General features: G+C 43.9%; 2 protein-coding genes across 2 annotated transcripts; both read right to left on the reverse strand.

Moving 5' to 3' along the window:
* Window positions 1-22,537: 22,537 nt before the first annotated feature.
* zgpat (zinc finger, CCCH-type with G patch domain) lies at window positions 22,538-35,861 on the reverse strand. The gene is made up of 7 exons (XM_064955928.1): window positions 35,733-35,861; window positions 34,578-35,212; window positions 33,123-33,256; window positions 28,855-29,019; window positions 25,988-26,110; window positions 24,972-25,413; window positions 22,538-24,592 (listed from the first exon to the last, which is right to left on the reverse strand). The coding sequence occupies exons 2-7, from the start codon at window positions 35,159-35,161 to the stop codon at window positions 24,454-24,456; spliced, it is 1,587 nt and encodes a 528-aa protein (XP_064812000.1). The 5' UTR covers window positions 35,162-35,212; window positions 35,733-35,861; the 3' UTR covers window positions 22,538-24,453.
* Window positions 35,862-53,250: 17,389 nt separating this feature from the next.
* On the reverse strand, window positions 53,251-55,137 carry LOC135527403 (tumor necrosis factor receptor superfamily member 6B-like). Its single transcript, XM_064955929.1, has 4 exons — window positions 55,000-55,137; window positions 54,387-54,792; window positions 54,050-54,232; window positions 53,251-53,754 (listed from the first exon to the last, which is right to left on the reverse strand). The coding sequence occupies exons 1-4, from the start codon at window positions 55,006-55,008 to the stop codon at window positions 53,483-53,485; spliced, it is 870 nt and encodes a 289-aa protein (XP_064812001.1). The 5' UTR covers window positions 55,009-55,137; the 3' UTR covers window positions 53,251-53,482.
* Window positions 55,138-72,089: the final 16,952 nt, after the last annotated feature.

Here is a 72,089-nt window from a genome sequence, read left to right on the forward strand (position 1 = left end):
GGTTTGACAGGAAGGGACAAGAAGGCACAAGGATGCAGCTTTTGGTCCTGGGCAGACCGCTGGGACAGGACGGCCCCCACTCAAACGTTAGAAGCATCGATCTCAACCACGAACTGATGGGACAGATTCAGATGGGGGCTATAGTAAACTGACGCTTGAGGTCCAAAAACGCTCTGTCAGCAGCTGGAGACCATGTGAACGGCACCTTGGGAGAAGTGAGTGCTGAGAGGGGAGCCGCCAGGGTGCTGTATTCCCGAATGAAGAGGCGGTAGAAATGAGCAAATCCCAGGAAATTTTGCAGCTGCACTCTGGATGTGGATTGGGGCCAATCCCCCACCGCCTTCACTTTTTCAGGATCTATCTGAACACTCCCTTCAGCGATGACGTATCCCAGAAAGGAGATAGTGGAATGGTGGAATTCACACTTCTCAGCTTTCACAAACAACTGGTTCTCTAGGAGGTGCTGAAGGGCTTGTAGGACGTAGAGGACGTGTTCTTGAGCAGAACTGGAGAAAACAAGGATGTCATTGAGAACACAAATCTATTCAACATGTCACGGAGCACATCGTTGACCAGGGCCTGGAACATTGCGGAAGCGTTGGTGAGTCCAAACGGCATGACCAGGTACTCATAATGCTCACTAGCTGTGTTGAAGGCTGTCTTCCACTCGTCTTTTTCGCATTTGGTAGATATTCCGAAGGTTCAACTTGGAAGAGATGGTTTCCCCCTGGATAGGTTCGAAAGCCGAGGAGAGGAGTGGTAGAGGGTAGCGATTCTTCACCATGATGCCATTGAGGCCTTGGCAGTCAATACATGGACGCAGGGTCTTGTCCTTTCTTTCCACAAAGAAGAACCCTGCGCCGGCAGGGGAAGCAGAAGGACGAATGTGCCGAGCAGCCAGAGAGTCCTCAATGTACTCCTCCATGGCCTTGGTCTCAGGGCCAGACAGGGAACATTGCCGCCCACAAGGCGGTGTTGTGTCCATGAGGAGATCAACAGCGCAATCGTAGGGACGATGCAGAGGGAGGTGGCGCGAGCCTTGCCGAACATGCTTTAGTAATGTCTTGAAACCATGGTCAGGGCATCTCGACAGTGTATGGAGACCTTCCATAAGGCTCTGAAGTAGCTACTCATGTTTTTTAATGGTGACTCCCTACAGGGAGACAGCGTTACAGAGCCGGTCCGAGTCTGTTGGGTCAGTCATGGCCAGTTTGTACTATAACGACACAGGGCGAGACCCAGATGCAGACACAGGTGGCAGATGGTTCGAGTGTCTAATATGTATTAAAATACAAGGGGCAGAGAATAGGCAGGCCGAGGACAGGCAGAAGTTAATTAATCAGGTCAAAGTCCGGGAGGTACAATGGGGCAGGCAGGCTCATGGTCAGGGCACGCTGAACGGTCAGGCAGGCTCAGTGTCAGGGCAGGCAGAACAAGTCGGGAACCGGCAGGGCTAGAAAATAGAGACTAGGAAAAGATCAGGGGGAGGGGAGACAAACACAAAGACAGCTGAAATAGAGACTAGGAAAAGATCAGGGTGGAGGGGAGACAAGCACAAAGACAGCTGAAATAGAGACTAGGAAAAGATCAGGGTGGAGGTGAGACGAGCACAAAGACAGCTGAAATAGAGACTAGGAAAAGATCAGGGTGGAGGGGAGACGAGCACAAAGACAGCTGAAACAAATCAGCGTGTGACACCTGCAGTGAAAAAATGAAATAATGAACATCATAAAAGAAAATGAATTAGTCAGTGTACTGATAAAATAGTTGGTTATTATTGGGAACCCAGCTATAAATTTAAACTCACCACGGAAATGTACATAGGAACTACCATGTGGGTACAACATTTTAAATTACATAGAGTAAATAAAAAATATTTTGATGGAGACGAAATTACTCATTTTAAATTACAAGAAAGGAAGATGCTCCTAACCAAATAACTGTTTGTTTGGTGTGTTTGTTTTTGTTTCCTGAGTGTGTGTATTGATGAGAGATTTACATTATGGACAAACCATTGACCATATTTTGGTAATATGTGTTGTCAACACATGATAGTGGTATAAGACATTAGGTCTCCCATATTCTCCAGTAGTAAATTGGCAGAGCTTCAGTATTTGTTCTAATACAAGGTATCAGGTGTCGTGACCAATGAAAAGGCACAAATACCATACCCACTTCCCTGGAGAGTAGTTATCGCTACCTTGGATTTTTTTCTTCAATTGGTACATATTAAAACCGTGAGAGAGGAAATCTAAACTAAACCAAGATTAGTATTTTACTCAGCATAAATACACTAACCATACTATTTGTGAAGTAAATTGAGTATGTAGTGTGCTTATTTTTCTTAAGATACAAATTCATGAATGTAATTCATTATGACAAATGTTAAGAAAATTTTGAGCAATGTTATAAGTAATGACTTTTCAAATAAGTTACATTATATATATATTGGCAGACCGTTTGTTAGTTACGCTATCCTTATGAACCTCAAAGCATATCCTTAGAGCAGTATTAACCGGTAATGCATGTTAGCTAGCTACCTAACGTTAGTCGGCTACTAATGCATTGAATGCAGAGTTGAAGTCAGAAGTTTACATATTGGAGTCATTAAAACTCATTTTTCAACTAATCCACAAATTTCTTGTTAACAATCTATAGTTTTGGCAAGACGGTTAGGACATCTACTTTGTGCATGACACAAGTCATTTTTCCAACAATTGGGGGGGGAAAGTAATTCAATTGTTGCCAGCAGCACAGTTAGTCACCAATGCTTTGGATAACATGAAAAAAAGCCTAACCAAGTCTGCTAGGGTGAGTAAAATGGTCAGAGTGAGGTGTTCTCTTACTTGTGTCTGGAGGTCTTGGGTGGTTGACTGCCTTTGTGAGGTCAGAATGCTCGGATAAAACCCTGCTCTTTGGCCAGAGAGGGCAGTGTTCGCTCTGAACAGTCTGAATTTCCAAACACTCAAATTCGTTAAATGTTGAACTAGTATTTTGTTATGCTAGCAAGAGGCTGCATAGCAACAGCATCAACTTCTGGTAGACATGCACAGCTCAACTGAAAGGTTACTATTTGTTTACAGTATACTAAAATGAACTAATATCATATAGTATGTAGTATATCCTTCGTTAAGTATGTAGTATATAGTATATAAGTATAGGTATTCGAACATAGCTTGGGTATGTGAGTATGTTGGTAAAATGTGAACGTACAGTGGTTCTTCCTTTAAAAGTTGCGTCATACTGCGGTACACCTTGCGGTCTGCTGTGGCACCTTATCTATCTTATCTTATCTATCTATTTATCAACCATGTTTTCTGTTAATGCAAGTTATTGCTAGTTCGACCACCAGGGGGCATATTTGAGAAGCATTTAATAGTCTTCCATATTGGCATTACCAGAGAATTTTTTTGTAGATGATGAGCGATCAGCAAAGGCATCATGGCACAACTGCTGGCATCACGGTACAACATCAACATCAGTCTAATTACAGTCAGAAGACAGTTGAATAAACTTGCGCGGACTTATCTTCTTTGGGACAGGGGGCAGCATTTTCACTTTTGGATGAATAGCTTGCCCAGAGTAAACTACCTCCTACTCAGTCCCAGATGCTAATATATGCATATTATTATTAGCACTGGATAGAGAACTCTGAAAACTCTGAAGTTTCTAAAACTGTTTGAAAGATGTCTGTGAGTATAACAGAACTCATATGGCAGGTAAAAACCTGAGAAAAAAATCCAAACAGGAAGTGGGAAATCTGATTTTTGTAGTTTTTGAACTCAGCCCCTATCGAATACACATTGGGATATGGGTTATTTAGCACTTCCTAAGGCTTCCACTAGATGTCAACCGTCTTTAGAACGGTGTTTCAGGCTGCTCCTGTGAAGGGGGGCCGGATGAGAGTAGTTTGACTAAGGGGTCTGGCAGCAGCCTCGTTCTCAGTCACGCGCATTTCACATGAGAGGTAGCTCTCTTTCCATTGCTTTTCTAAAGATGGAATTCTCCGGTTGGAACATTATTGAACATTTATGATAAAAACATCCTAAAGATTGATTCTATACTTAGTTTGACAAGTTTCTTCAACCTGTAATACAACTTTTTTAACTTTTCGTCCTTTTGAACCTGAAAGCGTGTTTGGATTTGTTTACCAAACGCCCTCACAAAAGAAGCTATTTGGACATAAATGATGTACATTATCGAACAAAACAAACATTGTGGAACTGCGATTCCTGGGAGTGCATTCTGATGAAGATCATCTAAGGTAAGTGAATATTTATAATGCTATTTTTGACTAATGCACTAATGCTAGTACTGCAGCCCCGGGTTCGATCCCAGGCTGTGTTACTGCCGGCCATGAATGGGAGACCCATGGGACGGCACACAATTGTCCCAGCGTCGTCCGGTTTAGGGGAGGGTTTGGCCGGCCGGGATGTCCTTGTCTCATCGTGCTCTAGCGACTCCTTGTGGCGTTCCCGGTCAATCAAATTTGGTCATCAGTTCGACAGTGTTTCCTCCGTCACATTGGTGCAGCTGGATTCCGGGTTAAGCGAGCAGTGTGTCAAGAAGCAGTGCGGCTTGGCTCTCGATCATCACCGAGTCCGTATGGGAAATGCAGCGATGAGATAAGATAATTATCTAATTGGAGATCACGAAAAAGGGGGTAACTCCATGGTCTAAAAGAAATTTAATATATTGGCCATGCTGTCGATCCAGCATGACTTCTGCCGTGTTTAAAAAAACTGGAAACTCAGATCTGGGAAATCTCAGATTTCAGTGAGTTCAAGACAACTGAGAACTCGGATAAAACTAACTCCGACTGGGAAAATACGGAAAATAATTTTGAACTGTCATCCAACTCTTTTTAGAGCCCACAAGAAGGACTGCTGCGCTATCTTCCTATTCAAGTGAGCACAGCACAACAAGGTGAGTTCAAAAATGTATTGTATGTAGCTAAAAAAGTAATTCTAAGTATATGTTGTGTAGTGAGTTAGTAGCTCATGTGCCTCACCCTAAAAAATGTCTCCCTTTTCACCTCCTAACTTAGCCTACTGTTCTGCACATTTAGCCTATAACTTGTTTTAGATAAATGCCATCATTGAATACTGTAAGAGCTTTCCATGTCTGCTTATATTCCCACTTTATTTATCTTACAGTTTTGACTTGGTGTACAGGGGAGAATACTGTAAAAACGGCCCATATTCTGAATTCTGTCGCTGTACATTTCAAAAGTGCTGAACAAATATTGACTATGTCCGTCCTAGCTTGCTCGTTAATGTTTTAATTGAAATTACAGATGGCCTCTTCTACGCTTGTCACTGCCAGACAAGACTCTGCTGATAGCCAGGTGTAGCAGTGGTAAGGGTTTGGGAATGCTGTTGGGATAGCTTTATGTAGGCCCTAAAGGTTTGTCACCGTTATACTGCAATTAATGTATTGTTTAGTGTTGTGTAGTTTATTTGTGGTATGCATCGAAAAAATGTTTTTGCATTTGCTCCACCAAGATTTACATGCTAAAATCGCCACTGCACAACCATGAGTCAATGCATGTTAGAATCACCTTTGCAGGGATTACAGCTCTCTAAGAGCTTTGCACACCTGGATTGTACAATATTTGCATGTTTTTATTTTTTTATTCTTCAAGGCCAAGTTGGTTGTTGATCATTGCTAGACAAACATTTTCAAATCGGGCCATATATTTTCAAACGTATTTAAGTCAAAACTGTAACTAGGTCACTCAGGAACATTCAATGTTGTGTTGGTAAAAAACTCCAGTGTATAGTTTGTCTTTTAGGTTTTAGGTTATTGTCCTGCTGAAAGGTGAATTTGTCTCCCAGTATCTGTTGGGAAACAAACTGAACCAAGTTTTCCTCTAGGATGTTGCCTGTGCTTAGCTCTATTCCTGTTTTTTTTCTATCCACAAAAACTCCCTCGGCTTTGCCGATGACAAGCATACCCATAACATGATGCAACCAGCACCATGCTTGAAAATATGAAGAGTGGTACTCAGTGATGTGTTGTGTTGGATTTGCCCCAAGCATAATGCTTTCTATTAAGGACATAAAGTTAATTTCTTAGCCAACATTTTAGCAATTTTACTTTAGTGTTTTTATTCTGTACAGGCTTTCTTCTTTTCACTCTGTCAATTAGGTTAGTTTTGTGGAGTAACTACAATGTTGTTGATCCACCCTCTATTTTCTCCTATCACAGCCATTAAAATCTGTAACTGTTTTAATAACCCTTAAGAGTATATTGACACACCTGTGTGTCAATTTAATTAACACGCTAAAAAAATCTGTGTTAAGAAGTTGGCGGCCAGGCGGGTCATGTTTTAGAGGACGCATGTCTTGACCTTCGCCTCTCCCAAGCCCATTAAGGATTTGCAGCAATGATACAAGGTCATAACAAGCAATGGCAGAAAATGGGGTAAATAATAATCAAAACAAAACAAAATATTTGGATACGCTGCACCACTAGATGGCCCCATATCACACCAGGGTTATAAGAACTGAATCCATGGACACCGGGCCCTGAAATTTGGTGGCTGTAAGTATCCTGTGCTCCGCAATCTGTGTTCAGTGGTGTGCAGCGTATGTCTTATTTTATGTTTGGTAGGGTGTGTGAGCCATGGGGTGCGTTCACCAGCACCTGACTCAAAGTATTTGTATTTATTATGGATCCCTCTACTCTTCCTGGGGTCCAGCATAATTAAGGCAGTTTATACAATTTTAAAACATTACAATACATTCCCAGATTTCACAATACTCTGTGTGCCCTCAGGCCCCTACTCCACCACTACCACATATCTACAGTACTATATCCATGTGTATGTTTAGTGCGTATGTTATATTATGTGTGTGTGTGTGTGTGTGTGTGTGTGTGTGTGTGTGTGTGTGTGTGTGTGTGTGTGTGTGTGTGTGTGTGTGTGTGTGTGTGTGTGTGTGTGTGTGTGTGTGTGTGTGTGTGTGTGTGTGTGTGTGTGTGTGTGTGTGTGTGTGTGTGTGTGTGTGTGTGTGTGTGTGTGTGTGTGCATGTTGATAGTGTTGTTAAGAAGGCTTTACTATAGACAGACTTCTCCCCATCTTAGCTACTACTGCATCAATATGTTTTGACCATGACAGTTTACAATCTAGGGTTACTCCAAGCAGTTTAGTCATCTCGACTTGCTCAATTTCCACATGATTTATTTGAGGTTTAGGGTTTAGTGAGTGTTTTGTTCCAACTACAATATTTAGAAATATTTAGGGATAACTGATTCCTTGCCACCCACTCTGAAACTAACTGCAGCTCTTTGATAAGTGTTTCAGTCACTGTCGTATCTGACGTGTATAGTGCTGAGTCATCCGCATACAAAGACACACAGGCTTTACTCAAAGTCAGTGGAATGTCGTTAGTAAAAATTGAAAAAATTCAAGGGGCCTAAACAGCTACACGGGGCAATTCTTGATTCTACCTGGATTATATTTGATATGCTTCCATTAAATAACACCCTCAATAATTTTATCTTCCATTTCTCTCAGCCAATCATCAGTCATTTGTGTAAGTGCTGTGCTTGTTGACTGTCCTTCCCTTTAAACGTGCTGAAAGTCTGTTGTCAATTTGTTTACTGTAAAATAGCATTGTATCTGGTCAAACCCTATTTTTTTCCAGAAGTTTTCTAAGGGTTGGTAACAGGGTGATTGGTCAGCTATTTGAGCCAGTAAAGGGTGCTTTACAATTCTTGGGTAGCGGAATGACTTTAGCTTCCAAAATAGGAGTGGCAATATCATCCGCTATTATCCTCAGTAATTTTCCATCCAGATTGTCAGACCCTGGTGGCTTGTCATTGTTGATAGACAATAATAATTGTTTCACCTCTTCCACACTGACTTTACAGATTTCAAAAGTACAATTCTTGTTATTCATAATTTGGTCAGATATACTTGGATGTGTAGTGTCAGTGTTTGTTGCTGGCATGTCATTAAAGTAGTTTGCAATAGTGGGTTTTGTGATGAATGAGCCGTCTGATTCAATGAATGAAGGAGCCGAGTTGGCTTTTTTTCCCCAAAATGTCATTTAAGGTGCCCTAAAGCGTTTTACTATCATTCTTTATATAATTTATCTTTGTTTCATAGTGTAGTTTCTTTTTCTTTTTCTTTAGTTTAGTCACATGATTTCTTAATTTGCGGTACGTTTGCCAATCAGTTGTGCTGCCAGACTTAAACTCTGTAACAGATTTAAAGTCACCATTGGCCTCATGGTGAAATCCTTGAGTGGTTTCCTTCCTCTCCAGCAACTGAGTTAGGAAGGACGCCTGTATCTTTCTAGTGACTGGGTATATTGATTCACCATCTAAGTGTAATTAATAACTTTACCATGCTTGAGTGGATATTTTATTTTTACCCAGCTACCAATAGATGCCCTTTTTTGCAAGGCATTGGAAAACCATTAAAGTTGAATCTGTGTTATAAATTCACTGCTTGACTGAGGGACCTTATATATAGATATGTGTGGGGTACAGAGATAAGGTAGTCATTCAAAAAATCTGTTAAACACTATTATTGCCCACAGAGTGAGTACAGGCACCTTATTCTGTGACTTGTTAATTAAGAAAATGTGTAGGCTTGTCACAACAAAGGGGCTGAATAGTAATTGACTCAAGGCTTGTCATTTTTTATTAATATATTTTTTTTAAATTGAGAAACATAATTCCACTTTGACATAATGTTTTTGGTCCAGTTACCCCCCCCAAAAAAAATCACAATGTAATCTATTTTAACTTCAGGCTGTAACGCAACCAAATGTTGAAAAAGTCAAGGGGTACAAATACATTCTGAAGGCACTGTATCTCAATCAAATTCTAACAAATGTATTTATAAAGCCCTTTGTACATCAGTAGATGTCATAAAGTGCTATACAGAATCCCAGCCTAAAACCACAAACAGCAAGCAATGCAGATTTAGAAGCACTGTGGCTAGGGAAAACTCCCTAGAAAGGCAGGAACCTAGGAGGAAACCTAGGCTCTGAGGGGTGGCCAGTCCTCTTCTTGCTGTGCCGGGTGGAGATAAGAGTACATGGCCATTAATTAAGAGCAGATTTTTCTTCAAGATGTTCAAACGTTCATAGATGACCAGCAGGGTCAAATAATAATCACAGTGGTTGTAGAGGGTGCAACAGATCAGTACCTCAGGAGTAAATGTCAGTTAGCTTTTCAAAGCAGAGCATTCAGAAGTCAAGACTGCAGGTACAGTAGAGAGAGCGAGAAAGCGAGAGAATCGAAAACAGCAGGTCTGGGACAAGGTAGCATGTTCGGTGAACCGGTCAGATTTCCATAGCTGCAGGCAGAACAGTTAAAACTGGAGCAGAAGCATGGCCAGGTCGACTGGGGACAACCAGGAGTCATCAGGCCAGGTAGTCCTGAGGCATGGTCCTAGGGCTTAGGTCCTCTGGGAAGGGAGGAAGAGAGAGAGAATTAGAGGGAGCCTACTTAAATTCACACAGGACACCAGATAAGACAGAAAAATTACACCAGATATAACAGACTGACCCTAGCCCCCCGGCACATAGACTATTGCAGCATAGATACTGGAAGCTGAAACAGGGGTGGTTGGGGGGCACTGTGGCCCTGTCCGACGATACCCCCGGACAGGGCCAACCAGGCAGGATATAACCCCACCCATTTTGCCAAAGCACAGCCCCCAGACCACTAGATGTATCAACAGACCACCAACTTACTACCCTGAGACAAGGCTGAGTACAGCCCACAAACATCTCCTCCACTGCATGATCCCGAAGGGGCACAAAAACATACAGGAAGATCACGTACAGTGGCTTGCGAAAGTATTCACCCCCCCTTGGCATTTTTCCTATTTTGTTGCCTTAAAATGGATTACATTTGATTTACACAACATGCCTACCACTTTGAAGATGAAAAATATTTTTTATTGTGAAACAAAGAAGAAATATGACAAACCCCCAAAAAGCAGAAAACTTTAGCGTATATAACTAAAGTTAATACTTTGTAGAGCCACCTTTTGCAGTAATTACAGCTGCAAGTCTCTTGGGGTATGTTTCTATAAGCTTGGCACATCTAGCCACCGGGATTTTTGCCCATTTTTCATTGCAAAACTGCTCCAGCTCCTGCAAGTTGGATGGGTTCCTCTGGTGTACAGCAATCTTTAAGTCATACAGCAGATTCTCAATTAGATTGAGGTCTGGGCTTTGACAAGGCCATTCCAAGACATGTAAATGTTTCCCCTTAAACCACTCGAGTGTTGCCTTAGCAGTATGCTTAGGGCAACTGTCCTGCTGGAAGGTGAACGTCCGTCCCAGTCTCAAATCTCTGGAAGTATGAAACAGGTTTCCCTCAAGAATTTCCCTGTATTTAGCGCCATCCATCATTCCTTCAATTCTGACCAGTTTCCCAGTCCTTGCCGATGAAAAACATCCACACAGCATGATGCTGCCACCACCATGCTTCACTGTGGGGATGGTAGTCTTGGAGTGATGAGAGGTGTTGGGTATGCGCCAGACATAGCGTTTTCCTTGATGGTCAGAGTACCTTCTTCCATATGTTTGGGGAGTCTCCCACATGCCTTTTGGCGAACACCACTTCTGTTTGATTTTTTTCTTTAAGTAATGACTTTTTTTCTGGTCACTCCTCCATAATGCCCAGCTCTGTGGAGTGTACGGCTTAAAGTGGTCCTATGGACAGATACTCCAATCTCCACTGTGGAGCTTTGCAGCTACTTCAGGGTTATCTTTGGTCTTTGGTGCGTGGGCGGCCCTCTCTTGGAAGGTTTGTTGTGGTGCCATATTCTTTCCATTTTTTAATAATGGATTTAATGGTGCTCCGTGGGGTGTTCAAAGTTTCTGATATTTTTTTAGAACCCAATCCTGATCTGTACTTCTTTACAACTTTGTCCCTGACCTGTTTGGAGAGCTCATTGGTCTTCATGGTGCCACTTGCTTTGTGGTGCCCCTTGCTTAGTGGTGTTGCAGACTCTGGGGCCTTTCAGAACAGGTGTAAGTTTACTGAGATCATGTAACGGATCATGTGACACTTAGATTGCACACAGGTTGACTTTATTTAACTAATTATGTGACTTCTGAAGGTAATTGGTTGCACCAGATCTTATTTAGGGGCTTCATAGCAAAGGGGGTGAATTCATATGCACGCACCGCTTTTCCATTTAGTTTTTTTTAAATAATTTCTGAAGCAAGTAATTTTTTTCATTTCACTTCACCAATTTGGACTATTTTGTGTACATCCATTACATGAAAATCCATTTAGATTACAGGTTGTAATGCAACAAAATATGAAAAAATGCCGAGGGGGATGAATACTTTGCAAGGCACTGTATGTAACTCAACCCACTCAAGTGAGAGATGGCATGGAGATGGCATGGAGGAGCACTAGTAAGACAGTGTCTCAGCCCCATAATAGGATCAGAGGCATAGAATCCCAGTGGAGAGAGGGGAGCCGGCCAGGCAGAGACAGCAAGGGCGGTTCATCGCTCCAGTGCCTTGCCATTCACCTTCGCACCCCTGGGCCAGACTACACTCAATCATAGGACCTAATGAAGAGATAAAGACTTCAATAAAGACTTAAAGGTCGAGACCGAGTCTGTGTCTCTCACATGGATAGGCGGACGATTCTGTAAAAATGTATCTCTATGGGAGAAAGCCCTGCCTCCAGCTGTTTGCTTAGAAATTATAAGGACAATAAAGAGGCCTGCGTCTTATGACCATAGCGTACGTGTAGGCATGTACCCAATCGGAAAGTATCTGTCACAACCTGACCATAATTTGCTTTGTATGTTTCTATGTTTTGTTTGGTCAGGGTGTGATATGAGTGGGCATTCTATGTTTCATGTCTAGTTTGTCTAGTTCTATGTTTGGCCTGATATGGTTCTCAATCAGAGGCAGGTGTGAATCATTGCCTCTGATTGGGAACCATATTTAGGTAGCCTGTTTGGTGTTGGGTTTTGTGGGTGATTGTTCCTGTCTTTGTGTTTATGGCACCAGATAGGACTGTTTTAGTTTTTGCACGTTTCTTGTTTTGGTAGTGTTTGTGTTTTAGTTGTTTTATTAAAACATGAATCTCAATAGCCACGCCGCATTTTGGTCCGACTCTCCTTCACATCAAGAAAGCCGTTACAGTATCTGTGCCTGAAATCTATATGGAATCACTTTTGTTTAAGCAAAAGCATGCGGCTGAGATGATGGGAAAGAGAAAGAGAGAGAAGAAGAAGAGTCTGCACATGCACTCGCCCCCAGACATTCAGTATTTCACATATTTCGCAGTTCTATTAAGGAGGAAATTCTGCTAAGACTTCTTAGTCTCAGCAGTTTTCCTCCATCCTCTCTTTAAAGTTTCAAGTTGCCCCTAGTTATGGGTCCAGGATCAGTTTTCCCTACCCAAATCCTAACCTTTAACCATTAGTGGAGGAAATGTAAAACTGACCCAAGACCAATGTCTAGGGGAAACTTCATCCTACTCCTTATACAACACTGGAGCTGAGCTGCTTTTTAAATCCTGCCAACAGCAGAGGATTGTGGGTGCAGCTATGCATACACCTCTCAGATGCACTCTTAAAGAGAAGGCACATTCCCGACCATGAGGCTGGGCAAAACCAGCAACTGGAGTAATCTCAGTTTTGCCCGGTCATGTGCTGAATTTTTAAGGTGTGCTGTCAACTTCTACACTCCTCTTCCTCCATCCATTTGCATGTATGTGGACACCGCACAGACACAAAGTTAAACTACACTTACAGGTAGCCTAGTGGGGCGGCAGGTGGTTAGAGCGTTGGGCCAGTAACCGAAAGGTTGCTATATTGAATCCCTGAGCTGACAAGGTAAAAATCTGTCGTTCTTAACCGACTTCCCTAGTTAAGTAAAGGTTAAATAAAAAAATATATATACACACCTTTAACACATACAGTATGCTCACACCAGAGTTTGGCTCAATTTGATTTGAAGGCAGTCAATTCAGGAAGTAAACAAAAATTACAATTCGATACTGGAAAAAAATTGCATTTATTTCAATGACTTCTCAATAAAACATTTCGGAAATCACTTCCTGAATTGACTGCCTTCAATTCGAATTGTGTTTGTTGTCAGGTACTATTTAATGAAACCACCACAGGAGTGATGGTTGCTGATAATGGGCCTCTGTGCGCCTATGTACGTAGATATTCCATTCAAAATCTGCCGTTTCCAGCTACAGTCATCATTTACAACATTAATAATGTCTACACTGTATTTCGGATCAATTTGGTGTTATTTTAATGGACAAAAAATGGGCTTCTCTTTCAAAAATACGGACATTTCTAAGTGACAGCAAACTCTTGAACGGTAGTGTATGTCCCAGAGACATCCAACTGTCCCAAATATCTGGTTTTAATGCTCATTCTAGAATGCCCTTCTAGCCAATTAGAAAGAGTATTCAACAATGCTGTGGTATAAATCCATCATGTAATGCTGCTATATACCAAGGTGCGGATTATGTCTACGGTGTATGATGATGTCTATGGTGCTGAATCTGTATGATGTAGAAAAAGGGTTTTGATTCTATGGTGCATTGTATGGTACTGTTCATGGTGCTGAATCTGCGTTGTGTACTTCCCTCTGGCCCTGAATTTGGATCTGTCTGACACTGATCCGTTGTGCTTCTGACTCCTGATTTGGTCTATTGAACTAATTCCCTCTGTCAGTAAAGCTATCCATGGCCCTGATTCGAAAAGTTCCATGAAGGGGAATTCAAGGGAAGCAATATAGTCTATTCTTCTACCTGAGCCCCCCAAATACACACACAATGCACGCAGGCAGACACACACAACGCACGCAGGCAGACACACACAACGCACGCAGGCAGACACACACAACGCACGCAGGCAGACACACACAACACTTTTTTTGGTGAATTTTTGGGGAGTAAAAAGGTATTCCCATTCAAAATCCTATTTTCCCTAACCCCTAACACTAACTCTCAACCTTAACTCCAAACCACTAACCCTAAACCTAACTCCTAAACCTAACCCTAAAATGAACCCTAACCCTTAACCCCAAACCATAAACCTAACCCTTTAACCTAAAATAATTTTAACAAATTTACGGCATGACAAAAGTCCTGTTCAAAAAATGTCTTATTTTCCTACCTCGTCAGGACATTCTGTTGACTTGTACACACACACACACACACACACACACACACACACACACACACACACACACACACACACACACACACACACACACACACACACACACACACACACACACACACACACACAACAAATCAAGTCTATGATCCAACGCAACCCCTATAAACGATTGGCTTCACTGTTAGCTGAGAGGAGAACTGTGGCACAGTTTCAGTAAGAGGAAAAACAATTACTTTAATCCTATCTATTTTTCTGTATCCCCCATCCCCATAAATGTGCAAAAAGTCCCCCTACTACAGTAATGCAATATTATCTCCTCCAATAGCACTGCCCGGATAACTTGGTGCTGCTAGGAAATTACAGTAGGTTGATGCCCTCCATATTTCATGTTAATGCTTCCAGATTAAATCGTAATATGATTTATCCTTTGGCTCACTAGCAGCCCCCCTCTCACCCCTCTCTCTCCCTCCCTCAAGCTGTTATTACAAAATCAAATCAAATTGTATTGGTCACATACACATGGTTAGCAGATGTTAATGCGAGTGTTGTGAAATGCTTGTGCTTCTAGTTCTGACCGTGCAGTCATATCTAACAAGCAATAGAACAATTTCACAACAACTACCTTATACACACAAGTGTAAATGAATGAATAAGAATATGTACATATAAATATAAACATTATGTAAACATTATATAAAGTGCCATTGTTTAAAGTGACTAGTGATACATTTATTACATCCAATTTTCCATTATTAACCTCTTGATGCTATGGTGGCGCTATTTCATTTTTGGATGAAAAACGTTCCCGTTTTAAACAAGATATTTTGTCACAAAAAGATGCTCGACTATGCATATAATTGATAGCTTTCGAAAGAAAACACTCTGACGTGTCCAGAACTACAAAGATATTTTCTGTGCGTGCCCTAGAACGTGAGCTTCAGGCAAAACCAAGATGAGACGGCATCCAGGAAATGAGCAGGATTTTTGAGGCTCTGTTTTCTATTGTCTCCTTATATGGCTGTGAATGCGAGAGGAGTAAGTCTGCCCTTTCTGTCGTTTCCCCAAGGTGTCTGGAGCATTGTGACGTATTTGTAGGCATATCATTGGAAGATTGACCATAAGAGACCACATTTACCAGGTGTGCGCACGGTGTCCTGTGCCGAAATTGGTGCGCAAAAGTCAGCTGCAAGTATTTTTCCATGGAATTTAGAGAAGAATGCAAGCTTCCACGAACAATATATCAATGAAGAGATATGTGAAAAAACACCTTGAGGATTGATTCCAAACAACGTTTGCCATGTTTCGGTCGATATTATGGAGTTAATTCGGAAAAAGTTTGACGTTGTAGGTGACTGAATTTTCGGTTCGTTTCGGTAGCCAAATGCGATGTACAAAACGGAACGATTTCTCCTACACACAGACGCTTTCAGGAAAAACTGCGCATTTGGTATGTAACTGAGAGTCTCCTCATTGAAAACATCCGAAGCTCTTCAAAGGTAAATGATTTATTTATTTGGTTATCTGGTTTTTGTGAAAATGTTGCGTGCTAAATGCTACTCAAAATGCTAAGCTAGCTTAGCATACTCTTACACAAATTAGTCAATTTCTATGGTTCAAAAGCATATTTTGAAAATCTGAGATGACAGTGTTGTTAAGAAAAGGCTAAGCTTGAGAGCAGGCGCATTATTTTCATTTTATTTGCGATTTTCAAAAATCGTTAACGTTGCGTTATGCTAATGAGCCTGAGGCTTTAGTCACGGTCCCGGATCCGGGATGGGGAGTTTCAACAGGTTAAAGTGGCTAGATATTTGAGTCAGTATGTTGGCAGCAGCCACTCAATGTTAGTGGTGGCTGTTTAACAGTCTGATGGCCTTGAGATAGAAGCTGTTTTATAGTCTCTCGGTCCCAGCTTTGATGCACCTGTACTGACCTCGCCTTCTGGATGGTAGCGGTGTGAACAGGCAGTGGCTCGGATGGTTGTTGTCCTTGATGATCTTTTTGGCCTTCCTGTGACATCGGGTGCTGTAGGTGTCCTGTAGGGCAGGTAGTTTGCCCCCGGTGATGCGTTGTGCAGACCTCACTACCCTCAGGAGAGTCTTACGGTTGTGGGCAGAGCGGTTGCTGTACCAGGTGGTGATACAGCCCGACAGGATGCTCTCGATTGTGCATCTGTAAAAGTTTGTGAGTGTTTTTGGTGACAAGCCAAATTTCTTCATTCTCCTGAGGTTGAAGAGGCGCTGTTGCGCCTTCTTCAACACGCTGTCTGCGTGGGTGGACCATTTCAGTTTGTCCGTGATGTGTACGCCGAGGAACTTAACTTTCCACCTTCCCCACTGCTGTCCCTTCGATGTGTATAGGGGGGTGCTCCCTCTGCTATTTCCTGAATTCCACAATCATCTCCTTTGTTTTGTTGACGTTGAGTGTGAGGTTATTTTCCTGACACCACACTCCGAGGGCCCTCACCTCCTCCCTGTAGGCCATCTCGTCATTGTTGGTAATCAAGCCTACCACTGTACTGTTGTCTGCAAACTTGATGATTGAGTTGGAGGCGTGCATGGCCACGCAGTCGTGGGTGAACAGGGAGTACAGGAGGGGGCTAAGAACGCATCCTTGTGGGTTCCCAGTGTTGAGGATAAGCGGGGTGGAGATGTTTCCTACCCTCACCACCTGGGGGCGGCCCGTCAGAAAGTCCAGTGTCTCAAGCTTAATGACCAGTTTGGAGGGTACTATGGTGTTAAATGCTGAGCTGTAGTCGATGAACAGCATTCTTACATAGGTGTTCCTCTTGTCCAGATGGGTTAGGGCAGTATGCAGTGTGATTGCGATTGCGTCGTCTGTGGACCTATTGGGGCGGTAAGCAAATTTGAGTGGGTCTAGGGTGTCAGGTAGGGTGGAGGTGATATGATCCTTCACTAGTCTCTCAAAGCACTTCATGATGTTGGAAGTGAGTGCTATGGGGCGATAGTCATTTAGCTCAGTTACCTTAGCTTTCTTGGGAACAGGAACAATGGTGGCCTTCTTGAAGCATGTTGGAACAGCAGTCTGGGATAGGGATTGATTGAATATGTCCGTAAACACACCAGCCAGCTGGTTTGGGCATGCTCTGAGGGCGTGGCTAGGGTTGCAGTCTGGGCCGGCATCCTTGCGAGTGTTAGCACATTTAAATGATTTACTCATGTTGGCTGTGGTGATGGAGAGCCCACAGGTTTTGGTAGCGGGCCGTGTCAGTGGCACTGTATCGTCCTCAAAGTGAGCGAAGAAGTTGTTTAGCTTGTCTGGGAGCAAGACGTTGGTGTCGGCGACAGGGCTGGTTTTCTTTTTGTAATCCGTGATTGACTGTAGACCCTGCCACATACGTCTCGTGTCTGAGCCGTTGAAATGCGACTCTACTTTGTCTCTATTCTGGCACTTCGCTCGTTTGATTGCCTTGCGGAGGGAATAGCTACACTGTTTGTATTCGGTCATGTTTCCAGTCGCCTTGCCATGATTAAAAGCAGTGGTTCGCGCTTTCAGTTTTGCGTGAATGCTGCCATCAATCCACGCTTTCTGGTTGGGGTAGGTTTTAATAGTCACCGTGGGTATAACATCACCGATGCACTTGCTAATAAACTCACTCACCGAATCAGCGTATTCATCAATATTGTTGTTCGACGCTATGCGGAACATATCCCGGTCCACATGATCGAAGCAATCTTTGGGAAACCGGGCCCAGGTCTTCACCTGCATATAATGAATGGATGGGCTTGACATGCACATATGCACACACACTCAGAGGGGACATTGAAGGAGTTAATAGCTTGAAATGTTGAATATAGGTTCCTGAATTGGGCAGGTTAATAATAATAGAACAATGGAACCGTATGCAGCTCTGTCACCTACTAACCAAACAAAACATGTCAAAACCCATGTACCAAAAATGACTTTTGGTCATCTTAGTACAGCAACTCTTCATATCCAAAGAAAATCCTCCAATAAGAACAGAAAGGGATGTGGTCAGGATAACGTAGAAAACCTGGATCTTTGCTAGGGGAGTGTTCAGTTTCAATATCAATGTAGGGAAATGTCAGAAAACAGCCATTTGTGGTTCATCATGAAAAAATCACATCCCTAAGACCTGATCATTATATTGATGTTTGTCCATCTGAAATTTTATTTGGCCTGATGACATATGCTCACAATCCTGAACAATTATCATGATCAGCAATAGGCATTCAAAGATAATTATGAAGTTCACAAATATATTTTACAACCTGATGAATCACCACGAAATCTTGATTTCTGGTTACCAGTGTTTCGGTGATGAGTGAAATTGATTCTCAATTACATTTCAGGGGCAGGATTTTAATGACCTCTATTTAAAGTCTCAGCTGTTAGATATTGATTTTGATGATGGAACAAAAGTCATTTATCAATGAAAAGAGAACTTTGTTATATCAAAGTCTCTTTTTTATTAACAGAAAATAAAACATGGACAAGAGTTTTACAATTAAACTCTTGGACGGGCCTCCCGAGTGGCGCAGCGGTCTGAGGCACTGCATTGCAGTACAGTACTTGAGGCGTCACTACAGACCTGGGGTCAATCCCAGGCTGGGTCGCAGCTGGCCGCGACCGGAAGACCATTGAGGCGTCGCACAATTGGCCCAGCATTGTCCGGGTTCGGAGAGTTTGGCCGGCCGGGATATCCTTGTCCCTTCGCGCTCTAGCGACTCCTTGTGGTGGGCCGGGCGCATACATGCTGACTTTGGTCGCCTGTTGTACGGTGTTTCCTCTGACACATTAGTGCGGCTGGCTTCCAGAATAAGCGAGCAGTGAGTCAAGAAGCAGTGTGGCTTGGCAGGATCATGTTTCAGAGGATGTATGGTTCTTGACCTCTCCCAAGGCCGTAGGTGAGTTGCAGTGATGTGACAAAACTGTAACTACCAATTGAATATCACATAAAAGGGGTACAAAAGAAATAAACAGTTCAGAAGATCTGTTATTGTAACACTGCTATTCAAATGGGAATCTATTTAATAAATTCTGCAAACTTTATAGTTGTTAAAATTGGATTTGAAACCACTGTGAATTTGATGAACACATTACGGGTTACCAGTAGCCTTATCAAAGCCTGTATGTCCATAGTACTCTGTCATACAAAAAACAACAGTGATAGAAGTACCAACGTAGTGCTAGAAGTACCACTGGTGTTGAAACGCACAAGCCATCTGTTCATGTAATACTGTACTGTGAACTGTATAGAGTTCATCGTGCTGCTCAAATGTTCATCCACAAAACAACCAAATGCAAAACTCTGGAGTGGATTTAGATTTTTATTCAACTGTATGCTTGTTTGATGTTTTCATTGACAGCTGATATGTCACATTACTTTGAGACTTGTGTTATCATTACAGAAATTAGTTATATTCCAATTCTAACATTGGATTTATTAGACTTCTATTTAAAGAAAATAAATAGTTTTAAAGTTGCCAATTTGTTTATTTCAGTCTAAACAGTCCATGTACACCAATTAAACACAATAAACACATTTGTACCTTTAGATTCGTGACTTTTGAATAAACAACTCTTCCATACTAAACTGCAGACAGAATGAATAAGTTAGATTTATTTTTTCAAAGCCACCTGCTGTTGGACAACAATGATAGTATCTAATGTTACACCTGAAGGCCTGGACAGATGACCTCAAACCTGACCAAAGTACAACGACTGCATTTCCACTGCCTCAGCACAGGAACTAGCATTGATCTTTGTATAGAGACAGACAGAACAAAATAGCCATTAAGCAAGATATGGAAACGCACGTGGTCTTTCAGGGAACTTCTGCTGACTGAAATAATAAAATCATTATTTATTTTTTGCTGTTGATAAACAACATAGGGTAGAATGTGATTTCTTGATGAAATAATGATGGTCTCGATGAAAGCAAAATGTTCATTTCCATTACCAGAGAAGACACATATAGCATTTGAGTAAGACTATGGTCTGCATAATTGAAATACACTGCTCAAAAAAATAAAGGGAACACTTAAACAACACAATGCAACTCCAAGTCAATCACACTTCTGTGAAATCAAACTGTCCACTTAGGAAGCGACACTGATTGACAATAAATTTCACATGCTGTTGTGCAAATGGAACAGACAACAGGTGGAAATTATAGGCATTTAGCAAGACACCCAATAAAGGAGTGGTTCTGCAGGTGGGGACCACAGACCACTTCTCAGTTCCTATGCTTCCTGGCTGATGTTTTGGTCACTTTTGAATGCTGGCGGTGCTTTCACTCTACTGGTAGCACGAGATGGATTCTACAAACCACACAAGTGGCTCAAGTAGTGCAGCTCATCCAGGATGGCACATCAATGCGAGCTGTGGCAAGAAGGTTTGCTGTGTCTGTCAGCATAGTGTCCAGAGCATGGAGGCGCTACCAGGAGACATGCCAGTACATCAGGAGATGTAGAGGAGGCCGTAGGAGGGCAACAACCCAGCAGCAGGACTGCTACCTCCGCCTTTGTGCAAGGAGGAGCACTGCCAGAGCCCTGCAAAATGACCTCTAGCAGGCCACAAAGGTTCATGTGTCTGCTCAAACGGTCAGAAACAGACTCCATGAGGGTGGTATGAGGGTCCGACGTCCACAGGTGGGGGTTGTGCTTACAGCCCAACACCGTGCAGGATGTTTGGCATTTGCCAGAGAACACCAAGATTGGCATATTCGCCACTGGCGCCCTGTGCTCTTCACGGAAGAAAGCAGGTTCACACCGAGCACGTGACAGACGTGACAGTCTGGAGACGCCATGGAGAACGTTCTGCTGACTGCAACATCCTCCAGCATGACCGGTTTGGCGGTGGGTCAGTCATGGTGTGGGGGTGGCATTTCTCTGGGGGGCCGCAAAGCCCTCCATGTGCTCTCCAGAGGTAGCCTGACTGCCATTAGGTACCGAGACGAGATCCTCAGACCCCCTGTGAGACCATATGCTGGTGTGGTTGGCCCTGGGTTCCTCCTACTGCAAAACAATGCTCGACCTCATGTGGCTGGAGTGTGTCAGCAGTTCCTGCAAGAGGAAGGCATTGATGCTATGGACTGGCCCGCCCGTTCCCCAGACCTGAATCCAATTGAGCACATCTGGGACATCATGTCTCGCTCCATCCACCAACGCTACGTTGCACCACAGACTGTCCAGGAGTTGGCGGATGCTTTAGTCCAGGTCTGGGAGGAGATCCCTCAGGAGACCATCCGACACCTCATCAGGAGCATGCCCAGGCGTTGTAGGGAGGCCATACAGGCACGTGGAGGCCACACACACACACTACTGAGCCTAATCTTGACTTGTTTTAAGGACATTACATCAAAATTGGATCAGCCTGTAGTGTGGTTTTCCACTTTAATTTTGAGTGTGACTCCAAATCCAGACCTCCATGGGGTGATAAATTTGAATTCCATTGATAATTGTGTGATTTTGTTGTCAGCACATTCAACTATGTAAAGAAAAAAGTATTTCATAAGAATCTTTCATTCATTCAGATCTAGGATGTGTTATTTTAGTGTTCCCTTTATTTTTTGAGTCGTGTAGTAAATGCTCATGTTATCTTAAATTATCAATGTCTTTTAAAAAGTTTGCTATTATCAATCTTCTCTTTGTTGGTTTGCACTATTTGTGATTTTTTAATTACTCTTGTTTTTTAAGTCGGAAAGTCAGTTAAGAACAACTTCTTATTTTCAATGATGGCCTAGGAACAGCGGGTTAACTGCCTGCTCAGGGCCAGAACTACAGATTTGTACCTTGTCAGCTCCGGGATTTGAACTTGCAACCTTCCGGTTTCTAGTCCAACGCTCTAACCACAAGGCTACCCTGCCGCCCCGATATTTAAATTGGTGGAAACACCAAAAGCAATAAGACTAAATAACTTAATTACCACTAAATGTCAGGTTATTTAATTAATCTTTGAGGAAAGAACAGACCTTTACTGTTAATAAATGTTACGATTTTTCTTCCATCTTGATTTTCAAACACTTTGATAAGTGATTAAGAATATCAGTTAAATGTGTCTGACGTTATTGAGTTGAATCTGATTAGGCTAATAGATACTGGGTACAAGAATATATCTGTGAAACCAGCGCAATGTTCTAACTCAAAACACCTGAACAAATGCAGTGAGCTTCTTTGCAGTCAATTATCTGCTGGGCTACTTACAGCCCCGTTCCCATTCATCACCTTCGAGCAATTAAATCCAGTCATATCAGTTGTCACCAGAGCGACGGTGCTTTCAGAAAGAATTCAGACCCCTGGACTTTTCCCACAATTTGGTAGGTTACAGCCTTATTCTAAAATGGATTCAATCGTTTCTTTTCACCATCAATCTACACACAATACTCCATAATGACAAAGCAAAAAGAAGAATTTAGACATTTTTGCTCATTTATTTATATATATATTTTTAAACAGATATCACATTCACATAAGTATACAAGCTTGGCATACCTCTATTCGGGGAGTTTCTCCCATTCTTCTCTGCAAATTCTCTCAATCTCTGTCAGGTTGGATGGGGAGCGTTGCTGCACAGCTATTTTCAGGTCTCTCCAGAGATGTTCGATTGGGTTCAAGTCTGGGCTCTGGCTTGGCCACTCAAGGACATTCAGAGACTTGTCTTGAAGCCACTCCTGCGTTGTCCTGTTGGAAGGTGAACCTTCGCCCCAGTCTGAGGTCCTGAGAGCTGTGGAGCAGGTTTTCAACAAGGATCTCTCTGTACTTTGCTCTGTTAATCTTTCCCTCAATCCTGACTAGTCTCCCAGTCCCTGCCCGCTGAAAAACACCCCCACAGCATGCTGCCACCACCTTGATTTATCATGGGGATGGTGCCAGGTTTCCTCCAGAAGTGACACATGGAATTCAGGACAAAGTGTTCAATCTTGATTTCATCAGACCTGAGTCTTGTTGTCTTGTCATCAGACCAGATCTTGTTTTTCATGGTCTGAGTCTTTAGGTGCCTTTTGGCAACTCCAAACGGGCTGTCATGTGCCTTTTACTGAGGATTGGCATCCGTCTGGCCACTTTACCGTAAAGGCCTGATTGGTGAAGTGTTGCAGAGATGGTTGTCCTTCTGGAAGGTTCTCCCATCTCCACAGAAGAACTCTAAAGCTCTGTCAGAGTGACCATCGAGTTCCTGGTCACTTCCCTGACCAAGGCCCTTCTCGATTGCTCAGTTTGACCAGGCGGCCAGCTCTAGGAAGAGCTCTTCCATTTAAGAATGATGGAGGCCACTGTGTTCTTGGGGACCTTCAATGCGGCAAAAATGTTTTGGTACCCTTCCCCAGATCTGAGCCTCGACACAATCCTGTCTCGGAGCTGTCATTATGGGGTATGGTATGTAGATTGCTGAAGATTTTAACACTTCGAAAGGTCTCTGAACTCAAGGTTTCAATCCCCAAGTCAGTCAAAAATCTGAGGTGGGCGAGAGATCAATGCTGGCACCGGCATCTATTCGAAATAATTCAAATTTCTTCTGACAAAACCTGTCAAAGGTGCCATAAGTATAACAATATGAACACACAAGCATTTCTTGGGATACATTTTTTTTTATATCACGCTTAGGTTGTGCATGAGGTTTATATTTACAAAGAATGGAAAATGTACAGTGAGTTCTGAAAACATTGGCAAAATAATAAAAACATGTATTTAAAGAAAGCTGTCCACTCCAAATTATATAACATAAGAAAATGGTTAGTTACATTGGTGGGACTTTTTATTTAATTTAACCTTAACTCGGCAAGTCAGTTAAGAACAAATTCTTATTTACAATGACGGCCTAGGAACAGTTAACTGTTTTGTTCAGAGGCAGAACGACAGATGTTTACCTCGTTAGCTCGGGGATTCAACCTAGCAATCTTTCGGTTACTGGCCCAACACTCTAACCACTAGGCTACCAGCCACCCCAACTTGAAAAACAACATAAGAGAATTATGGACCTGAAACCAAAATCTGTCATATCCACTTATATGTAGCCGTCTCATCCATGATAAACAGTTTATCCAAGTGTGCCATGGCTCATCCTTTAACAACAAGAGGGTCATCAGCAACTGACCAACACTTAAAATCTCCACCACTGCAACCCATGTCGACATTTCATAATATTAACAGAAATAACTCATGCATGGAGCCAGTTGACAACTCAAAAAAAAGGCAAAAGTCCAACAACCAGAGAGCGACCTTAAGACAATCCAAAGTCTTGAGTAAAATGGATGAAATAAGCTTAAGGAGGCACCTCTCTCAGTTGACAAAAAATGTTTGTGGGTTCTAATCACTGGAGGACCGTGTGGTCAAAACTCTGTCATTTTCTTGTGAGTGTCAGCCTTCCTGTTCTCCCTCTGGGCTGAGAGCTCCTGGGCCTTCTGCTGGACCAGCAGGCTGCGGGCTGCAGACAGCTTCTCTTCCAGGTGAGTCACCATGGAAGAATCCCTGTGAGGACAGAGGGAACAGTGGTTTAATAAGATCAACATAGACATGGGGCGGAGTTGCTTTACAGACTTACACTGTAGAAGTTCATCTACAGAAGCAAAGTTGCTACAGAGGAAGAAAACTAAAGAGATCTATGAGAGGGAGAGGCTGATTTGGGAGAATAGGGACCTACTATATTTGTGTTTTGCAGCAAATCCTAAACCCATCTCTAGTCAGCAAAGATCAAACTATCATTGCCATGAGTTTAGACAACATTTAACAACTAGGGTACATTGCCATTCACATATGATGGCCGGTGAAGTGCTCCTGTATGGCTGTTGGGCATCCATCTTATGACATGAGAGGCGAGGTGAGTTCCCAGGGTCCCTCCTTTCCTTACCTCCCAGTCCGTCGGCTCAGGGACTCTGTGAGTCTCTGGATCTCCCTCTCCGTCTGGGTCACCCTCTCTGCCGCCTGGAACAGCTTCACGTTCAGGTTTCTCTTGGTGCTCTTCCCCCCCTTGTAAGCTTCCACTCCGGCCCCTTGAGACGATGGAGTATGTGAGGGAGGGGGGCCACAAGTGCCTCCTGCCCCAGGGTTGGCGTCCCCGTTGCCCAGCTTGCGGTTCAGGAAGTCAAAGACGTTGTGGCACCCACCAGTGTTATGTGCACGAGCCTTTCTCGTTCTCTTATTGCGGCTCACCTTCTGCCCATCTTTGCCTTTGGCCACTTTGCTCTGCGTCTTCCTCGCAGTGAGCTCAGCACACTGGTCCAGAGATTTACCTTTGGGCAGGACCACCGCCAGCACTGGCTCCACCCGACCCTCTGATGTTTTACCCAGACCTGTTGGGCACAGACGCATCTACTATGGGCTTGCTGGGAGCGGCAAATTGTGGCTTGTATCTCGAAAAGCAATTAAACTGAAAGCCTAAAACAATGGCCATTTGTGTGATGCTTTAAAGTGGATTTTAGGGTGTCAACTTGAAATGACCACAGTAAAATTGCTTTAAACTTAGGAGTATGAGTTGTATGGGACATTGCTTTTACTAATCCACACATTTCACAAATCTAGGGGGAGACGTAAGAGGGAGAGGCCCAAAACAACATTGCAGAGAACAATCAAGACTGAGCTCCATCAACACCAGCAGAGCTGGGGGCATGGTGAAGAAGATGACCCAAGACTGACAGAAGTGGAGACTGTTGCTGCACCTATGTGCCAGAGTGTTTCACTAATCCTTGATTGTGAACTAACCTTTTAAATTGACAATTTCATTCACCAGAATGTGTGCCACAAGGCAATATGAATTTGATTTTAGAGTAGCCCAACATTTTATTACATTGTGTTTTACAGTATTACTGTAAAGTATAACTTATCTGCATTGTCTCCATGTTTGTTGACTGATAATCACTTGTTTACCTTTCCCATATTCGTATCCCATTTTGAGCATGAGCTTGGAGCCTATGCCTCTTGTGTGTGCCTCCCAGCCACCAAAGGTAGAAGAACTTCCCGACGGCGCCCAATCCTCCTCTTGGGTTAAAACTGATGGGACAATGAGAAGACAAACTCAATACTTTAGCTACATGCAGGGCATCTGTACAAAGAAACATTCAGCCAAGATACTGTGTAAGTAGGTGTCATGTTATCCACTAATGTTTGTGGTTAGAGCGAAAGGAAAAACATTGATTCAAATGGGAAGTAAATTACAAATCAATAACATCCTCTATTTCTACATTAGGGTCGATTCCATGCCAGCATGCCCCAAAATATTATTGCCAGCTCAGATTGTTTATCGAAACGTCATTGGAGTGAAGGATATTTAACATGCTTTTGACATTTGTATCAAATGTGACAATTTTAGGCCATTTCTTTGATCCGTGAACCATACATGATACAAACACCACCTTGGAGTACAATGAGGGGTGCATGTGTAGCTCTCAAAAGGGCCTAAAATGGACACTTTCATCATTCCCCCCCCCCCTCCCCCAAATGTTTGTGACACAAATGTAAAAATAATTTTAAACCTCCTTCCAACAAAGTTATTTTGTGAGATTTGACAAAACAATCTCTTATAACCAAAATAATTTCTGGCCATGCTGGGGTAGAGTCATCCATAACAATGTCTTTAAGGTAGCTGCACACCATTTCATGGAAATCCTCACGACAACGCTGGGTCTACACCATAGAAACAGAATCCGGAGTCTATTCATACTGAACATACAGATGAAGTCAGAAGTTTACATACACCTTAGCCAAATACATTTAAACTCAGTTTTTCAGCAAGGAGGCCTACAAACCTGACTCCGTTACACCAGCTCTGGCAGGAGAAAATGGGCCAAAATCCACCCAACTTATTGTGGGAAGCTTGTGGAAGGCTACCCGGAACGTTTGACCCAAGTTAAACAATTTAAAGGCAATGGTACCAAATACTAATTGAGTGTATATGTAAACTTCTGACCCACTGGGAACGTGATGAAAGAAATAAAAGATTCTACTATTCTGACATTTTACATTCTTAAAATAAAGTGGTGATCTTAAGACAGGGAATTTTTACTAGGATTAAATGTCAGGAATTGAAACAATTTGTTTAAATGTATTTGGCTAAGGTGTATGTAAAACTTCAGACTTCAACTGTACGTACGGTCACCGCACTTATTGATGAAAGAGGTGACTGATGTGGTATACTCCTCAATGCCATTGGATGAATCCTGGAACATATTCCAGTCTGTGCTAGCAAACCAGTACTGTAACTGAGCATCAGACCACTTTTGCATTGAGCGAGTCACTGGTACTTCCTGCTGTAGTTTTTGCTTTTAAGCAGGAGGATAGAATTTTCCTACTGGGGGGGGGCGAGGGAAAGCTTTGTACGCGTCTCTGTGAGTGGAGTAAAGGGGGTATAGTTTTTCTTTTATGACCCCCATGTTTGCAAGTGACATGCTGGAAGAAATGAGGTAAAACGGATTAAGTTTTCAGGAATTAAAGTCCCCGCCCACTAGGAGCGCCGCTTCTGGGTGAGCATTCTCATTTGCTTATGGCCGTATAGAGTTGGTTGAGTGAGGTCTTAGTGCCTGCATCAGTTTGTTGTGGCAAATAGACATACTAAAAATAGTTCCATTCTCTTGGTGAATAGTGTGGTCTACAGCTTATCATGAGGTACTCTACCTCAGGCGAGCAAAACCGCAAGACTTCTTTAATATTAGAGATTGCACACTAGCTCTTGTTGACAAATAGACAGACCACCACCCCTTACCAGAGGTTGCTGTTCCGTCTTTCCGATGCACGGAAAACCCAGCCAACTGTATATTATCCATTTCCTCGTTCAGCCACGACTCGCTGAAACATAAGAGATTTGTTTTTAATGTCCCGTCAGTAGGACAGTCTCAAACGGAGCACAGACTGCCAGAAACCTTCTCAGGGAAGCTCAACTGAGTGCTCGTCGTCCTCACCAGGGTCTTGACCGCAGTTCACCGTTGTAACCGACTTCAGTGGACAAATGCTCACCTTTGATGGCCATTGGTACGCTGGAGAAGTGCGTTCTTCACGGATGAATCCCATTTTCAACTGTACCGGCAAGATGGCAGACTGCATGTATGGCGTCGTGTGGGGGAGCGGTTTGCTGATGTCAATGTTGTGGACAGAGTGCCCCATGGTGGCAGTTGGGTTATGGTACGGGCAGACATAAGCTACGGACAATGAACACAATTGCATTTTATCGATAGCAATTTGAATGCTCAACGATACCACCACCATCACCTCATGTTTCAGAATAATGCAAGACCCGAGGTCGCAAGGATCTGTACACAATTCCTGGAGGCTGAAAATGTCCCAGTTCATTCATGGCCTGCATAATCACCAGACATATCACCCATTGAGCATGTTTGGGATGCTCTGGGTTGACGTGTATTACAGTGCGTTCCAGTTTCATATCCAGCAACTTCACAAAGACATTGAAGAGGAGTGGGACAACATTTCACAATCAACAGCCTGATCAACACTATGCGAAGGAGATGTGTTGCGCTGCATGAGGCAAATGGTGGTAACACCAGATACTGACTGGTTTGCTGATCCACTCCCCTACATTTTTTTAAAGGCATCTGTGACCAACAAATGCATATCTGTATTCCCAGTCATGTGCAATCCATAGATTAGGGCCTAAATAATGTATTTAAACTGACTGATTTCCTTGTATGAACTATTACTCAGTAAAAACTTTGACATTTTTGCAAGTTGCGTTTATATTTTTGTTCAGTGTATATGGTCTACACATTGTTGAAAGAGGTACCTACCTATGGGGAACGCTGCTTCGCCCTCTCCGTTGTCATCCTCCTCCGATTCAGAGCAGGAGGGCAGGTCATCTTCTCTCAACGGTGGGATGACCCCGTCAGCCTCCACCATGACGTTCTTCAGCAAGGCCGAGTCGAACTTCACCGTGTAGAAATCATTGTCGATGTCTACTCAGACAGACAAGAGCATTTCAATCACCTTGGTTAGTGGAACACAGTAATCTGAGCTGATCAAATGTTAATCTTGTCTACTACAAAACATTGACATGACACCCAACATGATGTAACTAATTTGGGACTCAATAGGCTACATCTCTAGTAGTGGGTAAAGTGGGTGAAATTGAATGGGTTTGAGAAAGGCAATGCTTGTTATGCTGTACGTCAGCCATACTCAACAGGCGGGCCACAGTCCGGATCTGGACCCAGATCAGGGTCAATATAGATCGTTGGGCATGACTTACAAAATAAGAAACAGTGCCTTCAGAAAGTACTCATACTCCTTGACATATTCTAAGTTGTTGTATTACAACCTGAATTCAAAAAGGATCACCTATCTACACACACCAGTTTATTTTATTTTTTATTTTTTTTTAATGTTAGCAAATTCATTCAAAATGAAATAAATAAATAATTTACACAAGTATTCACACCCGAGTCAAAACTTTCTAGAAACACCTTTGTCTGCCATTACAGCTTTTGGCATGTCAGTACCAGCTCTGCACAACTAGATTTGGGGATTTTCCATTCTTCTTTGCAGATTTTCTTAAGCTCTTAAATTGGATGGGGAGCGGCGGTGAACAGCATTCAAGTCTTTCCACATATTTTCAATGGGATTCAAGTCTGGGCTTTGACTGGGCCACTCAAGAACTTACACATTCTGGTTCTGAAGCCATTCCAGCGTTGCTTTAGCTGTATGCTTGGGGTCATTGTCCTGTTGGAATGTACATTTTCACCCCAGTCTAAGGTCGTTTGCACTCTGGATTAGGTTCTCGTCAAGGATTTGCTTGTACTTGGCTCCATTCATTGTTCCCTATCCAGTCTCCCAGTCCCTGCCACTGAAAAGCATCCTTATAGCATGATGCTACTGCGCCCATGCTTCACGGTAGGGATGGTGTTAGATGGGTGATGAGCTGTGCTTGGTTTTCTCCAGACATAGTGCTTTGCATTCAGGCCAAATAATTAAATTTTTGTTTAATCTATCCACAGAAACTTTTGCCTTGTGCTCCGTCTTTCACGTGCTTTTCGGCAATCTCCAGTCATGCGTATTTTCAGGACTTGCTTCCTTATGGCCACTTATCAAATCAAATGTATTTAGAAAGCCCTTACCACCTCTCAAAGTGCTGTACAGAACCCAGCCTAAAACCTAAAAGAGCAAGCAACACAGCTGTAGAAGCACAGTGGCTAGGAAAAACTTCCCAGAAAAGGCCGGAACTTAGGAAGAAACCAGGCTCTGAGGGGTGGCCAGTCCTCTTTTGGCTGTGCTGGGGGAAGATAAGAGTACAGGACATTAAGGCCAAATTGTTCAAGATGTTCAAACTTATTATTTTGACCCTGCTCTTCATTTATAATCACAGAGGTTGCAACAGAGGTCAGCACCTCAGGAATAAATGTCAGTTAGCTTTTCATAGCCGAGCATTCAGAGGTCGAGACAGCAGGTGAGAGAGCGTGAAAACAGCACTTCCATAAAGCCCAGATTGGTGAAATGCTGTAGAGACTATTGTCCTTTAGGCAAGTTCTCTCATCTCAGCCAATGAACTCTGAAGTTCTGTCAGAGTGGTCATTGGGTTCACGGTCACCTCCCTGACGAAGGTCCTTCTTGCCCGGTTGTTCAGTTTGGCCAGTTCCATATTTTTTTTTTTACATTTCCTAATGACGGAGACAAGTGTGCTCTTGGACATTTTCATTACTCTAGAAATTGTTTTATACCCTCCCCAGACATGTCTCAACACAATTTTATCTCAGAGATCTACAAACAGTTACTTGTAGTTTCTGCTCTGACATGCACTGTCAGCTGTGGGACCTTATACAGACAGGGATGTTTCTTTCAAAATCATGTCCAAACAATTTAATTGGCCACAGGTGGTCTCCAATCAAGTTGCAGCAACACATCAAGGATGATCAAAGGAAATTGGATGCACCTGAGCTCAATTTGGAGTAATTGTAAATTACATCTGCATTTTATTTTCAATACATTTGGAGAATTTTTTTTACAAAAACATGTTCACTTTGTCATTATGTGGTATTGTGTGAGGTAAAACTATATATTTAATCCATATTGAATTCAGGCTGTAACAACAAAATGTGGAACAAGTCAAGGGGTATGAATACTTTCTGAAGGCATTGAACAAAACAGAAAAACTCAACATGTTAGAGCTGACACCAGAAATGGACCATACGCACAATTCTTTCAAATTGTGCAGAAATTTGTTTACGTCCCTGTTAGTGAGCATTTCTCCTTTGCCAAGATAGTCAATTTACCTGACAAGTGTGGCATATCAATAAGCTAATTAAACAGCATGATCATTACACAGGTGCACCTTGTGCTGGGGACAATAAAAAGGTCACTAAAATGTGCAGTTGTGTCACACAACGCCACAGATGTATCAAGTTGAGGGAGCGTGCAATTGGCATGCTGACTGCATGAATGTCCACCAGAGCCGTTGCCTGAGAATTTATCTACCAACATAATTATAGAGAACTTGGCAGTATGTCCAACTGGCCTCACAAGCGCAGACCACGTGTAACCACGCCAGCCCAGGACCTCCACACCAGACTTCTTCACATGCAGGATCGTCTGAGACCAGCCACCCGGACAGCTGATGAAAGAATTTCTATACAATCTCAGAGAAGCTTGTCGTATTCACCAGGGTCTTGACCTGACTGCAGTTCAGCGTCGTAACCAACTTCAGTGGACAAATGCTCACCTTCGATGGCCACTGGCACATTGGAGAAGTGTGCTCTTCATGGATGAATCCCGGTTTCAACTGTACCGGGCAGATGGCAGAAAGCGTGTATAACGTTGTGTGGTTGAGCGGTTTGCTGATGTCAACGTTGGGAACAGAGTGCCCCATGCTGGTGATGGGGTTATGGTATGGGCAGGTATAAGATACGGACAATGAACCTAATTGCATTTTATCGATAGCAATTTCAATGCACAGAGATATAGTGATGAGATCCTGAGACCTGCCCATTGTTGTGCTATTTATCCACCACCATCACCATTATCATGATAATGCGTGGCCCCAGGTCGTAAGGATCTGTACACAATTCCTGAAAGATGAAAATGTCCCAGTTCTTCCATGGTCACCTATTGAGCATGTTTGGGATGCTCTAGATCGCCCGTGTTTGTCAGTGAGTTCCTGTTCCCGCAACTTCGTACAGCCATGGAAGAGGAGTGGGACAACATTCCAGAAGCCACAATCAACAGCCTGATCAACTCTATGACAAGGAGATGTGTCACGCTGCACGAGCCAAATGGTGGTCACACTGTTTTCTGATCCCCGCCCCTACTTTTTTTAAGGTATCTTTGACCAACAGATGCATATCTGTATTCCCAGTCATGTGAAATCCATAGATTAGGGCCTAATTCATTAATTTAAATCGACTGATTTCCTTGTATGAACTAACGCAAGTAAAATCGCTGAAATTGTTGCATATTGCGGTTCAATTTTTTTGTTCAGTGTAAATGTTGCAGTTATCATGGCCAGGAGCCCTGACCCCCATTGATTTTGTATAGTCACTCTGGTATCATACCTTGTCGTGCTGCTGCTCCAGTTTCTGCTGTTCTGCCTGCGGCTATGGAACCCTGACCTGTTCATCAAATGCTACCTTGTCCCAGACCTGTGGTTGTCCACTCCCCCTCTCTCTCTGCTATGAGAAGTTTTTCCTAGCCATCGTGTGACTACGTCTGCATTGCTTGCTCTTTGGGGTTTTAGGCTGGGTTCTGTATAAGGTACTTTGTGACATCTGTGGATGTAAAACTGGCTTTATAATACATTTGATTGATTGATTGATATGAACACACATAAGACATGGCAAAATGTGTAGAATTGCGGGAAATTATCTTTAAAAAAATTACAGCACTCTCTCTCAGCCAACAAGAGGGGTGCAAACAGTTTGGGGTTGCATAGGTTGCAAGGTGGGTGTTTGTTCCTACGCCGATAAATGACAATATCCATCCAGACATTTGTCACATAGAAAGCGTGTGACCGGACCTCCTCAAATAGTAGTTGAGTACCCCTGCTGTAGGTGATGGACAGTCAGTGACACACCTGTTATTTTGCCCGAGTACCAGATGCCGTCGTCTTGCCTGGCCAAGCAGGAGGAGCCCTCTTGAAGGTTAGTGAGGTTCGACTCCAGGAACTCTCTGAGCTCTGACACATACACCACCTCGCCATGGGAGAACCTACAGCACCAGAACAGGGGTCAGACGAGGGTCCTTACTGAGACGGCGTATCATAGCCAGAAAAATTAACATTGGGGAGAGTAGTTGAAAAGGGTTTCAATTGAACTGAAAATAATGTACAAAAGACTGCATGAAAGCTCAACACTTCAAACATTTTATGGCAATTAAAATTAAGTGTAAAACCACGTGGGGGGGTTGGAAAAATAAGGATGTGACGTTATAATTTGAATGACAAAACAATAATGTTATTACTTCATCAGTTACAAAGGAAATGTGTGTTCTGTTTTCCTTCCAACCCTGTAAAAAGATATCCGTGTGAGATCATAGATAGGTTTTCCGTTAAAACGATAAGAAAAATGTATACAATTTGATGTGAATTAACAATGCAGCTGCGCTGAGCCAGCAACAGTTTAGGTCTCACGGTGCGTCCCTTTCAGATGGTTAAGCATTGCACCTGTATTGCCGTACCTCAATTCTACCTCTCAAAGTTAGCATTTCCTTCTCATTTAACTTCTTAAAGTATTGCCATTCAGGACTTCGCTGCTGTCGCTTGCCTTTCTGCCATTTTTCCAATTGTTAATGATGACGACATAGTGGTGGAGAGTGGACTCCAAAATCATTTCTGAGTGTCAAGATTCCTTAGATTGAGTATTTTTGGAAGGGAGGAACCCGATTAGTTGCTGTATTTCCGAGAACATTCATATCTTGCTTTCATAGCGAGGGACAGTAAGAGGGGGGGGGCACAGTGTAGGCAGATCGGCTACCAGAACAGTGCACTACGCCCATCCATCTCAATTTCTGGGCTTGCAATGTCTTGCAACATCAGTAAAACAAGGACTACCATCAGTGAATAGGGTAGGATATTCTACACGCAATAGAGCAAAAACTGAACACTCTCACGTCATCAGTGAAGAGAAAGAGCAGGGGTGTGATCATTAGTCCAAACAGTTGCAAAACGTAACGTTCCGGTTTGCAACTAAAACTAGAGTTAAGAAACATTTTGAAAAATAATTGGCGTAATGAACAAGGCCCAGGCGAGCCAGCGCAAAGGAAAGAGAGGAGGGGGCAGGCTGAAAAAAATGTGATTCACATGTCTTGCACATCTCCCAAATTCACCGAAGTAGCCTAAAGTTTGCCTGTCCCCTCCAGTTTTATTTCAATTACATAACATTTCCCAGGCCTATCGTCTAGTTCGGCTATCACATGGAAAATAACATGTTTTGTGATAACTGCAATGCGATTTGAATTTGGTTCCTGATTTTTCTTAACGTTAAGGATCACAATTTAATTTAAATGTTCACTCCTTAATAAAACCCTATACCTGCAGTTGTCTGCGAAGCGACACTTGTCCTCCAGGAAGAATGGGCAGGGCTTCATGGACTTCTGTGTGGGATGGACATACAGCACCCTCACCTGGGCCTCATTCCTGTCACAACTCTCAGTCCCCACGATCATTGCATTGTGGTACTCCAAAGTCCCCCAAGAGGTGCGGTAGGGTGCTCGCACTTTGGTGCCACTTAGCGCATCTACCTCTCCCTCCACCTCACCATCATCCTCCTCCTCCTCTCTCTCATCTTCCCTCTCTCTCATGTCTGAGCTACTTCCGGAAACCTCCCCCACTTCCGAGTAGAAGGCAGCAAACTCATTGTCCAAGCCACCGTTAGCTGGTGTGCCTGTGGCTAGCAACTGGAGCCCGTCGTCCTCTTCGAGAGTGGCTAGGAGCTGACTCTTCTTGACCGACACTAGGCTAGCTTCTGTGAGTTCTATCAGCTGAGAGAGGTCTTCTTTCAGTTTTAGCAGGTCAGCCTGCTGCGACGGGTCCAGGCCGGCCAACAGGGCACTTTCCACCTGCTGCAGCTGGGCGCTGTAGGCCGTGATGGCTGTCTCCAGGGTTCCTTCGTCCATACTGGCCTGGGTGGGCAGCAACCACTGGTCAACATCTAGTTATTAAGGAGACTGTGGCAAAAGAAAAGCTCATGAATAGATGTGTGTCTGTGTCATGTGTCCATCATTAACATGTTGCATAACTAGGTCTGGATGTGCATCCATCAGCTAACTTACTTGCTAGGCTAGAATAGTTAGCTATCATGCTTAGCTATAAAAACACCATGACATGAGCTCATCGGTGATACTGACAACAACGATTAGCTGAAGAACACTGAACTCCGTTCTCTTATATCGAAAGCAGATATAGCTAGAAGAGTTGAGCGTTCCTCAGTTAGCGAATATGTCTACCAGCTAACTAAATTAGCTAGTTAGCTAAATTAATCATGGGGGATAGCTAGCTAAGGTTACCTAGCCATATAACATTCAAAGTAAATGGCAAATCGTCAATTAGGAAGCTATCACAAATAATGCTGCTAGTTAGCAACACAATTAGCTAATGCAATGATAATCTAGCTAACAATGTATGCTATCTAGATGTAAGTACCAGTAGCCAGCAGGCTAGCAATTCAATTAGAAACGTTATACTTACTTCGTGACATTCAACCCCTTTTCTACAAAAATGCTTATTGGGGGGAGAACTTTAAAGTCATGTTGCAAGAGAACACATTACAACAATAGGGTAAATTCCAAGCAGGCCGCCGAAGATGTCCGTGCGAATGAAACGTAACCCGGAAGTAATTCATTTCCCACTGTGTCTTCGCGAAATACAAGTATTTTGAAAGTATTATTATAGAATCATTAAACAGTGAGGAATTGGCAGAAAATATAAATTTATATAGGTTAACAATACGTTTTCTTCCATTTAGGATATTTTATTTAAAGATACATATATTAAACAATCTTGACCGTTTCAAAAAGTGCTTCAACATAATGGATAAGTGTAACTAATGTGTGTGTGATCAATCATGAGGACCCTATTTCCCGTAGCGCAATAAATCAATAAATGGACAAAAGAAAGTAGTGCATCTCAGACTGTGTGATACTTTGGGTGCGTTAGTAAATTCACTACTTTCCCCAATGCGACACATGCCTTTCATGCCTTTCTGCACACTTCTCACACCTCTCACACCTAGGAACCTCCTTCCTACACACTGCTGCTACATGCCCATAAGCTTGACACCTGAAACAGCGTAATGTATTCGGCACAAAAGCTCGTCAAGGATAACTTAAAAATCCTAACATCACTTTGTTGGTCAAAGACTCAACATCAAAAGTCAAAAGAACAGATAATAACTGTTCTATTTCACCATTCATGCCACCCTGTCTGCGTCGCATCAAACGACGAGAATAACAAACACTGTGAATCTTTTTCTTCTGTTGGAGCACCTTCTCCCTCTGACCAGCAGAAATATAAACAATTATCACACAACCACTTCTGGTTACCCTCACTGATTCCACAGCACCCAACTCTGTTTTCACCCACCCTGAAACCCCAAATAGATCAGCCAAAAGGCAAGGGTCCACTATTTCCAAAAACTTCACTAATACTGTCACAGACTCATCTTTATCCTGACCCTCGATGCAGGCCTCGGGCTCCACGAACTTTACCACACCTACCACCTCCAATACTTCACCCTCATTCACTACCATTTATCCTCGTCTTCAGCTCACTCTGCTTACACTTTCTACCATTCTTCTTTAACAAACTCTCCCTTTTTTCTGCCATTTTTAACCGACTCAAGCTCACCCTCTACCTCCCTCTCTCAAGACCTCCTCTGTCTCTCTTTTTCACTCCATTCCTCCTCCGTATTCCTATTATGAATCTCCTTATGCTAATACTGCACTTCTCCTGACATATTCCCTTCTCAAGGGATGCCATTTAACCGGCTGTCACAATCTCAGTAGAATCAAATCAAATCAAATTGTATTTGTCACATGCGCCGAATACAAAATACCTTAGAGTGAAATGCTTACTTACAAGCCCTTAACCAACAATGCAGTTTTAAGAAAAATACGTGTTAAGTAAAAAATAGATAAGTACAAAATAAAACATTTAAAATTAAAGTAACAAATGCTTAAAGAGCAGCAATAAAATATCAATAGTGAGGATGTATACAGAGGATGTGTACAGAGGTACAGGTACAGAGTCAATGTGCGGGGGCACCGGTTAGTTGAGGTAATTGAGGTAATATGTACATGTAGAGTTTTTTTTCCACCTTTATTTAACCAGGTAAGCTAGTTGAGAACAAGTTCTCATTTGCAACTGCGACCTGGCCAAGATAAAGCATATCAGTTCGACACATACAACAACACAGAGTTACACATGGAATGAACAAAACATACAGTAGAAAAAAAGAAAACAAAGTCTATATACAGTGAGTGCAAATTAGGTCAAATAAGTTAAGGCAATAAATAGGCCATGGTGGCGAAGTAATTACAATATGGCAATTAAACACTGGAATGGTAGATGTGCAAAAGATGGATGTGCAAGTAGTGATACTGTGGTGCAAAAGGAGTTAAATAAATAAATACAGTATGGGGATGAGGTAGATAGATGGGCTGTATACAGATGGGCTATGAACAGGTGCAGTGATCTGTGAGCTGCTCTGACAGCTGGTTCTTAAAGCTAGTGAGGGAGATAGGAATCTCCAGCTTCAGTGATTTGTGCAGTTCGTTCCAGGCAGTGGCTGCAGAGAACTGGAAGGAAAGGCGACCAGGAAGGAATTGGCTTTGGGGGTGACCAGTGAGATATACCTGCTGGAGTGCGTGCTACGAGTGGGTGCTGCTATGGTGACCAGCGAGCTGAGATAGGGCAGAGCTTTACCTAGCAGAGACTTGTAGATAACCTGTAGCCAGTGGGTTTGGCGACGAGTATGAAGCGAGGGCCAGCCAACGAGAGTGTATAGGTCGTAGTGGTGAGTAGTGTATGGGGCTTTGGTGGCAAAACGGATGGCACTGTGATAGACTACATCCAGTTTGCTGAGTAGAGTGTTGGAGGCTATTTTATAGATGACATCGCCGAAGTCAAGGAGAGGTAGGATGGTCAGTTTTACAAGGGGATGTTTGGCAGCATGAGCGAAGGAAGCGTTGTTGCGAAATTGGAAGCCGATTCTGGATTTAATTTTTGATTGGAGATGCTTAATGTGAGTCTGGAAGGAGAGTTTGAAGTCTAGCCAGACACCTAGATATTTGTAGATATCCACGTATTCTAAGTCAGAGCCATCCAGAGTAGTGATGCTGGATGGGCGGGCAGGTGCGGACAATGATCGGTTGAATAGCATGCATTTAGTTTTATTTGCTTTTAAGAGCAGTTGGAGGCCACGGAAGGAGAGTTGTATGGCATTGAAGCTCGTCTGGAGGTTAGTTAACACAGTGTCCAAAGAAGGGCCAGAAGTATACAGAATGGTGTCGTCTGCGTAGAGGTGGATCAGAGAATCACCAGCAGCAAGAGCAAGCAAGACATCATTGATGTATACAGAGAAGAGAGTTGGCCCGACAATTGAACCCTGTGGCACCCCCATAGAGACTGCCAGAGGTCCGGGCAACAGGCCCTCCGATTTGACACACTGAGCTCTATCAGAGAAGTAGTTGGTGAACCAGGCGAGGCAATCATTTGAGAAACCAAGGCTGTTGAGCCTGCCAATAAGAATGTGGTGATTGACAGAGTCAAAAGCCTTGGCCAGTTCGATGAATACAGCTGCACAGTAATGTCTCTTATCGATGGCGGTTATGATATCGTTAAGGACCTTGAGCGTGGCTGAGGTGCACCCATGACCAGCTCAGAAACCAAATTGCATAGCGGAGAAGGTACGATGTGATTCAAAATGGTCAGTAATCTGTTTGTTAACTTGGCTTTCGAAGACCTTAAAGATGCAGGGTAGGATAGATATAGGTCTGTAGCAGTTTGGGTCTAGAGTGTCTCCCCGTTTGAAGAGGGGGATGACCGCGGCAGCTTTCCAATCTTTGGGAATCTCAGACGATATGAAGGAGAGGTTGAACAGACTACTAATAGGGGTTGCAACAATTTCGGCAGATCATTTTAGAAAGAGAGGGTCCAGATTGTCTAGCCCGGATGATTTGTAGGGTCCAGATTTTGCAGCTCTTTCAGAACATCAGCTATCTGGATATGGGTGAAGGAGAAATTGTGGGGGTTTGGGCGGGTTGCTGTGGAGTGTGCCGGGCAGTTGACCGGGGTAGGGGTAGCCAGGTGGAAAGCATGGCCAGCCGTAGAGAAATGCTTATTGAAATTCTCAATTATAGTGGATTTGTCGGTTGTAACAGTGTTTCCTAGCCTCAGAGCAGTGGGTAGCTGGGAGGAGGTGCTCTTATTCTCCATGGACTTTACAGTGTCTCAGAACTTTTTTGAGTTTGTACTGCAGGATGCAAATTTCTGTTTAAAAAAGCTAGCCTTAGCTTTCCTAACTGCCTGTGTATATTGGTTCCTAACTTCCCTGAAAAGTTGCATATCAAATCAAATCAAATCAAATTTTATTTCTCACATACACATGGTTAGCAGATGTTAATGCGAGTGTAGCGAAATGCTTGTGCTTCTAGTTCCGACAATGCAGTAATAACCAACGAGTAATCTCGCTAACAATTCCAAAACTACTACCTTATACACATAAGTGTAAAGGGATAAAGAATATGTACATAAAGATATATGAATGATTGATGGTACAGAGCGGCATAGGCAAGATGCTGTAGATGGTATCGAGTACAGTATATACATATGAGATGAGTATGTAAACAAAGTGGCATAGTTTAAAGTGGCTAGTGATACATGTATTACACAAAGATGCAGTAGATGATATAGAGTACAGTATATACGTATACATATGAGATGAATAATGTAGGGTATGTAAACATTATATTAAGTAGCATTGTTTAAAGTGGCTAGTGATATATTTTACATCAATTCCCATCAATTCCCATTATTAAAGTGGCTGGAGTTGAGTCAGTGTGTTGGCAGCAGCCCCTCAATGTTAGTGGTGGCTGTTTAACAGTCTGATGGCCTTGAGATAGAAGCTGTTTTTCAGTCTCTCGGTCCCAGCTTTGGTGCACCTGTACTGACCTCGCCTTCTGGACAATAGCGGGGTGAATAGGCAGTGGCTCGGGTGGTTGTTGTCCTTGATGATCTTTATGGCCTTCCTGTGACATCGCGTGCTGCAGGTAGTTTGCCCCCAGTGATGCGTTGTGCAGACCTCACTACCCTCTGGAGAGCCTTGCGGTTGTGGGCGGAGCAGTTGCCGTACCAGGCAGTGATATAGCCCGACAGGATGCTCTCGATTGTGCATCTGTAGAAGTTTGTGAGTGCTTTTGGTGACAAGCCAAATTTCTTCAGCCTCCTGAGGTTGAAGAGGCGCTGCTGCACTTCTTCACGATGCTGTCTGTGTGGGTGGACCAATTCAGTTTGTCTGTGATGTGTACACCGAGGAACTTACTACCCTCTCCACTACTGTTCCATCGATGTGGATAGGGGGGTGTTCCCTCTGCTGTTTCCTGAAGTCCACAATCATCTCCTTAGTTTTGTTGACGTTGAGTGTGAGGTTATTTTATATGACTATCACGGGACTATTCAATGCTAATGCAGAACGCCACAGGATGTTTTTGTGCTGGTCAAGGGCAGACAGGTCTGGAGTGAACCAAGGGCTATATCTATTCCTGGTTCTAAATTTTTTGAATGGGGCATGCCTATTTAAGATGGTGAGGAAGGCACTTTTAAAGAATAACCAGGCATCCTCTACTGTCGGGATGAGGTCAATGTCATTCCAGGATAACCCGGCCAGGTCGATTAGAAAGGCCTGCTCGCAGAAGTGCTTTATGGAGCGTTTGACAGAGATGAGGGGTGGTCGTTTGCTTGCAGACCAATACCAGATGCAGGCAATGAGGCAGTGATCGCTGAGATCTTGGTTGAAAACAGCAGAGGTGTATTTGGAGGGTGAGTTAGTTAGGATGATATCTATGAGGGTGCCCGTGTTTACGGATTTGGGGTTATATCTGGTAGGTTCATTGATAAATTGTGTGAGATTGAGGGCATCAAGCTTAGATTGTAGGATGGCCGGGGCGTTAAGCATGTCCCAGTTTAGGTCACCTAGCAGCACGAACTCAGAAGATAGATGGGGGGCAATCAAATCACATATGGTGTCGAGGGCACAGCCGGGGGCAGAGGGTGGTCTATAGCAAGCGGCAACGGTGAGAGACTTGTTTTTGGGAAGGTTAATTTTTAGAAGTAGAAGCTCAAATTGTTTGGGTACAGACCTGGATAGTAAGACAGAACTCTGCAGGTTATCTTTGCAGTAAATTGCAACACCGCCCCCTTTGGCAGTACTATCTTGTCGGAAAATGTTACAGTTAGGAATGGAAATTTCAAGGCTTTTGGTGGTCTTTCTCAGCCAGGATTCAGACACGGCTAAGAAATCCGGATTGGTGGAGTGTGCTAAAGCAGTGAATAAAACAAACTTAGGGAGGAGGCTTCTAATGTTAACATGCATGAAACCAAGGCTTTGAAGGTTGCAGAAGTCAACAAATGAGAGAGCCTGGGGGATGGGAGTGGAGGTAGACACTGCAGGGCCTGGATTAACCTCTACATCACCAGAGGAACAGAGGAGGAGTAAGATAAGGGTACGGCTAAAGGCTAATAGAACTGGACGCCTAGTACGTTCAGAACAGAGAGTAAAAGGAGCAGATTTCTGGGCACGTTAGAATTCAAGGTATAATGTACAGACAAAGGTTTAGTAGGATGTGAATGCAGTGGGGGTAAACCTGTGCATATAGTGATAATGAAAGAGATATTGTCTCTAGAAATAGCATTTAAACCAGGTGATGTCACTGTGTGTGTGGGAGGTGGAACTAAATAAACTAACAATTGGCAAAATATGTATAGTGGACGAAGAAATATGTCAGAAGGGCCTCTTAAACCAGCAGTCCAATGTGCTTTAGATAGCAGGTCGCAGATTAGCGGCTGTGCATTCAGGGGTCGTTAGCTGCTATAATTCCAAGTGGATTTTTTTTATCGTAATAAAAATGTTGTTTTTTTTAAATGAAAAAATAGGTTCAGAGCTTGCGGTAGGAATCCGGAGATATGGAGAAGAATAAGTCCGACTAGCTCTGGTTTGAGTCGCGCTGTACAGACTGGCGAGAGTTGTCCGGGATAAAGGTAGCTGATGACCGCTAGCAAAGGATAGCTGACTGCTAGCTAGTGGCTTCGGAATGTTTTCTATGGGCCTCGTAAGCCAACAGTCCTTTGTGCTCTAGACAGCTACCATTCAGGGGACGTTAGCTGCGAAGGTCGGAAGGTGAGAAGGTTCAGAGCTTGTGATAGGAATCCGGGGATATGGAGAGAAAAATAGGTCCGGTATGCTCTGATTGAATCGCGTTGTACAAACTGGCGAGAGCTTTCTGAGCTAGAGGTTAGCTGATGACCGTTTGCTGGCTAGTTAGCTGTCTGGTTTATGTTGGAGAGATGCCAGTATTAGAGCATCAGAGTTAAAGTGACTATGCAGAGATAATAAACAGAGAGAAACAGCAGCGTAAAATAGGCAGGGGGGGCAATGCAAATAGTCTGGGTTGCCATTTGATTAGCTGTTCAGGAGTCTTTTGGCTTGGGGGTAGAACTTGTTAAGAAGTCTTTTGGACCTAGACTTGGCGTTCCGGTACCTCTTGCTGTGCGGTATCAGAGATAATAGTCTAAAGCTAGGGTGGCTGGAGCCTCTGACAATTTTTAGGGCCTTCCTCTGACACAGCCTGGTATAGAGGTCCTGCCTGGCAGGAAGCTTGGCCGTATGCACTACCCTCTCTAGTGCCTTGCGGTTGGAGGCTGAGCAGTTGAAAAACCAGGTACTGATGCAACCAAGTGAGGATGCTCTCAGTGGTGCAGCTGTAGAATTGTTGAGGATCTGAGGACCCATGCCAAATCTTTTCAGTCTCCTGAGGGGGAATAGGCTTTGTCGTGTCCTCTTCACAACTGTCTCGGTGTGTTTGGTGCATGATAGTTTGTTGTTGATCTGGACACCAAGGAACTTGAAGCTCTCAACCTGCTCAGCTAAACCCCCGTTGATGAGAATCGAGGCGTGCTCGGACCTCCTTTTCCTGTAGTCCACAATCCTCTAATTTGCCTTGATTACGTTGAGGGAGAGGTTGTTTTCCTGGCACCACACGGCTAGGTCTCTGACCTCCTCCCTAATGGCTGTCTCATCGTTGTAAATGATCAGGCCTACTACTGTTGTGTCATCGGCAAACTTGATGGTGGTGTTGGAGTCGTGCCTGGCCATATAGTCATGAGTGAACAGGGAGTACAGGAGAGGACTGAGCACGCACCCTTGAGGGGCCCCCGTGTTGAGGATCAGCGTAGCGGATGTGTTGTGACTACCCTTATCACCTGGGGGCGGCCTGTCAGGAAGTCCAGGATCCAGTTGCAGGTGTTTAGTCACAGGGTCCTTAGCTTAGTGATGAGCTTCGTGGGCACTATGGTGTTGAACACTGAGCTGTAGTCAATGAACAGCATTCTCACATAGGTGTTCCTTTTGTCCAGGTGGAAAAGAGCAGTGTGGAGTGCTTTTGAGATTGGAGCGCCACTTCTGAATGAGCATTTTCCTGCTTGCTTATGGCGTTATAGAGTTGCTTGAGTGTGGTCTTAGTGCCAGCATCGGCCTGTGGTGGTAAATAGACGGCTATGAATAATAAAGATGAGAACTCTCTTGGTAGATTGTATGGTCTACAGCTTATCATAAGGTACTCTACCTCAGGCGAGCAATACCACAAGACTTCTTTAATATTATACATTGCGCAACAGCTGATATTGACAAAAAGACACACCCTCACCTCTCGTCTTACCCTTGACGGTTTTCCCGGTGCATTGAAAGTCCCTCCAGCTATATAGTATCCGTGTCATCGTTCAGCCACAACTCGGTGAAACTGTTACAGTTCTTAATGTCTGGGTGGTAGTATAATCGTAATCGTAGGTCATCCATTTTATTTTCCAATGATTGCATGTTAGCAAGGAGAATTGATGGCAGTGGGAGTTTACTCATTCGCCTACAGATTTTCAAAAGGCAGACTGATCTGCATCCTCTTTTCCTCCGTCTTTTCTTCACACAATGACAGGAATCTGGGCCTGTTCCCGGGAGAGCATAATATCTTTCTTGTCAGACTCATTAAAGGAAAAAGCTTCTTCCAGTTCATGATGAGTAATCCCAGGTCTGATTTGGTGAAGTTATTTTCGGTAATTTTGTCAAAAATAATGTTCTTCCTACTTTGTAAAACAAATTTATATTTTACTACTAATGAAAAACGGGCAAACTAAAGACAAGACAACAAATATTAGATTTTACAATAATTGATTGTTGGTTATTGACAAGTATGTATATTGTTATTTACATGACCTTAAGTGAGTGGGTGAATCACTCTTGCATGTCTAGAAACCCTCGAGAGAAAATGTTGCATAATATCAAGAGATTGTCCATGTCGTGAGGACTCTCGGGTGTAATTGAATAAAATCTGTGCTTCTGAAATAGTCCATTGAAAGAGGGTAGCTGTTTGTGTCACTGTGTGGGTTAAGACTTTTGTGTATTGTGAGGATAATGTGCACTATCAAGATGATCTTGTTTAATGATAGGCCCACCTGGTTTCATAACAACACATGCATGCAAAGATTAAAAGGCAGCAGTGGCTGCTGTCAGTGACGTAACAAAGTAAGTAAGTGAATAGGTTTTGTGTGGGCAGACAAAGCATGGAGCCTGGTGATGTGTATGTAATTTGCAGGGGTGACTACTAGTGATCCAAATTCCATTTAGTCCCAACCCCGATCCTATCAATCCAACCCTGAATGACCTTTCAGTATCACTTTCAAAATAACTTGCATTACCTTCCAGTTTCTCAATAAACATTTTCTCCATTCCATTTTCATCCAAGCCCTAACCACAGTATTAAATCTATCAATCCAACCCTGAGTTAATTTTCAGTATCACTTTCAAAATAACTGGCATTACCTTCCAATTTCTCAATAAACATTTTCTCCATTCCATTTTCATCCAAGCCCTAACCACAGTATTAAATCTATCAATCCAACCCTGAGTTAATTTTCAGTATCACTTTCAAAATAACTGGCATTACCTTCCAATTTCTCAATAAACATTTTCTCCATTCCATTTTCATCCAAGCCCTAACCACAGTATTAAATCTATCAATCCAACCCTGAATGACCTTTCAGTATCACTTTCAAAATAACTGGCATTACCTTCCAGTTTCTCCATACATGTAATAAACTAGAAAGTGAAAAAGAATGCATAATAATATGCCAAGAAACATGCTGGATGTCTGGGAAAGAATACACACCATTAACCAGAATAGCAAGAATCTGCAACATCCTAGAGTAACACTTTCCATAATAAACCACTTATAAGGTATTTCTAAACCGTTTGCTTACCATTTATTAGTCACTACTCCCACTTTTGTAAGCTAGTTATTCACACATGTGTATATATTTCCTTGAACATCCTGTGTTCTGTGCTTGTTCTTTTGCCAGGTACAGCAGGACTGTCTACCAATGGCATGGTCATCTTTATTTTTTAGAAATTACACTGGTCACTCTAAACCTTTATAAAGTATTCATAAAGTATAAATAGCACTGACTTTAGATTAGGGACAGCAAAAAGACTGGTTTATTCATGTGCTGAACACACAATGTATAAATGCCTTAGGAATGGTTTATGACGGACATTTAAATGTGAAGATGTGAATGAATAAACACATTATTAGACAAAGAAGAAAATCACTGAGTAAATGCCTTAGATGAGCATTGGCTTACAATAATACCTTATAGCCTAACTACATATTTCGAATTAGTTCATTTCAACTGTTCCCTCCTACACACTTTAGATAAGAGTGTAAATATTAGGCTACATGTAATTCTATTGAAGAAAATAGAGAGAAAAGGAGAGAGAGAGACTGCCAGTTCATTAATATTTTGGCTACATTACGGAATTGGTGGTCTCTCTCATCCTCTCTGTTTTCTTCTACTGAATTCAATATACAACATTCTGTGTTTGTCAGAGAACAATGCTGAGACTATTTTATGTGGATATGGGTAGATTTCCAGTGCTGTGCTCCGCTTGACAGTGTTGTGTAAGCGTATCTTTCTGCCAATAGGTGACGCACCTTTCAGTGAATGAAACATGCGGGAGAAGGTGGGATTTTCCACTCTTCAGTGCATTGGCCATATGTAATGTAATCTGACATTAGAAGCGAATTAACATTGATTAAACAATGAAAATGTACAGACAGTCCCCTAATTCACCTTTATTGTTATACTTAAAGACTTAGTAAAATAATTGTATAAATGTCAAGTAGATGGATATTGCCTAACCTATGTTAGGCCAATCTAACAACTTGATACGCTATATTACAAGTAGCCTCGTGTCTAAATATTCCTCCGAATCCCCCTTCCCTAATTAGCATACTATAGTAGGGATGAGTGCTGTGTTTGTGAGAAATTACAGATCATCTGCTGTGGTGCAGTCGAAGTAGGAAGAAAACAGAGAACGACTCTGACATGGATCATATACTACTGACAGTTATTTTGTCTGTATATTGTATATTTAGCAGCATCGGCCTCAAGAGCCCTTTTTTGTTCTTTAACTTTTTAAAGGGGAAACCGAGGGTTAAATACACAACATGCAATTGATGGGATTGGAACCAGGTGTGATGGGAGACCAGACAAAACCAATGGAAAATGAAAAATGGATCAGCGATAGCTAGAAGGTCGGTGACGTCGACTTACCATATTACTTTTATATAATAACATGATTAGGCTTCGAGTGTGTTTGATCAGTTTTCATGGGCACACTCTTTGTCACCGTCACACAGAGCCTTCGGAAGGTATTCAGACCCCTTAACTCGTTCCTGTCAGGACCCGGTTTCGAACCTGGGTCTCCGGAGTGAGAAACAGTCACTTAACCAACTGAGCCACGAATAGACAGCAGAACCCAGAAGATGAGGCAGACACAGCAGTACTTTAGACGGTGTATTTAATAAAGAAAAAATCCTAAAATAAAAAATGGCAAATCCAAAAGGTGGTAGGTAAAACACAAAAAAAAAACTAAAAAGAAACTCACTAAAACTAAACAAAAACAAAAAACAGAATACTACAAGAACTTCACCCGGAATCGACAAGAGCACACAGAACACTAGGGCAGGGTGCCAACATACAAACACAGAGCACAGAACTGAGGGAAACAAAGGGTTTAAATACAATCAGGGGAAAACGAGACACAGGTGCAAACAATAATGGGGATCAAGGGAAAAACACAGGGACAAAAAGCACAATGGGGACATCTACTGACAAAAACACGGAACAACCCTGGCCAAATCCTGACAGTTCCACTTTTTTTTTAGGTCACAGCCCTATTCTGAAATTGATTACATTGTTTTTTCCCTCATCAATCTACACACAAAACCCTTAATGACAAAGATTTATTTTTATTTTTAATGTTTGCTAATTTATTTAAAGTTTAAAAAAATATATATTGCATTGACATACAGTTGAAGTCATAAGTTTACATACACCATAGCCAAATACATTTAAACTCAGTTTTTCACAATTCCTGACATTTAATCCTAGTAAAAAATTACCTGTCTCAGGTCAGTTAGGATCACCACTTTATTTTAAGAATATGAAACGTCAGAATAATAGTAGAGAGAATTTTTTATTTCAGCATTTATTTCCTTCATCATATTCCCAGTGGGTCAGAGGTTTACATACACTCAATTAGTATTTGGTAGGATTGCTTTTAATTGTTGAACTTCGATCAAATGTTTTGGTTAGCCTTCATCAAGCTTCCCACAATAGGTTGGGTGAATTTTGGCCCATTCATCCTGACAGAGGTGATATAACTGAGTCAGTTTCATCTGTCACTTCCTGATCAATGTGTTGAGATGGTGCTTCAATATGTCCACATAATTTTGTTCCTCATGATGCCATCTATTTTGTGACGTGCACCAGTCCCTCCTGCAGCAAAGCACCCCCACAATATGATGCTGCCACCCACGTGCTTCAAGGTTGGGATGTACTTTGTTGAAGCACCTTTGGCAGCGATTACAGCCTCGAGTCTTCTTGGGTATGACGCTATATGCTTGGCACACCTGTATTTGGGGAGTTTCTACCGTTCTTCTCTGCATTTCCCCTCAAGCTCTGTCAGGATGGATGGGGAGCGTTGCTGCACAGCTATTTTCAGGTCTGTCCAGAGATGTTAGATCGGGTTCAAGTCCAGGCTCTGGCTGGGACACTCAAGGACATTGAGAGACTTGTCCCAAAGCCACTCCTGCATTGGCTTGGCTGTGTGCTTAGGGTGTTTGTCCTGTTGGAAAGTGAACCTTCCCCCCAATCTGAGGTCCTGAGCATTCTGGAGCAGGTTTTCATTAAGGATCACTCTGTACATTGCTCCGTTCATCTTTCCCTCAATCCTGACTAGGCTCCCAGTCCCTGTCCCTGAAAAACATCCCCATAGCATCCCCACAACATGATGCTGCCACCACCATGCTTCACCATAGGGCCATCCCTGATAGGTTTCTTCCATATGTGATGCTTGACATTTAGGCCAAGGAGGTGAATATTGGTTTCATCAGACATGAGAATCTTGTTTCTCTTGGTCTGAGAGTCTTTAGGTGCCTTTTGGCGAACTCCACGCGGGCTGTCATGTATGTACCTTTTACTGAGGAGTGGCTTCTGTCTTGGCCACTCTATCATAAAGGCCTGATTGGTGGAGTGCTGCAGAGATGGTTGTCATTCTGGAAGTTTCTCCCATCTCCAGAGAGGGACTATAGAGCTCTGTCAAAGTGACCATCGGGTTCTTGGTCACCTCCCTGACCAAGGCCCTTCTCACCCAGTGGTTCCAAACTTTATAAACATAAGAATGAAGTTATTGGGCACCTTCAATGCTGCAGAAATGTTTTGGAACCCTTCCCCAGAACTGTGCCTCGACACAATTCTGTCTCAGTGTCACGTTCTGACCTTAGTTCCTTTGTTATGTCTTTGTTTTAGTTTGGTCAGGGCGTGAGTTGGGGTGGGTAGTCTATGTTCTTTTTTCTATGTTGTGGTTTTGTGCTTGGCCTGGTATGGTTCTCAATCAGAGGCAGGTGTCGTTCGTTGTCTCTGATTGAGAATCATACTTAGGTAGCCTTTTCCCACCTGTGTTTTGTGGGTGATTGTCTTCTGTTTTGTGTGTTCACCAGACAGGACTGTTTTGTTGTTGTTTCGTTCTTTCACTTTGTTGTTTTGTTATTCAGTGTTCAGTTGATTTATTTTATATTAACATGGACACATACCACGCTAAGCATTGGTCTGATCCTTCCTACTCCTTATCGCCAGAGGAGGATGAATTACGTTACAGAATCACCCACCAACCAAGGACCAAGCGGCGTGGTATCGGGCAGCAGCGATCTCCGGACTAGTGGACATGGGAGGAGATTTTGGACGGAAAGGGACCCTGGGCACAGGCTGGGGAATATCGCCGCCCCAAGGCAGAGCTGGAGGCAGCGAAAGCTGAGCGGCGGTGATATGAGGAGGTAGCACAGCAGCGCGACATGCACGAGAGGCAGCCCCGAAAACATTTTTGGGGGAGGCACACGGGGAGTGTGGCAGAGTCAGGTTGGAGACCTGAGCCCACTCCTCGTGCTTACCGGAAGAAGCACAGTACTGGTCAGGCACCGTGTTATGCGGTCAAGCGCACAGTGTCGCCAGTATGTGCTCATAGCCGGGTGGGCTTAGACCAGCCTCCCGCAAATGCCATGCGAGAGTAGGCATCCAGCCAGGGCGTGTCGTGCCAGCCCAGCGTGTTTGGTCTCCAGTATGCCGTTTTGGCCCAGGGTATCCTATGCCTGCGCTGCGTGCTGTGTCTCCGGGGCGCTGGGAGGGTGCAGTGCGTCCTATGCCTGCGCTCCGAATGTGCCGGGAGAATGTGGGTATGGAGCCGAAGGGAGAGGTGCGAGTGGTATGCACCAGATCTCCAGTGCTCACCCACAGCCCGGTTCAACCTGTGCCTACACTCTGGATGGTCCGGGCTAAAATGGTGATCCAGCCGGGAGGAGTGGTGCCAAGGCTGCGCACCAGGGCTCCAGTGCTCCCCCACAGCCTGGTCCATCCGGTGCCTCCTCCAGCACCAGGCCTCCTGTAGGTCTCCCCAGCCTGGTGGGTCCTGTGGCAGCCCCACGCACCAGGCTATCTCCCCGTCTCCTCCCTCAAGTTCCGCCCGTCTGTCCTGAGCTGCCAGAGCCGCCCGTCTGTCCTGAGCTGCCAGAGCCACCCGTCTGTCCTGAGCTGCCAGAGCCGCCCGTCTGTCCTGAGCTGCCAGAGCCGCCCGTCTGTCAGGAGCTGCCAGAGCCGCCCGTCAGTCAGGAGCTGCCCTTCACTCCGGTGCTGCCGGAATCGCCCTTCACTCCGGAGCTGCCGGAATCGCCCTTCACTCCGGAGCTGCCGGAATCGCCCTTCACTCAGGAGCTGCCGGAATCGCCCTTCACTCCGGAGCTGACGGAATCGCCCTTCACTCCGGAGCTGCCGGAATCGCCCTTCACTCCGGAGCTGCCGGAATCGCCCTCCACTCCGGCGCCGCTGGTGTCTCCCGCCTGTCTGGTGCTGCCGGAATCTCCCGTCCATTTGGGACCCGCGGCAAGGGCCCTCAGTCCGAGGTCAGTGGCGAGGGTGGCCGCTCCCAAGGCGGGTCGAGACTATGGTGGAGTGGGGTCTATGTCCCGCGCCAGAGCCGCCACCTCGGACAGACGCCCACCCAGACCCTCCCCTATAGGTTCAGGTTTTGTGGCCGGAGTCCTCACATTTGGGGGGGGGGGGGGGGTACTGTCACGTTCTGACCTTAGTTCCTTTGTTATGTCTTTGTTTTAGTTTGGTCAGGGCGTGGGTTGGGGTGGGTAGTCTGTTCTTTTTTCTATGTTGTGGTTTTGTATTTGGCCTGGTATGGTTCTCAATCAGAGGCAGGTGTCGTTCGTTGTCTCTGAATGAGAATCATACTTCGGAGCTCTATGGACACTCAGAGCCCTATGGACAATTACTTCGACCTTGTGGCTCGGTTTTTGCTCTGACATGCACTGTCAACTCTCGGACCTTATATAGACATTTGTCTGACTTTGTCCAATCATTTGAATGTACCACAGGTGGACTCCAATCAAGTTGCAGAAACATCTCAAGGATGATCAATGGAAACAGGATGCACCTGAGATTCATTTCAAGTCTCAGCAAAGGGTTTGAATATTTATGTAAATAAGGTATCAGTTTTTTATTCGTAATAATATTTGCAAAAATGTCAAAAAAGCTATTTTCACATGTGTAAGGGCTTTTTGACCAAGAAGGAGCGTGCTGCATCAGATAACTTGGCCTCCACAATCACCGGACCTTAACTCAATTGAGATGGTTTGGGATGAGTTGGACAGCAGAGTGAAGGAAAAGCAGCCAACAAGTGCTCAGCATATGCGGAAACTCCTTCAAGACTGTTGGAAAAGCATTCCAGGTTTTGGTTACTACATGATTCTACATGTGTTATTTCATCGTTTTGATGTCTTCACTATTATTCAACAATGTAGAAAACAGTAAAAAAAAACAACAACCCTTGAATGAGTAGGTGTGTCCAAACATTTGAGTGGTACTGTACGTGTTCGTGAGAGTCGCTGCTTTCGATGGTGGGATCATATCCGTTTGGACGCTACAGACATTTTTGTGAGAAGACTGTAGCTCAGGCGTCACTAGTTAACACTGCCACAAAGTCTTAATTATGGCTAAAACCAGCCCATTTCTACAATTTATTTTGTTATTATAAACCTAACTCTAGCATTAACCCCAACCACACTGCTAACCTTATGCCTAACCCTAACCTTAAATTAAGACCCTAAAGTTAAATGTTTTTGCCAATTTGTCTTTGTGGCTGTGTTATCAAATGTTAACAGACATATTGTGATGGGGATGTATTTATCATGTTACTTAAATATATAGACTCTGTGGGTTAAAAAATACCATACTTGCCCAGAGGAACCAGGGTGACCACCTTTTGCAAGGTGAGTAAGTTTCAACATAGTTATATGTAAATACCAAGAGTTCCAAGTCAAGTCAGTACATGCCACTGGGATAGGAAAGGACCAACTCTGGACTTTGACAGTCACATAAGTGGATTGAAATGTTTGAGCATTTGAGTTGTAGGCTGCAGTTGATTTGTCCTACTGCTGATTCTTAGCATTAGCAGTGGCTTCCAGATGCCATTTAACAGCAGATTTCATGGATTTGTGGATTGAAATGTCTACGAACTTTCTGTTGGAGGTGCCAGTGCTTTTGACCTATTACTTATAGGCTAGTGTTGATATTTAGTAGCTGTGGCTAATGTAATGCATGGAGACCATTTTTTATTTAACTAGGCAAGTCCGTTAAGAACAAATTCTTATTTACATTGACAGCCTAGGGAGAGTGGGTTAACGTCCTTGTTCAGGTGCAAGAATGACAGATTTGTATTTTGTCAGGTCAGGGATTCGATCGAGCAACCTTTCGGTTACTGGCCCAACGCTCTAACCACTATGCATAGCGCACAACATGCTGATAAACCTACTGTTGTTAAATGTTTATTTCAATGCCAGGTGATAAGGTCATAGATGGAGAGTACCTGGGGGCTCATTTATAAAACATTTTTTTATATCAAATAAAGTTGTTTCATTTTCATTTAAAAATCGCACAATTTCATGCAAAATCTATGTAAATTGCCATTTTTTTTTACATCAAGTTCAAGATTCATAAATCACATTGCTGCTGTGGATTTCATTGTAGGTACAATTTATAATCAAATCTGTGCTTATGGTGGTTTTACAAATGAGGCCCTCCAGGTCTGTATGTTTTTATTAGGTGATGATGGGTCTTCGTCAGAGTAGGTAGTTTAGGACTGGAGGATTATTTTTGAAAGTACCAGTGACATGCATTGCCATTTGAAGTGCAGCATGACCTTTGATGGAACATCAATACCTACACCTACAGAGTTCACCAACACCTACAGAGTTCACCTACACCTACTGAGTTCACCAACACCTACAGAGTTCACCTACAGAGCTCAATGCACTTGACACATGTGTATGATGTTTTGAGTGTTTATTTGTTTTAAAGGACAGGTTCACAATAGGTTGTTTTTAATCTTTGACATATTTCTGAAAAAGACAGACCTCACATCAGCAGGAACTGAAAAAATATACCTGTAATATATAGATATATATATACACACACACACATATATATATATATAAATATAATATATATACACACACATATAGGCTTAAATAAAAAATACATTTTACAATATATTAGTCCTATAAAGTCATATGAGGAAACCATTTGTTGACTTTACGTCTTAAATGGAGCAGCCCGTCTGTGTCCAGGATATCATGCATTCGATTCGCAAAAGGTTTGTTGTTGCTCGGTTTGTTCTTAATAGTTGTGAGAAGGTCTAGGACAGTTGACTTTTCTGTGAAGTTTTTCCCTGCACTCCTCCTGAGCACAGTCATCAGTCTTTTGTGCTTTCTTGATGTGAGGATCTGCAGTCCCAGGAATTCCATCAACTCTCCATCACAGATAGCTTCATCTGAGTGATTGAGAGAGAGTGTGAGTGAAGGAGTGAGAGAGAGAAAAGAGAGCAACCAAGACCATATTAATTGACTGTATTCCAATAAATGAGACCACCATTTGTGATAAACAAAAAGGCTTTTCAGTCAGTTTTAGTAGGTAAGAAGGTGACAACAACATACAATTATTAAACTAGTCATTCAATACATGTTTTTTATGTGTATCCAAAAGACTAAACAACTGCATGGACAGAATCTTCAAATGTTCAACATTTATTGTGGATTATACTGTTCAAATGAACATCAATCTCTCACCTTCCTGTGTTACCGAACCACTCTTACAGGCTGAGCAGTAAACATCATGCCTGTCGTCGCCAGGTATAGTGGTGCGATCTGAAGTACACACAGTGAACTTCTGACATGATTTCCTGCTGGAGGAATCTGCAGAGAAGAAGCCCCCTCGGCAAGGTTCACATGTCACATCAGTGTATGCTGTTCCTAGAAAATAAGAATGTTGATCGTATAGCCTACATGGTGTATCATCCGCAAACCACAATAAAGGAAAACCCTGGTGGTGTGCAGAGTCAATTGGAAACATAAGGGTGGAAAATGCATCTTTATTATGAAAGCCTAACATTATATTATCACTTACCATTAGAGAGCACCCCTTCGCCGGGCAGACACCTGCTGTGCCTTAAACATGATCCATGTCTCATGTAAAACCCGTCCTTGCACTCGCACTTTCGGTTGTGAAATTGGGTGCACTGCACGCTGACAAACTGATCATCCGTGCAAAAAATATTGCAGTATTGACACCGCTCGATGTAGTTCCAGATTTCTGTGTAGTGGGACTTTGGGCAAGGTTCGCATTCTGTCTTGCTGTCCTTCGTGCAACGCATCCGTAAGTATGTTCCGGGAGGACATTTGTCGCATGTAAAGGAAACTCCTGTCACGTCATCTCTCCAGATGTAGGTCGGTGTAAGTGCGCCTGGCTCTGACTCTGGCTCGTTGCCGCCACAGAGCGTGAATACCAGGAGCGGCAGAAAAAGATCGATCAGCTATTGGAAGAAAGAGCAGTGTTATAATTTAGAATCAATCATAACATTTATGTAGGCTAGGTTACGTCTCATAGTATGGCTGTCCAATGCCATCGAATTACTATTTCATATGAGGCTATTCAGCTTCAAGAGTTATTGGCTACGGTATAATATACATTCCTACAGGCACTGAAGAGGCCGGTATATTTGAGTAGAGAAATAACTCACCAGATACATTTCCCTCTCTAGTCAGCTAGCAACTGGTTTGTTCACCGTCTTTCGAGTGGATAAATAGGGATGATGACTCATTTCTCATGCTCAGTTCTCAAAAACATCCTGCCTTTTCGATAGTCTGGAACATATCACATGGTGTTGTCATTGCTTGCAACGAAATCATGTGGGTTGATTCAACTCAAGAGACCACATAGGTCATGTTTGCGTACAAACAATTGTCATCTTTCGTCCTAATCCACATGCACCCTATTCTACACAAATATAAGACTGGTGTTGACATGGTTTAGATGGAGTGATGAAGGGAGGTGAACGAGTGCATACTTTGGGAGGATGGAAAGAGGGAGGTGTATTTTTACAGTTCAATACTATGTAATATAAGCAAAAAAGGATTGGTGTGCCATAGCTAAAGAAGACTTACAGTTGGCCTATATGAAAATAAACCTTTTTGCCACAAGGGCCTGCCATAATTCACTTTGAACTGGACTGTGTTTACAGGCAGTAGGGCCTGTCGTCATTCACTTTGAACTGGACTGTGTTTACAGGCAGTAGGGCCTGTCGTCATTCACTTTGAACTGGACTGTGTTTACAGGCAGTAGGGCCTGTCGTCATTCACTTTGAACTGGACTGTGTTTACAGGCAGTAGGGCCTGTCGTCATTCACTTTGAACTGGACTGTTTGTACAGGCAGTAGGGCCTGTCGTCATTCACTTTGAACTGGACTGTGTTTACAGGCAGTAGGGCCTGTCGTCATTCACTTTGAACTGGACTGTTTTTACAGGCAGTAGGGCCTGCCGTCATTTACTTTGAACTGGACTGTGTGTTTACAGGCAATAGGGCCTGTCATCATTCACTATGAACTGGACTGTGTGTTTACAGGCAGTAGGGCCTGCCGTCATTTACTTTGAACTGGACTGTGTGTTTACAGGCAGTAGGGCCTGCCGTCATTTACTTTGAACTGGAATGTGTGTTTACAGGCAGTAGGGCCTGTCATCATTCACTATGAACTGGACTGTGTGTTTACAGGCAGTAGGGCCTGCCGTCATTTACTTTGAACTGGACTGTGTGTTTACAGGCAGTAGGGCCTGCCGTCATTTACTTTGAACTGGACTGTGTGTTTACAGGCATTTGGGCCTGCCGTCATTCACTATGAACTGGACTGTGTGTTTACAGGCAGTAGGGCCTGTCGTCATTCACTTCGAACTGGACTGTGTTTACAGGCAGTAGGGCCTGCCGTCATTTACTTTGAACTGGACTGTATTTACAGTCAGTAGGGCCTGTCGTCATTCACTTTGAACTGGACTGTTTTTACAGGCAGTAGGGCCTGCCGTCATTTACTTTGAACTGGACTGTGTGTTTACAGGCAGTAGGGCCTGTAATCATTCACTATGAACTGGACTGTGTGTTTACAGGCAGTAGGGCCTGCCGTCATTTACTTTGAACTGGACTGTGTGTTTACAGGCAGTAGGGCCTGCCGTCATTTACTTTGAACTGGACTGTGTGTTTACAGGCAGTAGGGCCTGTCGTCATTCACTTTGAACTGGACTGTGTTTACAGGCAGTAGGGCCTGTCGTCATTCACTTCGAACTGGACTGTGTTTACAGGCAGTAGGGCCTGTCGTCATTCACTTTGAACTGGACTGTGTTTACAGGCAGTAGGGCCTGTCGTCATTCACTTTGAACTCGACTGTGTTTACAGGCAGTAGGGCCTGTCGTCATTCACTTTGAACTGGACTGTGTTTACAGGCAGTAGGGCCTGTTGTCATTCACTTTGAACTGGACTGTGTTTACAGGCAGTAGGGCCTGTCATCATTCACTTTGAACTGGACTGTGTGTTTACAGGCAGTAGGGCCTGCCGTCATTTACTTTGAACTGGACTGTGTGTTTACAGGCAGTAGGACCTGTCATCATTCACTATGAACATGACTGTGTGTTTACAGGCAGTAGGGCCTGTCATCATTCACTTTGAACTGGACTGTGTGTTTACAGGCAGTAGGCCCTGCCGTCATTTACTTTGAACTGGACTGTGTGTTTACAGGCAGTAGGGCCTGCCGTCATTTACTTTGAACTGGACTGTGTGTTTACAGGCAGTAGGGCCTGTCATCATTCACTATGAACTGGACTGTGTGTTTACAGGCAGTAGGGCCTGTCATCATTCACTTTGAACTGGACTGTGTGTTTACAGGCAGTAGGGCCTGCCGTCATTTACTTTGAACTGGACTGTGTGTTTACAGGCAGTAGGACCTGTCATCATTCACTATGAACTGGACTGTGTGTTTACAGGCAGTAGGGCCTGTCATCATTCACTTTGAACTGGACTGTGTGTTTACAGGCAGTAGGCCCAGCCGTCATTTACTTTGAACTGGACTGTGTGTTTACAGGCAGTAGGGCCTGCCGTCATATACTTTGAACTGGACTGTGTGTTTACAGGCAGTAGGGCCTGTCATCATTCACTATGAACTGGACTGTGTGTTTACAGGCAGTAGGGCCTGCCGTCATTTACTTTGAACTGGACTGTGTGTTTACAGGCAGTAGGGCCTGCCGTCATTTACTTTGAACTGGACTGTGTGTTTACAGGCAGTAGGGCCTGTCGTCATTCACTTCGAACTGGACTGTGTTTACAGGCAGTAGGGCCTGTCGTCATTCACTTTGAACTGGACTGTGTTTACAGGCAGTAGGGCCTGTCGTCATTCACTTTGAACTCGACTGTGTTTACAGGCAGTAGGGCCTGTCGTCATTCACTTTGAACTGGACTGTGTTTACAGGCAGTAGGGCCTGTTGTCATTCACTTTGAACTGGACTGTGTGTTTACAGGCAGTAGGACCTGTCATCATTCACTATGAACTGGACTGTGTGTTTACAGGCAGTAGGGCCTGTCATCATTCACTTTGAACTGGACTGTGTGTTTACAGGCAGTAGGCCCAGCCGTCATTTACTTTGAACTGGACTGTGTGTTTACAGGCAGTAGGGCCTGCCGTCATATACTTTGAACTGGACTGTGTGTTTACAGGCAGTAGGGCCTGTCATCATTCACTATGAACTGGACTGTGTGTTTACAGGCAGTAGGGCCTGCCGTCATTTACTTTGAACTGGACTGTGTGTTTACAGGAAGTAGGGCCTGTCGTCATTCACTTCAACTGGACTGTGTTTACAGGCAGTAGGGCCTGTCGTCATTCACTTTGAACTGGACTGTGTTTACAGGCAGTAGGGCCTGTCGTCATTCACTTTGAACTCGACTGTGTTTACAGGCAGTAGGGCCTGTCGTCATTCACTTTGAACTGGATTGTGTTTACAGGCAGTAGGGCCTGTTGTCATTCACTTTGAACTGGACTGTGTTTACAGGCAGTAGGGCCTGTCATCATTCACTTTGAACTGGACTGTGTGTTTACAGGCAGTAGGGCCTGCCGTCATTTACTTTGAACTGGACTGTGTTTACAGGCAGTAGGACCTGTCATCAGACCTGTCATCAGGCAGTAGGGCCTGCCGTCATTCACTATGAACTGGACTGTGTGTTTACAGGCAGTAGGGCCTGTCGTCATTCACTTCGAACTGGACTGTGTTTACAGGCAGTAGGGCCTGTCGTCATTCACTTTGAACTGGACTGTGTTTACAGGCAGTAGGGCCTGTCGTCATTCACTTTGAACTCGACTGTGTTTACAGGCAGTAGGGCCTGTTGTCATTCACTTTGAACTGGACTGTGTTTACAGGCAGTAGGGCCTGTTGTCATTCACTTTGAACTGGACTGTGTTTACAGGCAGTAGGGCCTGTCATCATTCACTTTGAACTGGACTGTGTGTTTACAGGCAGTAGGGCCTGCCGTCATTTACTTTGAACTGGACTGTGTGTTTACAGGCAGTAGGGCCTGTCGTCATTCACTATGAACTGGACTGTGTGTTTACAGGCAGTAGGGCCTGTCGTCATTCACTTCGAACTGGACTGTGTTTACAGTCAGTAGGGCCTGTCGTCATTCACTTTGAACTGGACTGTGTTTACAGGCAGTAGGGCCTGTCGTCATTCACTTTGAACTGGACTGTGTTTACAGGCAGTAGGGCCTGTCGTCATTCACTTTGAACTGGACTGTGTTTACAGGCAGTAGGGCCTGTCGTCATTCACTTTGAACTGGACTGTGTTTACAGGCAGTAGGGCCTGTTGTCATTCACTTTGAACTGGACTGTGTTTACAGGCAGTAGGGCCTGTCATCATTCACTTTGAACTGGACTGTGTGTTTACAGGCAGTAGGGCCTGCCGTCATTTACTTTGAACTGGACTGTGTTTACAGGCAGTAGGACCTGTCATCAGACCTGTCATCAGGCAGTAGGGCCTGCCGTCATTCACTATGAACTGGACTGTGTGTTTACAGGCAGTAGGGCCTGTCGTCATTCACTTCGAACTGGACTGTGTTTACAGGCAGTAGGGCCTGTCGTCATTCACTTTGAACTGGACTGTGTTTACAGGCAGTAGGGCCTGTCGTCATTCACTTTGAACTCGACTGTGTTTACAGGCAGTAGGGCCTGTTGTCATTCACTTTGAACTGGACTGTGTTTACAGGCAGTAGGGCCTGTCATCATTCACTTTGAACTGGACTGTGTGTTTACAGGCAGTAGGGCCTGCCGTCATTTACTTTGAACTGGACTGTGTGTTTACAGGCAGTAGGACCTGTCATCATTCACTATGAACATGACTGTGTGTTTACAGGCAGTAGGGCCTGTCATCATTCACTTTGAACTGGACTGTGTGTTTACAGGCAGTAGGCCCTGCCGTCATTTACTTTGAACTGGACTGTGTGTTTACAGGCAGTAGGGCCTGCCGTCATTTACTTTGAACTGGACTGTGTGTTTACAGGCAGTAGGGCCTGTCATCATTCACTATGAACTGGACTGTGTGTTTACAGGCAGTAGGGCCTGTCATCATTCACTTTGAACTGGACTGTGTGTTTACAGGCAGTAGGGCCTGCCGTCATTTACTTTGAACTGGACTGTGTGTTTACAGGCAGTAGGACCTGTCATCATTCACTATGAACTGGACTGTGTGTTTACAGGCAGTAGGGCCTGTCATCATTCACTTTGAACTGGACTGTGTGTTTACAGGCAGTAGGCCCAGCCGTCATTTACTTTGAACTGGACTGTGTGTTTACAGGCAGTAGGGCCTGCCGTCATATACTTTGAACTGGACTGTGTGTTTACAGGCAGTAGGGCCTGTCATCATTCACTATGAACTGGACTGTGTGTTTACAGGCAGTAGGGCCTGCCGTCATTTACTTTGAACTGGACTGTGTGTTTACAGGCAGTAGGGCCTGCCGTCATTTACTTTGAACTGGACTGTGTGTTTACAGGCAGTAGGGCCTGTCGTCATTCACTTCGAACTGGACTGTGTTTACAGGCAGTAGGGCCTGTCGTCATTCACTTTGAACTGGACTGTGTTTACAGGCAGTAGGGCCTGTCGTCATTCACTTTGAACTCGACTGTGTTTACAGGCAGTAGGGCCTGTCGTCATTCACTTTGAACTGGACTGTGTTTACAGGCAGTAGGGCCTGTTGTCATTCACTTTGAACTGGACTGTGTGTTTACAGGCAGTAGGACCTGTCATCATTCACTATGAACTGGACTGTGTGTTTACAGGCAGTAGGGCCTGTCATCATTCACTTTGAACTGGACTGTGTGTTTACAGGCAGTAGGCCCAGCCGTCATTTACTTTGAACTGGACTGTGTGTTTACAGGCAGTAGGGCCTGCCGTCATATACTTTGAACTGGACTGTGTGTTTACAGGCAGTAGGGCCTGTCATCATTCACTATGAACTGGACTGTGTGTTTACAGGCAGTAGGGCCTGCCGTCATTTACTTTGAACTGGACTGTGTGTTTACAGGAAGTAGGGCCTGTCGTCATTCACTTCGAACTGGACTGTGTTTACAGGCAGTAGGGCCTGTCGTCATTCACTTTGAACTGGACTGTGTTTACAGGCAGTAGGGCCTGTCGTCATTCACTTTGAACTCGACTGTGTTTACAGGCAGTAGGGCCTGTCGTCATTCACTTTGAACTGGATTGTGTTTACAGGCAGTAGGGCCTGTTGTCATTCACTTTGAACTGGACTGTGTTTACAGGCAGTAGGGCCTGTCATCATTCACTTTGAACTGGACTGTGTGTTTACAGGCAGTAGGGCCTGCCGTCATTTACTTTGAACTGGACTGTGTTTACAGGCAGTAGGACCTGTCATCAGACCTGTCATCAGGCAGTAGGGCCTGCCGTCATTCACTATGAACTGGACTGTGTGTTTACAGGCAGTAGGGCCTGTCGTCATTCACTTCGAACTGGACTGTGTTTACAGGCAGTAGGGCCTGTCGTCATTCACTTTGAACTGGACTGTGTTTACAGGCAGTAGGGCCTGTCGTCATTCACTTTGAACTCGACTGTGTTTACAGGCAGTAGGGCCTGTTGTCATTCACTTTGAACTGGACTGTGTTTACAGGCAGTAGGGCCTGTTGTCATTCACTTTGAACTGGACTGTGTTTACAGGCAGTAGGGCCTGTCATCATTCACTTTGAACTGGACTGTGTGTTTACAGGCAGTAGGGCCTGCCGTCATTTACTTTGAACTGGACTGTGTGTTTACAGGCAGTAGGGCCTGTCGTCATTCACTATGAACTGGACTGTGTGTTTACAGGCAGTAGGGCCTGTCGTCATTCACTTCGAACTGGACTGTGTTTACAGTCAGTAGGGCCTGTCGTCATTCACTTTGAACTGGACTGTGTTTACAGGCAGTAGGGCCTGTCGTCATTCACTTTGAACTGGACTGTGTTTACAGGCAGTAGGGCCTGTCGTCATTCACTTTGAACTGGACTGTGTTTACAGGCAGTAGGGCCTGTCGTCATTCACTTTGAACTGGACTGTGTTTACAGGCAGTAGGGCCTGTCGTCATTCACTTTGAACTGGACTGTGTTTACAGGCAGTAGGGCCTGTTGTCATTCACTTTGAACTGGACTGTGTTTACAGGCAGTAGGGCCTGTCATCATTCACTTTGAACTGGACTGTGTGTTTACAGGCAGTAGGGCCTGCCGTCATTTACTTTGAACTGGACTGTGTTTACAGGCAGTAGGACCTGTCATCAGACCTGTCATCAGGCAGTAGGGCCTGCCGTCATTCACTATGAACTGGACTGTGTGTTTACAGGCAGTAGGGCCTGTCGTCATTCACTTCGAACTGGACTGTGTTTACAGGCAGTAGGGCCTGTCGTCATTCACTTTGAACTGGACTGTGTTTACAGGCAGTAGGGCCTGTCGTCATTCACTTTGAACTCGACTGTGTTTACAGGCAGTAGGGCCTGTTGTCATTCACTTTGAACTGGACTGTGTTTACAGGCAGTAGGGCCTGTCATCATTCACTTTGAACTGGACTGTGTGTTTACAGGCAGTAGGGCCTGCCGTCATTTACTTTGAACTGGACTGTGTGTTTACAGGCAGTAGGACCTGTCATCATTCACTATGAACATGACTGTGTGTTTACAGGCAGTAGGGCCTGTCATCATTCACTATGAACTGGACTGTGTGTTTACAGGCAGTAGGGCCTGTCGTCATTCACTATGAACTGGACTGTGTGTTTACAGGCAGTAGGGCCTGCCGTCATTCACTATGAACTGGACTGTGTGTTTACAGGCAGTAGGGCCTGTCGTCATTCACTTCGAACTGGACTGTGTTTACAGGCAGTAGGGCCTGTCGTCATTCACTTTGAACTGGACTGTGTTTACAGGCAGTAGGGCCTGTCGTCATTCACTTTGAACTCGACTGTGTTTACAGGCAGTAGGGCCTGTTGTCATTCACTTTGAACTGGACTGTGTTTACAGGCAGTAGGGCCTGTTGTCATTCACTTTGAACTGGACTGTGTTTACAGGCAGTAGGGCCTGTCATCATTCACTTTGAACTGGACTGTGTGTTTACAGGCAGTAGGGCCTGCCGTCATTTACTTTGAACTGGACTGTGTGTTTACAGGCAGTAGGGCCTGTCGTCATTCACTATGAACTGGACTGTGTGTTTACAGGCAGTAGGGCCTGTCGTCATTCACTTCGAACTGGACTGTGTTTACAGTCAGTAGGGCCTGTCGTCATTCACTTTGAACTGGACTGTGTTTACAGGCAGTAGGGCCTGTCGTCATTCACTTTGAACTGGACTGTGTTTACAGGCAGTAGGGCCTGTCGTCATTCACTTTGAACTGGACTGTGTTTACAGGCAGTAGGGCCTGTCGTCATTCACTTTGAACTGGACTGTGTTTACAGGCAGTAGGGCCTGTCGTCATTCACTTTGAACTGGACTGTGTTTACAGGCAGTAGGGCCTGTTGTCATTCACTTTGAACTGGACTGTGTTTACAGGCAGTAGGGCCTGTCATCATTCACTTTGAACTGGACTGTGTGTTTACAGGCAGTAGGGCCTGCCGTCATTTACTTTGAACTGGACTGTGTTTACAGGCAGTAGGACCTGTCATCAGACCTGTCATCAGGCAGTAGGGCCTGCCGTCATTCACTATGAACTGGACTGTGTGTTTACAGGCAGTAGGGCCTGTCGTCATTCACTTCGAACTGGACTGTGTTTACAGGCAGTAGGGCCTGTCGTCATTCACTTTGAACTGGACTGTGTTTACAGGCAGTAGGGCCTGTCGTCATTCACTTTGAACTCGACTGTGTTTACAGGCAGTAGGGCCTGTTGTCATTCACTTTGAACTGGACTGTGTTTACAGGCAGTAGGGCCTGTCATCATTCACTTTGAACTGGACTGTGTGTTTACAGGCAGTAGGGCCTGCCGTCATTTACTTTGAACTGGACTGTGTGTTTACAGGCAGTAGGACCTGTCATCATTCACTATGAACATGACTGTGTGTTTACAGGCAGTAGGGCCTGTCATCATTCACTTTGAACTGGACTGTGTGTTTACAGGCAGTAGGCCCTGCCGTCATTTACTTTGAACTGGACTGTGTGTTTACAGGCAGTAGGGCCTGCCGTCATTTACTTTGAACTGGACTGTGTGTTTACAGGCAGTAGGGCCTGTCATCATTCACTATGAACTGGACTGTGTGTTTACAGGCAGTAGGGCCTGTCATCATTCACTTTGAACTGGACTGTGTGTTTACAGGCAGTAGGGCCTGCCGTCATTTACTTTGAACTGGACTGTGTGTTTACAGGCAGTAGGACCTGTCATCATTCACTATGAACTGGACTGTGTGTTTACAGGCAGTAGGGCCTGTCATCATTCACTTTGAACTGGACTGTGTGTTTACAGGCAGTAGGCCCAGCCGTCATTTACTTTGAACTGGACTGTGTGTTTACAGGCAGTAGGGCCTGCCGTCATATACTTTGAACTGGACTGTGTGTTTACAGGCAGTAGGGCCTGTCATCATTCACTATGAACTGGACTGTGTGTTTACAGGCAGTAGGGCCTGCCGTCATTTACTTTGAACTGGACTGTGTGTTTACAGGCAGTAGGGCCTGCCGTCATTTACTTTGAACTGGACTGTGTGTTTACAGGCAGTAGGGCCTGTCGTCATTCACTTCGAACTGGACTGTGTTTACAGGCAGTAGGGCCTGTCGTCATTCACTTTGAACTGGACTGTGTTTACAGGCAGTAGGGCCTGTCGTCATTCACTTTGAACTCGACTGTGTTTACAGGCAGTAGGGCCTGTCGTCATTCACTTTGAACTGGACTGTGTTTACAGGCAGTAGGGCCTGTTGTCATTCACTTTGAACTGGACTGTGTGTTTACAGGCAGTAGGACCTGTCATCATTCACTATGAACTGGACTGTGTGTTTACAGGCAGTAGGGCCTGTCATCATTCACTTTGAACTGGACTGTGTGTTTACAGGCAGTAGGCCCAGCCGTCATTTACTTTGAACTGGACTGTGTGTTTACAGGCAGTAGGGCCTGCCGTCATATACTTTGAACTGGACTGTGTGTTTACAGGCAGTAGGGCCTGTCATCATTCACTATGAACTGGACTGTGTGTTTACAGGCAGTAGGGCCTGCCGTCATTTACTTTGAACTGGACTGTGTGTTTACAGGAAGTAGGGCCTGTCGTCATTCACTTCGAACTGGACTGTGTTTACAGGCAGTAGGGCCTGTCGTCATTCACTTTGAACTGGACTGTGTTTACAGGCAGTAGGGCCTGTCGTCATTCACTTTGAACTCGACTGTGTTTACAGGCAGTAGGGCCTGTCGTCATTCACTTTGAACTGGATTGTGTTTACAGGCAGTAGGGCCTGTTGTCATTCACTTTGAACTGGACTGTGTTTACAGGCAGTAGGGCCTGTCATCATTCACTTTGAACTGGACTGTGTGTTTACAGGCAGTAGGGCCTGCCGTCATTTACTTTGAACTGGACTGTGTTTACAGGCAGTAGGACCTGTCATCAGACCTGTCATCAGGCAGTAGGGCCTGCCGTCATTCACTATGAACTGGACTGTGTGTTTACAGGCAGTAGGGCCTGTCGTCATTCACTTCGAACTGGACTGTGTTTACAGGCAGTAGGGCCTGTCGTCATTCACTTTGAACTGGACTGTGTTTACAGGCAGTAGGGCCTGTCGTCATTCACTTTGAACTCGACTGTGTTTACAGGCAGTAGGGCCTGTTGTCATTCACTTTGAACTGGACTGTGTTTACAGGCAGTAGGGCCTGTTGTCATTCACTTTGAACTGGACTGTGTTTACAGGCAGTAGGGCCTGTCATCATTCACTTTGAACTTTTTCCTGTGTGTTTACAGGCAGTAGGGCCTGCCGTCATTTACTTTGAACTGGACTGTGTGTTTACAGGCAGTAGGGCCTGTCGTCATTCACTATGAACTGGACTGTGTGTTTACAGGCAGTAGGGCCTGTCGTCATTCACTTCGAACTGGACTGTGTTTACAGTCAGTAGGGCCTGTCGTCATTCACTTTGAACTGGACTGTGTTTACAGGCAGTAGGGCCTGTCGTCATTCACTTTGAACTGGACTGTGTTTACAGGCAGTAGGGCCTGTCGTCATTCACTTTGAACTGGACTGTGTTTACAGGCAGTAGGGCCTGTCGTCATTCACTTTGAACTGGACTGTGTTTACAGGCAGTAGGGCCTGTTGTCATTCACTTTGAACTGGACTGTGTTTACAGGCAGTAGGGCCTGTCATCATTCACTTTGAACTGGACTGTGTGTTTACAGGCAGTAGGGCCTGCCGTCATTTACTTTGAACTGGACTGTGTTTACAGGCAGTAGGGCCTGTCATCAGACCTGTCATCAGGCAGTAGGGCCTGCCGTCATTCACTATGAACTGGACTGTGTGTTTACAGGCAGTAGGGCCTGTCGTCATTCACTTCGAACTGGACTGTGTTTACAGGCAGTAGGGCCTGTCGTCATTCACTTTGAACTGGACTGTGTTTACAGGCAGTAGGGCCTGTCGTCATTCACTTTGAACTCGACTGTGTTTACAGGCAGTAGGGCCTGTTGTCATTCACTTTGAACTGGACTGTGTTTACAGGCAGTAGGGCCTATTGTCATTCACTTTGAACTGGACTGTGTTTACAGGCAGTAGGGCCTGTCATCATTCACTTTGAACTGGACTGTGTGTTTACAGGCAGTAGGGCCTGCCGTCATTTACTTTGAACTGGACTGTGTGTTTACAGGCAGTAGGGCCTGGCGTCATTCACTATGAACTGGACTGTGTGTTTACAGGCAGTAGGGCCTGTCGTCATTCACTTCGAACTGGACTGTGTTTACAGTCAGTAGGGCCTGTCGTCATTCACTTTGAACTGGACTGTGTTTACAGGCAGTAGGGCCTGTCGTCATTCACTTTGAACTGGACTGTGTTTACAGGCAGTAGGGCCTGTCGTCATTCACTTTGAACTGGACTGTGTTTACAGGCAGTAGGGCCTGTTGTCATTCACTTTGAACTGGACTGTGTGTTTACAGGCAGTAGGTCCTGCCGTCATTTACTTTGAACTGGACTGTGTGTTTACAGGCAGTAGGACCTGTCATCATTCACTATGAACTGTACTGTGTGTTTACAGGCAGTAGGGCCTGTCGTCATTCACTTTGCAATGGACTGTGTGTGTACAGGCAGTAGGGCCTGGCGTCATTCACTTTGAACTGGACTGTGTGTTTACAGGCAATTGAGGGTGTTCAAATGGTGACAACCTCTTCCTGTGGAATCCCTGAACTACACTCACACTCCAGAACTCCAGGGTCTTGTCCATCACAAGGTAAAAGAGAAAGAACACCGGCAAACCATGAGGGACCACACAGCCCAGATGCACAGCAGAAAGAAAAGGTCAAGAATAAGAATTAGGGTAATTTAGAAGAATATGTTGTGCAGTCCATATTGAAATGAAACAGACTGGCCGATCTGAGGAGCTTTCAGAGCCATCCAGTTTCTTGAATTCCAGGTAAAAGCCAGAGAATTCAGGGGCTAGTACATATGTTGTTTTGAAATGCGGAGGCATTTGGGCATGGCATTTTGGATTAAAAAAAGCATTTTTGAAAAAATGATTCTAGGCATTTTTGGGTACATCTTCCCATACTAAATCAACTAATATGACAGCTTAATTACTTTAAATAATTGTTTTACCACTATAAAACATTGTGCCAACAGTAGGAGTAGTAACACCAATTAAACATTTTAGGTTATTGATGATTTTCTTAAATGAAGGCGGCAGATGCTCAAATCTAACCCTTTAAAAATGATTAATAATTTTACTCACAATGTAATTTCCCTTCATTGAGTAACAACAATGACACATTGAATTTAAACACACCCAATTATCAATAGCATCCTCAAATTTATGACATACTAAAAGGGTGGGATTAGCTAATAATTGTCTTTAATTTAGACCCCTACCCCGATAACAATTTGACACTGGAAGGAATGCTCAAAGTCGTTGTATACTGTATCTGTGCAATGACTGATTTTCAAGGTGTTAACACCAATGACATAAAACTTAGGGACACACATGGTAGTAGAAGAAAAAATTTGGTATTTTAATCGCATTCTTTGTTTTTATTTATTTTTATTTCACCTTTATTTATCCAGGTAGGCTAGTTGAGAACAAGTGTCATGACTTCCGCCGAAGTCGGTCCCTCTCCTTGGCCGGCCGGTCTTCTAGCCATCGCCGGTCTTCTAGCCATCGCCGGTCTTCTAGCCATCGCCGGTCTTCTAGCCATCGCCGGTCTTCTAGCCATCGCCGGTCTTCTAGCCATCGCCGATCCACCATTCATTTTCCATTTGTTTTGTCTTGTCTTCCCACACACCTGGTTTCAATTCCATAATTCCATGTTGTGTATTTAACCCTCTGTTTCCCCCATGTCCGTGTCCCAAATGGTTTATTGTAAGTTCTTGTGCATGTTATGTCTAGTGTGCTACGGGGTTTTGTCCCATTGTATATATTGTTTTTGTTCATGGTGATATTATTTTAAACTGCGTCGTTGTAACAGTGTTTGCTCTCCAGCGCCTGACTTCTCTGCCGTCAGTACACACTCATTACAACAAGTTCTCATTTGCAACTGCGACCTGGCCAAGACAAAGCAAAGCAGTTCCGACACATAAAGCAACACAGAGTTACACATGGAATAAACAAACATACAGTCAATAATACAGTAGAAAAAGTCTATATACAGCATGTGCAAATGAGGTAGGATAAGGGAGGTAAAGGCAATAAATAGGCCATGGTGGCGAAGTAATTACAGTACACACAGTGAGTGAAGATGAAATGTCAATCAAAGAGTTGAACGCTGATGAACTGTTTATTGATTCAGTGACACAGAAAAGTCAAATATCAGAGACAGAGCAAGCCTTTGTTGACATTTAGATAGGAACACAAGGCACAGCTAAAGTTCAAATTAGTGGTGCACAAGTAAACATTATTCCTCTGAATAAATACCGCAGCTTGTAGTACTGCATTTTATTATTTTGTACAAAGTGTGCAAAACAAGACAATTGGCAGCAGAGAACTGGAAGGAGAGGCGGCCAAAGGAAGAATTGGCTTTGGGGGTGACCAGTGAGATATACCTGCTGGAGCGCGTGCTACGGGTAGGTGCTGCTATGGTGACCAGTGAGCTGAGATAAGGGGGGCTTTACCTAGCAGAGACTTGTAGATGACCTGGAGCCAGTGGAGACGAGTATGAAGCGAATTGACTCCTACAAAAGGAGTGAAAAAAAGCTACAACGTGAAATAAACCGTCATCTTTGTTTATCACCTGAGGTGCTGGGGTAAAAAAGTTAGTAAATATTTTTCCTCTATGTCTTTGGGGACAGAGCTACATAAGAACATTGCACAGTTATATTGTTTAGGTCATTTTTCAGTCGTACTTGTCTTGACATTTGCATGTTGGTCATTTAGTAGACTCTTATACAGAGTGAATTAAAATCAGAGCACATAGTTCTCTTTTTGGTGTTTTCCACTGACCGTGGTTTCCTTTTTGTGGGGTTCGCTACTTCTCCTGAACTCTCACCCCCATAGTCCATTTGAAGTGTGCCTGGAGAATCCCTATGTGATTCAGCATGATTAGGTCTTTGGCAGCATCATCGACCGGGGTCCAGACAACATGCAACGCCGCTCAGCGTTCTACTGCAGGTGGGCACCTCCACCACTCTGTCTACGCTCTCTGTCACACTGAGTCTTTGAGTATGTGCCCAGGCTTGTTTTGAAGTGGGTGTGGGGAAACTGTGTGTCAATGGGTCCGATTTGAATAGATTGCAAAACAAAGACTATGAAGTAGTGGGTGCCTAGCTATTTGTTCATGATACACACTATCAGGTCAAAACCTGCCGTAGTAGTACTGTACAACTGTACAACACACTGCTCCCATGTCATTTATTTATTTAACATTTATTTTTACCACTCGTGTCTTCATCAGGTCAAAGAAAACATTACGACTATATTGGGAAAACAAAATGTTGGATGGTTGTGATAACATATTTAGCTTTGCTTCATAATGCCTTTGGTAGCGTTCCCTGTGGTAGCATTTTCACAATCACAGTTAGACACAGTACATCGTTTGATTTAACACAATCAATTTTGCACTCACAAAAACCTAGCCCATTATTCCTCTCAAATAGACAGACAAGTGGCTGGGTCTTGCTGTCGAACAGAAATAGTAGCCTCAGAATTTTGTCTTGACTGTGGTTCTATGACTAATGACAAAGTTATAATGATATAATTGTAGATTAAATTCCCTATTTGAGTCCCTTGCCTTTGCAACCATGAAACGATACTTTAAAATTACATAGTTAGTTTATCAATAATTAAGCAATGCAAGTCCTGTATACTGCAAGTCCTGTCCTGTATGACTTATATTTAAGCAATAAAGCATGATGAGGTGTGGTATATGGCCAATATACCACGGCTAAGGGGTGTTCTTATCACGACGCAAAGCGGAGTGCCTGGATACAGCCCTTAGCCGTGGTATATTGGCCATATACCACACCCCCCCGCAGTGCCTTATTGCTGTTATAAACTGGTTTACCAAAGTAATTAGAGCAGTAACAAGAAATGTTTTGTCATACCTGTCTGCTATACCACGGCTTTCAGCCAAGCAGCATTCAGGGCTTAAAATACCCAGTTTATAATGGACTAGAAATTGTGCCTTCCTGTATGATACTTAGTTTATGTTCATATTCTTATCTTTTATTATTTCTTATTGCTGTTGAAAAGGAACCTGCAAGTAAGCATTTAGTTGGACAGTGTCAGGACCCGGTTACGAACCTGGGTCTCCGGAGTGAGAAACAGTCACTTAACCAACTGAGCCACGAATAGTCAGCAGAACCCAGAAGATGAGGCAGACACAGCAGTACTTAAGACGGTGTATTTAATAAAGTAAAAAGGAGAAGTCCTTCAATACAAAAATGGCAAATCCAAAAGGTGGTAGGAATAGCACAAAAAAGCCTCAAGAGATACTCAAAAACAAAAACAGAATTCCACAAGAGCATCCACCGGAATCGACAAGAATACACAGAACACTAGGGCTGGGCCAAAACCCGGAACAACCCTGGCCAAATCCTGACAGGACAGTGTATATCCTGTACAATCCACAAATAAAACTTCAAACGTGATGCCCTTTATCTTTATCAGAGATGCATGATACAGTGGGACAAAAAATGATTTAGTCAGCCACCAATTGTGCAAGTTCTCCCACTTAAAAAGATGAGAGGCCTGTAATTTTCATCATAGGTACACTTCAACTATGACAGACAAAATTAGAAAAAAAAATCTAGAAAATCACATTGTAGTTTTTTTAATGAATTCATTTGCAAATTATGGTGGAAAACAAGTATTTGGTCAATAACAAAAGTTTATCTCAATACTTTGTTATATACCCTTTGTAGGCAATGGCAGAGGTCAAACGTTTTCTGTAACCCGGTAAGGTTTTCACACACTGTTTCTGGTATTTTGGCACATTACTCCATGCAGATCTCCTCTAGAGCAGTGATGTTTTGGGGCTGTTGCTGGGCAACACGTACTTTCAACTCCCTCCAAAGATTTTCTATGGGGTTGAGATCTGGAGACTGGCTACGCCACTCCAGGACCTTGAAATGCTTCTTACGAAGCTACTCCTTTGTTGCCCGGGCGGTAGGTTTGGGATCATTGTCATGCTGAAAGACCCAGCCACGTTTCATCTTCAATGCCCTTGCTGATGGAAGGAGGTTTTCACTCAAAATCTCACGATACATGGCCCCATTCATTCTTTCCTTTACACGGATCAGTCGTCCTGGTCCCTTTGCAGAAAAACAGCCCCAAAGCATGATTTTTCTACCCCCATGCTTCACAGTAGGTATGGTGTTCTTTGGATGCAACTCAGCATTCTTTGTCCTCCAAACACGACGAGTTGAGTTTTTACCACATTCTCCCAATCTTTTTCTGGATCATCCAAATGCTCTCTAGCAAACTTCAGACGGGCTTGGACATGTACTGGCTTAAGCAGGGGGACAAGTCTGGTACTGCAGGATTTCAGTCTCTGGTGGCGTAGTGTGTTACTGATGGTCGGCTTTGTTACTTTGGTCCCAGCTCTCTGCAGGTCATTCACTAGGTCCCCCCATGTGGTTCTGGGATTTTTGCTCACAATTCTTCTATTCATTTTGACCCCTCGGGTGAGATCT

The sequence above is a fragment of the Oncorhynchus masou genome, chromosome 33 (genome assembly GCF_036934945.1).
Source record: "Oncorhynchus masou masou isolate Uvic2021 chromosome 33, UVic_Omas_1.1, whole genome shotgun sequence".
Classification (NCBI taxonomy): domain Eukaryota; kingdom Metazoa; phylum Chordata; class Actinopteri; order Salmoniformes; family Salmonidae; genus Oncorhynchus; species Oncorhynchus masou.

Coding starts and splice junctions, on each gene's coding strand:
- zgpat (XM_064955928.1), bottom strand. CDS start 35,161: ATGGACGAAGGAACCCTGGAGACAGCCATCACGGCCTACAGCGCCCAG. Junction 29,020..33,122: donor GTACTCGGGCAAAATAACAG/GTGTGTCACTGA, acceptor CTGTCTGAGTAG/ACATCGACAATGATTTCTAC. Junction 26,111..28,854: donor CGAAGCAGCGTTCCCCATAG/GTAGGTACCTCT, acceptor TTGTCCCATCAG/TTTTAACCCAAGAGGAGGAT.
- LOC135527403 (XM_064955929.1), bottom strand. Junction 54,233..54,386: donor CGAAGGGGTGCTCTCTAATG/GTAAGTGATAAT, acceptor CTTATTTTCTAG/GAACAGCATACACTGATGTG. Junction 53,755..54,049: donor TGGTTCGGTAACACAGGAAG/GTGAGAGATTGA, acceptor TCAATCACTCAG/ATGAAGCTATCTGTGATGGA.